Below are 72,089 nucleotides of genomic sequence, written 5' to 3'. Positions count from 1 at the left end.
ATTGCACACTAAGTAACACACTCTCTATTGTGTGCCTTGAGCTTCCTTCGTATTCTCCAAGCTGTGTGTGTTTCTCTGCAACCCTAATTCCAAAAGCTACAGGTTAGTAAAGCCCCCATGTGTGGTAGTGATGTGATATGGCATACTTGGGAATGAACTTGCTGGAGATTCCCACTTGAACTATGTAGCCATGGGCTTTGGGTGGTGACGTTTCTGTCAATTCAAAAAGCAAGTCTAGTTTCTATGGAGAAGTCATTGCATTTTTGAATGTGATCTGCCATATTTTCCTCTCTCTCTCTCTCTCTCTCTCTCTCTCTCTCTCTCTCTCTCTCTCTCTCTCTCTCTCTCTCTCTCTCTCTCTCTCTCTCTCTCTCTCTCTCTCTCTCTCTCCCCCCCCCCCCCCCTCTCTCCCCCTCTCTCCATCCCACGCTCAAGCTGCCTACGGCTGCGACCCTCATCGACCTGCCTTTTTGGTACTGCACAAGCTGCCTCCCTCGACCTCGGACATCAGATCCAAACAGTGCTCTATCTAGCTGTGTATTGCGTTATGAGCCAACAGGGGGATGGCAGTTTGCAGCTTCGTCTTTTCGACTTTTCTGGGGGTCAGCAATCTGTAGAACCATCTCTTTATCTTAAGCATTAAGGTCATTTTTGAAAGTCCGCAAGAGTGGGGTCCCGCAACAACTTTTTCTCAGAAAGTAGAGCTTGGCCATAGGTTCAAAGGTTTTTGCATAGCCATGACTTCTTTCAGCACACCAATTTCCGGCACACGCAAGAGTTTTCTTGCTGTGGCAGCTACGCCCAGGAAGGATCCCGCCGCTCGCCAAGATGTAAGGATCACGGCTTTAGAGGTTTAGATCCAAGAACTTTCTTTGGAGAATGCTGGGCTGAAAAACGCTTAATTAAGCTCGTGGACACAAAGGCTAAGGAGAGTGAAACTTTGCTCGCAAAGAAACTCGAAGTTGAAGCTGCCAATGAGGCAGAGCATAAGAAGATTGACAGCAGAATACAAGCTGCCTTACAAGGATGCCAAATACAAGAATCTCTTGCCCTAAAGATTAGGATTGGAGGACTCTCCTCGCCATGGTGCACTAAGGAGGATACCCTCGAAGAATCCATCATCAAGCTCAATGACTTTCTTCAACCAATCAACATCGAGCCCGACACTATCTTTTGGATCAACGACACACATAGGCGTGTGCCCCATGGCCAATGCATCCTTATTTCAAGAACAAAGAAGAACGAATGAGGTTGCTACGTCAATCCTATCATCTCAAGGGGACAATGCTTTGGATCACTGAGGAATTGAATGCAAATCAACTCAAGCGTAAAGCAAGCGAGCTCAAAAAGATGCATGAAGCTCGTAAACAAGGTAAATCGGCAGTCTACCGTGGTGGTAAAGCCATCATTCAAGAGTTTTGAACTCCCAAGACAGCTCCCCCTCCACATGACCCCCCTTAGGTTTTGTTTTGTTCTTATAATTTTCTTTTTTCCCCTTTTTCCTTTACCCCATATGGACCCTCAGTCCCGAACTGATATGAATCTAACGCTTCCACCCCGAAGGAACATATGTAATGCTTTTATTTTGGTCCCATGGTTCATATCTGACCTCCATGCATGATAATTAAATCTCTCTCTCTCTCTCTCTCTCTCTCTCTCTCTCTCTCTCTCTGTGTGTTCATGGAAAATAGAGTTGTATTAAATCATACTAAAATACCCATATTTTGTTGAAGGTAAGTATGTGTGTGTGTGTGTTTTATATATACATAAATACTTACACATATATTTATGTGTTATATATATATATATATATATATATATATATATATATATATATATATATATATATATATATATTTATTTATTTATTTATATATTTATATTTATATTTATATATGTAAGTATCTATGTGCTATATATATATATATATATATATATATATATATATATATATATATATATACTATATATACATATACATATACATGTGTGTGTGCGTGTGTGTGTGTGTGTGTGTGTGTGTGTGTGTGTGTGTGTGTGTGTGTGACCTGCAAGGAGTTCACGTTGAATGGAATGATAGTGCAATTCGACGTCTTTGAAGCCCATCTGCATATGATAGGAGTATCATCATTTAACTCACATAAAATACCTCCCCAAGCTTCTTTAGATGCATCAGAATAAACAATAAGTGGCTTATTGGTAGGAATTTGAAGAGGAGGGGGAGATGCTTGCAGATATGCTTGATTTGTTCTATTGTCTCGGAAAGTTTGTCAGACCAAAAGAATATTTTACTTCTTTCTAATTCCTTAAAAGGAAGTAAATCTTTGGCCAGATGAGGAGATTGAGGGGCAATCCATTGCAGGCAGCCAATAAAGGATTGAACTTCCTTTCGATCATTAAGTTGATTTGGATAATTCTGAAGTTTCGTCAATACATGTTCCTGCATTTTAATACATCTAGAGGAAATTTCTACTCCCAGAAAAGCCACATGTGGTTGGCATAGCTCAATCTTTTTTAGGTTGAGGACTGATCCTGTCTTTTGTAGTTTCTGTATAAATAGATGTAAATGCTTTATGTGACTGGCAATATCCTTGGAGTAGACTTAGGATGTCATCGATGTAGAGAAGCGAAAATTCTTTGCAGTCGGCGAATAGGATTTCTATCCATTCTTGACACAAAGATGGTGCTGGCTTCAAACCCATTGGAAGAACATTCCATTCATTCATACCTTGTGGTACCACAAGGCTAGTTTTGTACCCTTCTTTAGGTTGAATTTTGAACTGCCAGAACCCACTCTTTAGATCGAATTTGGAAAATACCTTACATTCTTTAATTCGCCTTAGCAATTCATCCTTTAATGGTAGAGGAAACCTTTTAGGTTCTAACCAATCATTGATTGGTTTATAGTTGATTACTAACCTATTTCTTCCTTGCTTTTGTTTTGAATGATTGTTGACATAGAATGCTTGACATGCAAAAGTGTTATTAGAGGGAGAAATCAAACCATCTTTGGAAGTTGATACCCTCGAAGATTCCATAGATCGAAACTATTGATGCAGTTGATCAACTTTGAGATTTACCTGTTGAATAGCGTCGAGGATGGCTTTATCATTCTTACTGCAAGTTTGAATATATTCAGAGGCCTCATTCATAGAGTGACAGTGTGAAATTGAAGCCTGATTCTGCTGCTTTTCATTTGGTTTCCAAAAACCCTCCTCAGCTTTTTGGTAGGATTGTGAGGGTTGTGCTCTCTGTGATATCTATGAAGGTCGCAACCCTGGATGCATAAATTTCTTCCATTCATCTTGCCGAGCAATGAAAGTGGCCTGTTCTACCATGTTTCTAAACAAGGACAAAGGAGTATATTGTCGCTGCTCCTTTCTTGAGAGATTTAGCTTTAGTGGTGGTTGTTGGCTTTTCCATGATTCTGTTTCGTCAAAAGAACTAGGGCTAGACTCAGAGCTGGGAGAAACATACCTTTTTTGCTTAGGTAATGAAAAAGTTTTTCTCACCATGTTGTTAAGCCTTGGTTGACTATCATTAAAAAAAAATGGTCCTTCAAAATGATCAGCCAAAGTTGATTCAGTATGATGGTTCTTCATCAGAATCATATTCAGTATATTCAGCAATATGGACATCTTTAGTTTGCAAAACATTGCAGTAGATTACCTCATATTCATAATTATCCCTAAGTACTGCATTTCCAAATTTTCTCTTTCTTTGAGGGAATTCTTGAGCAATATGCCCTGGTTTGTTACAGATGTAACATCTCACCTGCTTTCTTTCTTCTTTGTTGAGCTTTTGCTTGCTTCGTGCTACCTTGAATTTCTTACCATACTTGCTTTTGTGATGTTTGATCTTGCAGTTGCACTTTATTTTGTCTTTGCATCCAAAGGATTTAAGCTTTGTCTCTTTATCACAAAAACTGGAGTTGAATCCTCTTACCTGCTTGATTTCTTTTTTAATCCTTATACTAGCACATTCAAGGTCAGTAACTTCATCCACAAAAGAATTGATTTGTGCTAGAGAGATATTTTCATCAAGGTGCAAACCCGCTGCTTTGATTCTTTCTTTTACTATATTTGCAAATGACTCAAGAAATGAATTGATGTAATACTATTTGTATTCAGCTTTGAAATATCCACATGGAAATTGATACATCAGATGTGTCATGTGTTGTTGGTATTTTTTTAATCTAAGTCAAATCACATAGTTTACTTCGAAAAAATGCCTCTTTGTTTCGTTCCTGGATTTTGTTGGTTGACCCCAAAAATTGCACGACCAGTGCTGCAAAGAATAGTGAAAATTACATTGTCGAAATTTTCACGGACCTCTGGTCCTCCTTGCATAATGTAAGCTTTGTTGTCTGTGCTTAGGTCATCCCACCAGGCTCGTAGCATACCTTGAAATCTAGCTATAATCATCGACATTGATTATCTTTGGGTAAGTTCTTTATAATGGATTCCGTAATGAGCAAAATTGTAGATGAACTCAAAAACCTTCCATACTTGTTCTTGAGTAAGCCCATCAATATCAAGAATAGTCATGTCTCCAATCTTTGTAACACCTTTAAGAGTTGTTGCAAAAGATGATAAAGGCGTTTCAACTTTTATCTCATCTGTTTCCATTCTGATTGGATTCAGCTTCCTAACTTCTTCTTCAGAATTATTATATGACTCATTATCAGAAGACACCTCAGGGGCTAGAAATATCTGAGGAAGGAAGATATCTAATTCATCAAGATCTTCTTCTTCATATTGCACACATCTATTATCTTGAAATAATATCCAGTCAGAATCTTCTAGTAATATTGTTCTAACCACTTCACCCATCCATTGTCGTTGTTGCCAGTTCTACACCTAAGCATTTACTCCCCATCTTCGATAGCGGTTAAATCCATCTTGAACATCTTCGTATGCAAAGGGTGACATTTCTGGTGGAAAATGTGTTACTGACTCAATCACTGGTTCGTGAAGGACAACAAAAAAAATCCTTGGGAAATCTTTATGATTAGGGCTACCACCAAAACTAATTACTTGCTGTAAATTTGCTTGTTGTTCCTCAACAATTTTTTCTTTACCTTTTTTATCAGGAGGAAATACCCCCTTGGGAAAAAAAGTAGGAGCAGGGGACAGAGAAAGAAGAGAGAGGTTGGACAACAACCTAATATTGAAGTGCAGAAATTTCTTTTAAGGGATTGGTATGCCAATTAGAGGTGGACTCCAAAGGTTGAAGAGGTGTATTGGGTGCTAGTAGAATATAGGGAAGGCTATAGGAAAGTTTCTTTTCTTTGATAGTTGTCTTGGTCAAGAGATCAATTCCATTAGCAACAAACTCAGATGCAATGATTTTATTGTAGAGTTTGCATCTGAATAGCCCTTCATAATCTTTGTAAATCTCTGGATGTATGCAAGCCAGCAACGGAGGATTCTGTCACCGATGAGAGGTGGAGGCAAAAGAATAGTTGCAGGCCCGAGAATCAGGTTCAGTGAATTGCATCTGATAGACAGGTTTCGCCAAGACAGAAACAATTTCTTTCTTAGATCTAGATCGACTTAGGACCTTGTATTGATCAGTGGATCCAAGCCGCTAAATGTTCACCGGCACTGGTTGTTGAACTTCATTTAACAGAGTTTTAGAAATATGTAGTTTCCATTTGGATGGAAACTACACTTCTTGCCAGTTTACCATTTCAAGTAATGTTCCCTGAGTGGTATCATCCACTTTAATCATAACAATATTTTGTCCTTTAGTCTGAAATGCATCTTCTCTCAGGTAGCCAGAGTTATACATAGAGGGAAGACAGGTGTTGACAGTTCTAATGATCATTGCTATTTGTAAATGATATGAACTATGTTTGAGGTCTAGGCCATGAGTTTTGATCAACAGAGAAATGACTTCATCAAACTATTTATCAGTCAGGCTTCAAGGGAAGTTTGGAAAACATTCAATGTATATAGGACCATTGGATAGGCTACCCTGCAGAATGTTGATAGTTTGATCAGGAAGATTTATGTGCCTAGTATCTAGCAAGGCTCCAATGCATGAAACATTAAGACCTTTGCGAAACAAAGGTATTATACCAACATCTATATATCCAATATGCACAAATTGATGACCTTTTCTCAATGCCTTGTTTCTAAACTCGGAAAGTTCCTCAAAGAGGTGGATTATGTGATTATCTGAATCACTATCCCTAATTGTTAACTTTCCATGGGTTTCATGATACATTGTATAAGCAAAGAAGGCAAATACCTTATTATGTTAGTACACTTGAGAAGTAGAAACCTTTGGTAGACTCCTTTTTCCAGAGGGATTTGTTTCTTCTAATTCCACATTGTCAGATAACAGCTTCTTGAAGGAAGATATGATCATTGCCATAATGACTATTGAATTATACCTAAGAGATGACTAGCTCCCTAGGGTGTCAATGGATTGAGGATATGCAGAGCACTAGATAGTGAAGTAAGTGGAGTTTGAAAGAGCTGATGATGTCTGTGTCTAAGCGGCACCAAGCCTAGTGACGAGGGTGACGAAATAGCGAAGGAAGCTCCAACACAGTCTAGGCAATCCTCACGAGCACTCAGAGTTTACTAGTGATACCTCACACGGTTAATCATACTCAATAAGCACCAATGGCTCTGATACCAATTTAGGGTGAAAGCAGGAAACACAGAACTCACAGAGTGACAATGGACACACACAGAGTAACAACAATGAACACTGATAAAACTGAAGAAACTTCTATTGCTAGAGATTTCAAGGGGTAAAACACTCAGAGCTATAGCGATAGTAAATATACAAAAGAACTCCCCTACAAAGACTGCAAGGCCTCCTTTTATACAGGATTGAGCACTTGAGTAACTTACAAGCTGGGCTACATGTCCCATTATTCTTTAAAGTGACTTTTCAAAGTGAGTGGGTATTTCAAAAAGTAAAAGTAAGTGGGTATTTCATCAGGGCTAAAGTCACTTTTATTCTTCGGTGTTAAGTCACTGATTAGATCATTTTGATACGGGAAAGAAGATTAGCCACGTTGTTCGTATTTCTTGAACACATATATATAAATCTATATATATATATATATATATATATATATATATATATATATATATATATATATATATATATATATATAGCGACCACTTTGTAGAGGGGGACACGATCATGTCGACCTGCATCAACCCGTTCATAGCCGGCATCAAACAACTCGTGTTGGCTTGAGATGAACTTCTCCACACTATAGCTCCTGCAAATTCCGCTTGTTAGGCCTACTGCAAGTGCAATTCGCCATCTCGTCGACTGTGTCAACAAAATTCATTAAAGCTTGTGTTCATACCATATTTAAAAAAAGGTCACCCCATTTGCAAAAGGGATTTCACACCCCAAGTTCGGTGCTCGTCGATGCTCATAATCGATTAGCAAATCCAAGATCAACAAATTGTGAATTTCCATATTGCAGGATATTGGCAAGTTGTTTCTCGAAATTTACAAGCTACAATCTGAACGACGTCACAATAAAAGGATATCTTAAAACGACTCGCAATTTTTTGAAAAGCGAAGGTGTGGCAAACTGCTACCGATTCAAGAACATCTTAAGATTCTTCCATCACCTTGGCAACGGTAATTGTATCCAACAAAAGGCTCTTCAATATGGCATCAAAAGTGGATAAGTTTAATGGATCCAACTTCCACACCTGGAAAATTAAAGTAAAGGGATATCTGATGCGCAAGAATCTGTGGAGCGTCGCCGCTGTCAACCGATGAAGCAGGCATAACAACTGCAGTTACCAAAGTGTTATCTGTCGACCAACAACGCAAGGACGAGCAAGCATCAGGTCTTATTCTGACATCTCTCAAAGATGATTTTATTCATTATCTGGATGACATGCAATCTGCAAATGCTGCTTGGATGGAACTAGAGAAAGTGTTTGGTCCTAAAGCCAAATACTCCAAAATGAGCCTTAAAATGGAGCTATATTCTCTTTCAATGCGTGATGATGAAAATATTTCAACTTTAGCTAACATACTAAAAAGCATCCGCACTGAGTTAATTTATGTGGAAGCTCTTGTCCCAAATGAAGATCTTATAGCTGTTTTTTTGAATAGCCTACCTGCATAATTTTGTCAAATTGTCACTATTTTAAAGGAGAAGGATCCACTCCCTTCTTTGGATGGTATTGTTAATCCATTACAGGAAGAAGAGAAACGAGTATCACGTATTAGTTCTTTCGTATACCAACTGCAAATTCAACTAAGACGACAGCTTCAACCAGGCCTACTACCAGCACTACACCTTGTGAGACATGTGGACGCAGCAATCATCAAACCAAGGATTGTTTCAACAAAAATCCTTGCATCCAATGTGGAAAGACTAATCATCCTTTGGATAAATGCTTTAAGAAGAATAAGCGATAAATTAACATGGTTGAAGGTTTCTTCTGGCTTCTCAACATCCCTACGACTCCACCGCCACGTTGCAGGTTCTCGTGCTACTCCACGGCGCAGCTACTGCTGTCTCCTCGAGCTGCTCCACAGTGGTACTAATCGGGTGACTGGACTGAGATGTGACTATGCTACAACGACGCAGATCAAAAGGAGATACCGCTAATCTCCCCCAGTGTCATCCCGTGCCCTGTGTTGTCATCCCATGCAATCTTCACCGCGCTGTCTTCCCGCACTCCGTGTTGTCGTCCCGTGCAGTTTTCACGTCGCCATCAGCTGTGCATCCCGGCTCTTCTACAAAGTCTCCAGTATCCAGTAATAACCTGCATCCCATCGTTTTTTGAGCACCCTTAAGCTAGGCCGTGTTCCCACCTGGACACTCCGATCTCCCACCCGTAACTAGGGTGCGAGGTAATCTCCTTACCGAACCCTTCCTTCTTTTTTTATTAATCCTTATGGCAACTCCTTCCCCTGCTTTAGCATCGATGTTGGGATCAAACCCTAACCTACCCCAATGAAAATAGAGGGTAATCCCAATGCCTCGCTTCCGGCTCCGTCCATTTCGGCCTCCCATATCTCTGATATGACGGCCCACACCACAAATCTTCTAACGCCCACATCCACTTCCCCGTCCCTTGTAATTCCCCTGAAACCCAACACCCTCTCTAAGGGTAAATCTACTTTCCCCGGCTTTAACTTGGCAGCAAACCTCATCAACCTACCCTCTCCAACGTCATCTCTTCCTACCTCCTTGAAAAGACCCTTTTTAGTTCGGAAGAAATCTTCAGCCTCACCACTAACCTACCGCTTGAAGATCTTGATCAACTCTCCCTTCCCGTGACAAAAAACATTGGCATCACTAATCCCTCTCCCTCACATCATCCCAACCTTACTTACTCTCCACAAAATATACATGGCGGCGTTTTCTCCAACTCCTCTCAAGGCGGCCTCCTCACAAGTCCTCCCCTTGCTTTCCCCTCCTCTTTTGGTTCTCTCTCTGCAAGCTCTTCCTCCCTTGCGGTTGCTACCTCTCCCATTCTACCCCAAATCTAAAAACCCTTGGAATTCAATAGAATTGTTTCCCTCTCCTTGGTGGAGTTTAAGGATCTCAATCATAAGCTTAGCAAAGCCAAATCACACCTTTCTCATTTGCAAAACCTTCGCTCCTTTCAAAAAGCCCTGCATAGCCTTTGTATGAAGCCTCCTCGTCTCACCTTGGATGACTCTCAAGCTCAAGCACTCTTAAGCGCCAAGCTTAATGCCCTCAATATCCAATTCCAATTAGATTGCACTAAAGCTTACATCCAAGCCCAAGATTTACTTGTCAATAACCTCCAAAAAACCCTTTGATGAGTACTGCGATCTTATGGAAGAGAGGCTTTCGGACCTTACCAAAAAGCTTGCACCCACCTCTGTCCCAAGGGTGCTACCCACAACTTGGGAGAATCGACTCTTTCTTTGGAAGCCAACCTCCCTCAATGAATTTGATGCACATCTTCAAAATGAGATGCTCCAAGCTCATTTAGCCTCTTCCTTAAGCTTAGCGGCACACAATGCTAGGAAAAGGTCCCAATCTTCCATCTTGGAAGAAGTGGAGTCTCTACCTAAGGAAGAAACGGTAGGTGAATTGGTACTTCATGAAGTCACCACCCAAATGAAAAGCTTCTTTCACCCCCCCGAAAGAAGCCCTCTAACAGATCCCACTCAACCACCTAGAAGCCCTCTCCTGTGAAAGTTGTCTCACATAACACTCGACAACCTTTCAAGAAGCCTCCCCCTTTGAATAAAACTTGTAAATTTCACCTATCAACCCTTTAAAAAGCCCAAGCCCTCTCCCCCATCAGGCCACCCTTGCACTACCTCCCCCTCCTACAATCCTCCAATTATAACCACTCCAAAGAAATATTGTCCTTTTCCTTCCTCATCAAACATCACCCCCTTACCCTCTTTACTCAAAACTCCCCGTTACCCCTCAACTCTTTCACACCACAACCCAAGCCTTTGCACCCGAAATATAGCTTACCTAAAGCTTCAAAATACTTGCAATGGAGGAGAGAGAAGTAGGGAAGGAGCACCCTACCACTTGGGTCCATTTGCTCTTCTCTCAAGCCACTCTCTTTCCTCATATTTGGACCCCTCACTAACCCCCACCTCTTTAAGATTTTGACTCTTAGCAAAATTACCACGTTTTCCATTGAGCACAAGGTTACTAACCTCTCCTTCCATAACCTTTATAATCATTCCCTCTCTCCCTCCGAACAAAGGCTAGTAGGCCTTGGACTCAGTTATATTCCCCCCTCTCCCCCACCCCCCTCTCCTCGATTCTTCAAGCTTATTCTAATTTAGAAAGAGGTTTGCAACTTAAAATGTTTTTTTATAAAGAACCCTCTCTTCCTCCCTCTCCTTTTTCTATCCCGAATCCTCTTTGGAATCCTCCCTCTCCCTCCACAACTCTTAACCAAACCTTTAGTCTTATCTCTTCTCTCCTAGAACCTCTTCTATCCTCTCTTCCTCCTTTTCACTCTAAACCTCTTTTAATGAATTCCATCTCATCCTTGAGAAGTGATCGTAACATCATTATCAAACCGGCCGATAAAAATCTAGGACCAGTTTTCTTTTCTAAGTCTTGGTACTATAATGAAGCTTTTTGTCACCTTATGGACCCCCTCACTTACTCCAAAATCTCCACAACTCCTTTACCCTTTGTGCAATCCCTCCTTTCCTCCATCATCACCAATTACCCTCTTCTTCCCTACAACGAAAGAGTTTTTATCCTTCCTCCTCACTTGAAAACCCCAAGCCTTTCCCTTTCTTCCTTTTACCTAAGATCCACAAACCCATCCTCGTAGGCCATCCCATCTGCTCTTACAAAGGTTACATCTTGGACAACGCCTCTGAGTGGCTCCATGCACAACTTTACCCCATTCTTCTGTCCAAAACACATCACCTTAAAGACTCTCACTCTCTTGTTTTAGACTTAGCTTCTACTACTTTTCCTCCGAATATTATCCTCTTCACCTTTGATGTTGAATCTCTCTACCCTAGTATCCCCATCAGCCAAGGCCTCCTTGCCCTTAAAAGTTCCATCCAAGGTTTCTTCCCTTCCCCTAAGGTCAACTTCATCTTATCCTCAACCACCATTATCTCTCTTTCAATGGAGAATTTTGGCACCAAATTAAAGGCACCGCTATGAAGTCAAACTTTGCGGTTGTGTATGCTTGCCTTTTCCTTTGCTTTTTAGAAGAAGGCATGAATCTCCTATCTTCCCCTTCCCTTCTCTACTTTAAGAGATTTGTAGATGATGCCTTTGGAATTTGGGACGGTCCTCGCTCTAGCTTAAGCAAACTTCTCCAAGAGTATGGACACCCTCTCCAAGAGCATATCAAAATTTCCCTTTCAATCTCCTCTCAAGAATCTTTTATTATGGACATCCATTTTTTCAAGGGATCCTCTTTTACCACTTATGGGATCGTTGATACCCATTGTCAATAAAAAAACATAAACTCCTACAACTATATCCCTTGGCAATCTTGGCACCCTACTCACCAAAAGATTGCTTTTATTCTCTTAGAGCTTAGGAGGTACATTAATAGGGAAAGCTCTCTCTCAGGCTTTATCTCTATTTGTAACCTCTTCTATACTAGGCTTAGAGCAAAGGGATATCCCTCCCCCCTGTTGAAAGCTTGCTTTCTCTACCTTTCCTACGATTTAAGACCTCTCTCCTTCAAAAATTGTCCAATACCAAACCTTCTCCTACCATCATCAAGATTCCTTTCTCACCTCTAATCCGCCATCTCAACTTATCTCGTTCCATCAACCAACCCCTCACTAATCTGCTTAAATCCAACACGGACCTTGCACACTTGCCTAGACTTTTGATATGTTGGATTAACGTGCCCAATCTCGGAACCCTTCTCTCTAAAACCCCTTCTTCTTTTCCTGCCAACCCCCCCCCCCCCCCCCCCCCCCCCCAAGGAATTCCACCCATAATTGACACAACCTTACCAACTAACTTTGGCCTCATGTATATATGAAACCCCTATAAACTCCAACAATTCCCTAGACTAATTCAAATTCCTTTGTTGACTAGTCCCTTTCCTGTACAATTTTTCCACTAGTTTAAATGCCCTAATAACTGTCCACCTTTCCCTCCCTTTTTTGTAAGTACCCATTTAAGATGAGTAATAACCTGTCTGTAAGTTAGCCTATCCCTCTTCAAATATGGTACCACAATATTTTTTTGAGCCACACCACACCTCACTATTTATATCCCCTCCATATCCTCCTTTTTTGTTTACACCACTGATGAGCTAATGAAAGGGAAACGCGTTTGGTGTATAATTGTTTTTGCTCTACCACCCCACCCCCACCTCCTTTGTCTCTATCCTTTCTCGCAAGACTCGCTCGCTATGATTTCTTTTTATTACATATACACACACATATATATAGCGGCCGCTTGCAGACACACATCTATCACACACACACACACACACACACACACACACATATAGCGGCCGCTTGTTGCAGAGGGGGACACGACCATGTTGACCTGCATTAACCCGTTCATAGCCGGCATCAAACAGCTCGCGCTGGCTTGAGATGAACTTCTCAACACTATAGCTCTTGCAAATTCCCCCTGTTAGGCCTACTGCAAGTGCAATTCGCCATGTCGTCGATTGCGTCTGCAACAAAATTCATTAAAGCTTGTGTTCGAACCATATTTAAAAAAAGGTCTCCCCATTTGATCTTAGACCTTTAAGCAAAAGAGATTTCACACCCCGAGTTCGTGCTCGTCGATGCTCATAATCGATTAGCAAATCTAAGATCAACAAATTGTGAATTTCCAGATTGCAAGATATTGGCAAGCTGTTTCTCGGAATTTACAAGCTACAATCCGAACGACGTCACAATAAAAGGATATCTTAAAATGACTCGCAATTTTTTGAAAAGCGAAGGTGTGGCAAACTGCTACCGATTCAAGAACATCTTGAGATTCTTCCATCACTTTGGCAATGGTAATTGTACCCAACAAAAGGCGCTTCAATATGGCATCAAAAGTGGATAAGTTTAATGGATCCGGCTTCCACACCTGGCAAATTAAAGTAAAGGGATATCTGATGCGCAAGAATCTGTGGAGCGTCGTCAAGCCGCCGTCAACCAACGAAGCAGGCACATCAACTGCAGTTACCAGAGCGTTATTTGTCGAGCAACAACGCAAGCATTAGGTATTATTTTGACATCTCTCAAAGATGATTTTATTCATTATCTAGATGACATGCAATTTGCAAATGTTGCTTGGATGGAACTAGAGAAAATGTTTGTGCCTAAAGCCAAATACTCCAAAATGAGCCTTAAAATGGAGTTGTATTCTCTTTCAATTCATGATGATGAAAATATTGCAGCGTTAGCTAACAGACTAAAAAGCATCCACACTGAGTTAATTTATGTGGAAGCTCTTGTCCCAGATAAAGATCTTATAGCTGTATTTTTTTAATAGCCTACGTGTAGAATTTCGTCAAATTGTCACTATTTTAAAGGAGAAGGATCCACTCTTCTTTGGATGGTATTGTTAATTCATTGCAGGAAGAAGAGAAATGAGTACCACGTATTAGTTCTTTCGTATACCGACTGCAAATTCAACTAGGAAGGTAGCTTCAACCAGGCCTACTACCAGCACTAAACCTTGTGCGATATGTGGACGCACCAATCATCAAACCAAGGATTGTTTCAGCAAAAATCCTTGCATCCACTGTGGAAAGACTAATCATCCTTTGGATACGCGAGATGGTTAGGCACTAATGCTTCTCATAGAAAGTGATGTCCTATGGTTTTTCAGTTTGTCTTTATGTTTCTTTTATGTCTGTCATTTGTCAATAAAATGTACGCGTTATAGACACTACCACAAATAAAAGTGGTAAGACCACCCTTTTTTTGTTTGGTCGAGTTCTGGTCTGTTGTTGGGTATGCAAGCCCAGTGTGTCAAGTGTCAAGCCTGCGGGAATTGCCTCATAAGGCATGCAGTTAAGAGAAGCGGTTTGCATGGCATGGCCACTTTTTTATATTAAGCTTTTATAAACAAAAGAACTCTTAATCAAGCATAGCATGTAGTTTTTGTTTTTCTTATTGTGTCGAGTCTCTCTACTCTCGTTTTCTCTGCACCCTCCACGCTATGGCTACAAGGCATCCTCCTCCCTAGGCTACTGCTTCATCAACAAGCTCCACTTCTTGGTCATGTGCTATTATTTACAATATGTCCTACTTATAGTACGACATACAAAAGATATCTCTTTAATAGAGTTCCTCAATACAATAAGGGTCAAGCTCCCCACAAAGGAAGAGATTGAGGATGCACTCGGTGATTGGATTATAAAGCCAAATGAAATAGAGGAGCAAATAGATTAAAAAAGGACAATCATTTGCACACACAAGAGTGACTTTTGCTATTATAATAACGTTCTCCTGGAACGCTTTCAACGACGTAGTCACATCATTCAAATAACTCTCAACACAAATGTAGACAGTGTGCCCGAGCTCCAAGCATGGATTGAAGATCCCGACTTCCATGCAATTGATAAAATAAGTAAAGGAGCAAAGGTGATGATAACATAGAACATAAACTTAACAATTGGAGCAGCTAATGGATCACTATGCTGGGTGCTGGGTGCCCCACAGTTCCAACATTGCAATACTCAACTAAGGAAATATCCTCCAAAATGAAGATAGCAATGTCAATGCAATTAAAGTGATGCTAGACACATCAATACAAGAACTTACACTACGATGATCAAAGCATAGTAGGTGGACATTCAATGGATGTTGGTACCATAAGTCCACTTTTCCTATAACTCCTGCATATGCTATGATTGGACACAAGTTCCGAGGGGCCACAATCAACATGAATGTCATGATCATTGTAAAAGAAGTTTTCACGCCACATGCCTTTTGTGCGTGATGCTAAGCAAACATGACTACATTTGCTACAACTCCCTATCCTAGAGATGTTTGCACCATCTAGATTTTTAACCATCCAATCATAAACACTTTTATTCTTGATTGTCAATATCACTTTCTCTTTCCAAGAAAGTAACAAAGTCACCTATTGCCTTCCTTGTATATAAAACAAAATGTTTTGTTCAACTACTTATCGTTTCTTATGTCAACTTGTCATGTTCATAATATTAAATTGTCAAGATATCTTGTCTATGAGTTGTGCTCACTTTGCTCCACCTCTTACAAATTTTTACCTCTTAACCAACTCAATTTATTCATTCATATTTATATGATTATGATATCTAATGCTTCAAAATTGCTACAAGAGATTATCAAAATAATTATTTGCCACTAAATTAAAAAATGGATCACAAAAAGGTATATTTTGCAAACTTGTTAGGTTTTGCATCTATGTATTGTATTTGTATGCCATTCAATCACTCAACTTATTGTACAACGCTTTAAGAAATTCATGAACATACCTAGCCCATGCTGCAACCTAAGAGATTCCACCTCACAACCTAACATATGAGATTGGGCCTCAACTAATGGGAAACTAGACGCGTACGTTGAGGGATTCAAGACTTTTCAAGAGACGTAGCAACTTCATGGATGAGTGCGACACAAGATAGTAGCGTCTAAACCAAACGATGGCCACATCAAACACGAACATGATGACATGTACTATTACATGATGACATGATGACATGTACTATTACAAGAAAACAATCCAATACTTTGTGTCCGTCATGCTAATTGATTTCTCTTTACAAACTTCAGGCCTCATTAAGAAAATACTTGAAGATCTCAAGACTCGGTGCGAAAGGGATGAGACTATGTTACGCAATGTTGAAGCGGAACAACTCCTTGACACAAAGAGTGAAGGAATTATAGTAAAAAATGGAGGAGTTGTGATTCGGATACAACATCGATTTTGATAAAGTAACAAAAGCTAGTTAAGAAAACTATGCCGCTATCTTGGAGAGTGAACATAAGGCAACTAGATATGGATAACCAGCCTCACCGTATGATCCAATTACAAGTGACCAAGGTAAGTATGGACAAGAAGTAACTAACTTTCATTCATTCTTCCCTGTCACCATAACTCTAATGCTAACTTGACGAATGTGCATGATTTGCGGACTAGAACACTCATTGAGAACCAGAGACAAGCATCGTTCTTCCATCCCATAAAAAAGCAACGATACATGAATAATACATAGTCTACATTATACGATGCAAGCAAAATGATAGGAGATATGTCGAAGCTATAAACAATATCCATAAACGCATTCGCCATCACAAACGCAATCTCCCCCAAAAAATGTGAGCAAGATGTCCATGCACATACTCCTTTTGAGGAAAAAATTGAAATTACCACTTTAACAACTTGAAGCAATCAACATAAAGCTAAAAACTTAAAGCAGTTCTATATTAAACACTGCAAAATAACAACTATATCAAGTTATAATGTTTGTTTTAGACATCCTCCAAGGTTGAAAAAATATTATTTTTTGAAAGATCATGAAAAAATATAGTGACATTTTATCGTCTTTATTTTATTGTAGCTTTTTATCTCTTCATTCCATATGTTCATCATTAGCCGACATTGTTTATTTATCTCCATTCAAATGATTTGTGACATAACAACTTCTTAAATGCTTCGATTTAGATGCTTCTTATTTTCTTCTTTCATAATGGGTGAGTCAATTCTAGCTTATCTAATTAAGCAACGATTAGAATTTGAGATTGCAATGTATGAGTTGCAATTTTGCCTTCGCCCAAAATTGAACGAGCGGATGCTCATACGTGCAAAACTACTAACCATCTGTCCAATATAGCTTGTAATGTAAATGGCCTATGAACTTTGAGAGTAGCGGAATTAGGAAATTAGGTGAAGCACTTTAGAGAGATTACTTTTGTGAGCATAGCAGGTGAACTTAATTGATGGTAGCAACATAAACATGGTACTTAGTTAACTTGGCATGAACAATACTTTTGCAAGAGAGAGAGTTTAGAGAACATGACAATAGTTGAGGACCGGATTCATATGGAGCCGGTCCCCCCTCCAATAGGCATTTGTATTATAGTTTCTCCCATCAAGAGAGACTTGGTACATTACAATCTTTGTGTTCCTTGTGACCTATGTGATGCAATGAAGATGGAAAGTTGCATGCATCACAAGCATAACATAAACTTGTAGAAAGCATTAACTATCCCAAGGCCTCAAACACCTTCAAAGGTGGAGAGAGCTAGCGGGGAATGAGGGTAGGGAAGAGGAAGAAGAAACATTCCATAGGAGAAAGAAATAGTTCCTCACTTATCATTACTCTTCTTGCTAGCATACATAATAGCATAGTAATGGAGATGGAGAAGATGGCAAGCTCAACCATTGAAGCATGGCTCTTGGTTGGATTTGCATTCCATAGCCAAGAGTGTTGATGTAGGCTCTCACTTCTCACAAGCTTGGAGAAGGAGGTGGTGTTCATCAACTTTCACCAAGTGAGAATGTCCTTGCAAATAATTGTGTGTGTGGAGTATATCCCCCTAGCACCCCCCTTGCTTGCTTGGGGCGAGTTTCAACTTTTCCACATGCTACAAGCTCATTGGACCCTTCTCCCCCTAGCCAATCACATGCAGCATGCCGTCAAGTACATGGGCAGTCTTTTGACAAGTGTCCTCCTTACCCCTTAGAGAGAGAGAGAGAGAGCTTGAAACTATCTAGATATTTGTTGGATGGAACTAGAAGCTCATTGGACCCCTCTTTATCCCAACCAATAGCATTCAAGCACACCATGTAGTTAAGCTAGTGAAAGTCTGACATGTGTCCCATGTGCCCTTTTAGAAAAGGGGTGCCCCTTGGGTGAGTGGAAGGTTAGGTCAAAGATTCCCCTAACTTTGGGACTTTTATGCATAGGAAGCTTCTCAAGCAACTTCCTCATTAAGTGTGTAGGGTTTCTTTTTTACTCAAGCATCTTACCCCCCATGCATAGGAAGCTTCTCAAGCAACTTCCTCATTAAGTGTGCAGGGTCTCTTTTTGACTTAAGCATCTTACCTCCCATGCATAGGAAGCTTCGCAAGCAACTTCCTCATTAAGTGTGTAGGGTCTCTTTTTGACTCAAGCATCTTACCTCCCATGCATAGGAAGCTTCTCAAGCAACTTCCTCATTAAGTATGACAAGTACCTTAGTCATCAAGCATGACAAGCACCTTAGGTGGAGTTCCCACCTCAAGCTCAGCCCTAGCTTGCCTATGGTCAAAGGCAAGTTTAGGTCGGGTTCCCACCTCAATGCACATCCCTAACTTGCTTAAGGTCAAAGACAAGTTTAGGTCGGGTTCCCACCTCAAGCTCATCCCTAGCTTGCTTGAGGTCAAAGGACTTTTAACACTAACCATTGGAGGTCTTTAATGAAGCTAACCCTAAGGTCTTTTAATCTCCATTAGTTAACCTTGCTCTTTGACAGACCATCTCTCATTTGAGCCCCTTTACCATTGGCCCCGTGTTGAGATAGATCCGTAAGCACATGTCTATATTCTAACCCTTGTTCACGTTTATTATCCCACATTAAATGATCAGTTTAATATGAGAAAATCATTTGGGTTGGTTAGATATTAGATATTTATGACATAGCCCAATGTTTCTACAGTTGTCTTTTCATTACAAACATTAAACACTTTCATTAATAAATATCGTTTCAATTTTGTCTCTTTTCTCAACCCAAGTTATGTCCATCATATAGTAAAATACCCATTGCCTACTACATTTCAAGGTCTTCGAAGTTCTCCCTTGCTTCATTCTATTCTATATTCATCGACATTATTTTCTCGGTTCTCTAAATCAAAGGGTTGTTAAATCGTGTCAGTGACTTCTACTCACGCTACTCCTCTCCAAGCGATGCTGATAACGAAGCACTCCGGTTCTATACTTGTAGTTCCTCGAATCTATAAGAATAAAAAATGTTAATTGCGTATTGGAAGAGGAATTTCAACATTTTTTGCAAGCACTATTGGGGCTAAACAAGGATGTTTGTTGTCACCAACTCTCTTTGATCTATGTGTTGATCAATTGGAACAAATGGTAGGTAAATTTGTGTAGCAAGAAGACATTGAAGAGATTACTATTTGCTATGCGGTAATCATGCTTTGTTGTATGCAAATAATATAGTGATTCTATCACACACTTTCGGGGATGCACAAAAGCTTACGGTTGTCCTAGAGAACTTTTGCTTGCGTAGTGGGCTGATTGTGAGCGAATCCAAAACAAAGGTTAAACCAACCATTAGAAGAAGCTCTGCATTGTGCACTACAATGAGACACTTGAAGTTGTTGAGAGCTTTAAGTTCATTGACATTGTGGCATGAATGTGATATGCATCATTTGCAAGTTGGGAAGAGAGCGCACTATGCATTGGAGAACATGTATAATGCGAGGGATGCCAAAAGTTGGGTTCTCAAGAAGTATTTCTTTGACACATTAGTGGCAGGAAGTTGAAGTGTGGGGTGTGAACATCTTAAAATATCCTTTGAAAGAGTTTGAGAATGTCCAAAAGCATTTTCTTACAAACTTTCTCCAAGTTAAGACACAAACACCATGTATGCTTCTACTTCTTGAGTTGGGATTTGAGGTTATGGGCATGGAAAGGGTTGCGTAGTACACGATAAAGATGCATTAATTGACTTCCTACAATTGCATGGAAAGCAAGCAAAAAATATCAAAAGACGCATAAAAGCAAGATCTTGAGTACCAGATGAATGTAAGCAGGGGTTTGGGAGATGGGATGCAGTATACTTGCTACATGATGCCCCTGCAGACGTCCAAGCGAACGAAGCTTTTCTACAACGCCAATGTACTTGGGAGAATTTCGGTGGGTTGCGCTTCATACCTTACACCACTCGCATTGCCCCCAAGTATAAAACCATGTTTTTTGCTGAAAGAGGAAACTATACTCACCCTTATATGCTTGAGACTATCCCCTTGTTAGCAATACACACTATCGCAGCCACTTGGCTTAACCCCCCCTCCCTTTGATGTCAGACAGGGGCAATGGAGAAGAGTCAAATTGTCTCTGCACATTATACTCACTACAAGTTCGAGAGTCTGGAGTACCGCACACTATTGTGTTGAGCTTTTGCTCACATCCGAGCTTGCTTCTCTCACATTTTCAACCATGACCTAGACCTACAAACTTTCCTCTCCCAACCACATTGTGGGCTCTCTTACAATTATCATCACCACAATCCTGGAGCATCAAGAATCACTTATCAGCCCCATACATAGTACATCCCATGTATCTTTGGTCCCGTAGGTCATATTTGAACTCCGAGGATGATAATAAAATCTCTCTCTCTCTCTCTCTCTCTCTCTCTCTCCACAAAGGCATGCTTGCCATCATGAGCTTCTTCCTTCTTCCTTCTTGGTGTCCTTGATTGCACTGTCATGGTTTGTGTGTCTTGTTGGCTATTGTAACTTGTATCCACTGTTGCACATTGTTGCCATGGATTTTGGCTATCTGGCTAGCCACATCATTAAATTGTTTCACATTAAAGTGTTTGTCTTCATATGAATCTTTGAGTTTGTAGCCTTTTGAATTTTCTTGAAGCAGTAGGTGCTACAATTTTTGAAAAAGAAAATCCTGGCAAATCTTGGTAGATGCAGGCGGAAAAAAGTGAGAGTGGAGGTCCCGACTACAGCGCGCGAAAGAGAGAGAGAAAGAGAGAGAGAGGAGGAGGAGGAAGGGGGGAGATGCGAAGCGACGTCAGCAAGGGCAACGACCACGCGTAGGGGAGCTGACATCTATGGACGCAGAGGAGGTATGGGGTTTTTTTAATTTGTGGGTTGCCTAAGGTAGCAACATCGAGTGGATGTTGGGTTGGCTACCTGAGCTGCATATGACGCATTCATGTACATGTTGCGTGTTCGAATCCCTCATCCACCTTTTATAGAGATGATAGAGATCTCATATCAGTCTTAGCATTGGGACATAAGGATGGGATCGAAGGAGGTATCGCATGAATTAATGAATCTACTAACATAATATGGCGGAGGTAGTAACCCTTTACAGATGTCTCTACCTGCGAGATGAAGGCTAAATGCCAAAAGTGAGAGAAGCACGCGATAAAGAGGGGGAGTGAAACTTGAAAGAGAGAGAGCTTCGGCGGCCGACCGTACTAGTATAATAAAAGTGAAGCCGTTCGTAAAGACTCTTTATTTCAATTTTCCTTGCTATACGACGTTTTCACTAGGACGTTTTCACTAGTACGTATGTACCATTCTCTGACCATGCCATAACCATAAGTAGCCTGGAGGCCCTTTATAAGTGGGGCATATGCGCACGCATGTTCTATATATTTTTGTATAGGCGTGTAAAATTTTTTTTCTTCTTTCTCTGCATCAGCGTCCTCCATAGCCGTGGCCTCCAAGCGCGCGTCGCCCTGTCCCGCGCATCCGGAGGTGCTTTTTCTCCATCGCCGAACACTTCTTCCTGGCGCTTCTGCAAAGTAACACTCGCTTCTCTCACCTTCCCTTTGGCGTTATTTGTTTGCAGAATTCCGTCCGCAAGGTCTGCATATTACGGATGACCTCTAAGACGAGGGACTGACTTATCGGGCAGTTTCTGCATACGATCAGAGAAATTAAAAGTAGAGATTTCCATTTCTGCGCAGGTTCTATTTCACAGTTCAAGAAGCCTGCAGCAGAGCGTTTTCTTCATGGGCCAAAGGATCTTTACGGGATAGAGCTCGTTTTAGAGAATTTTTTTGAACGTTGTACGTTTCTTTTCGTCTGTCTGCTTTTACACCCAGATGAGACCGACAGAAAGCAGCCGACTCCTCCAAGCAAAATAGAAAGGCTGTTCATTTACTTCCTGGGTATGCGCACATACACAACGTTGCTGAGGCCTATAGGCAACCTGCTTCAAACTACTGGACGCCTGAATTTCCTATAATGAGCAATGGGGGTTTGCCATCCCGCTCCCAAAGGGCGGGTCGCAGTAATAGTTTTCTTCCAACCTCGATTCGTGCCATCTTTCGCGGTGCTACTAGCTTGGCTTCTACAGTGCGCTCTGCTGGCACATCTGTTGCATCATCAATTTCTTCTGCAACAGATGACCACCAAAGAGAACAGGCATGTCCATATTGATCTCATTATCGAGCTTTATGTTTCTTTTTTTTTTTTGTCTAATGAGGCTCTTTTTTTTTTTTGTTTCTTTGCATATAAGCCGTGCACAATTACATTTTATGAGTTCAAATAGGCATTAACTTGTCACTGGAATTCAGTCTATGAACATAAATTGAAAGGGAGTGTGATGCAGAGCTCAGTTGCGTCACCACTTATTTTTAATGTAAATATCCTGCTTACAGAGGCACACTTAAATTTCAAACTGTATAGAGGTTGAACACCCAATTCTTTAATTTGTAAGGCAGGCACAATGACATTGACACGCTTGTTTAAACAATATCCGCATATAACTCAAGTCTCTCGTGTAACACAGACCTCATGTCTGTGTGTGAACAGTTTTTTCTTGTGAGTTCAATGTCAAAACCTTATTCAGAGTGTTGGTGTATGCTCATTCACATGTGTTGAGACAAATTATTATCATATACTTTCTTGTTGTCTAGGTTATTTTCCATGGATCTTTGCAGCGTCTCTTTTTACTCTTTTCATGCAATCTGCAGGTGCAGTGGGCCGGCTTTGACATGTTAGAGTTTGGACCAGACCGTTCTCAAAGGGTGCTATTGCTTACTTATGTGAACGGGTTTCAAGTTTGGAATGTGGAAGATGCAAATGATGTGTGGGAGCTTGTTTCTAAGCGTGATGGCCCCGTTGCACTGTTGCGGGCTCAGCCACAGCCCATTTCAGATGCATGCGATACTGCTATGGATGCTGCTCGGCCATTGTTATTGGTTGTAACTAGTGATGCAACAGTTTGCCGAAGTAATGGTATTCCTAGTAGACCTGCAAATGGTTACAATGGGGTTGTAGGGAGCCCGCCTGCTTTTGGAGAGAATCACTTTGTTCCTACCCTCGTCAAGTTCTACTCTTTCCGGAGTTATACTTATGTACATACATTAAAGTTCCGCTCCGCTATTCATTCTGTCCGTTGCAGCATACGAATAGTTGCAGTTGCTACTGCTGCACAAGTATGTTGCTTGTGCCATCGATATTGTACTGACCGTAGATGTATAGCTTTTCGTAAATGCACCTGTTATTCGTTGTCGAATGTTTGATTCTGAGGATTGCTTAAATGTTACTTTAGTATGCTCTCTTAACAGTTACTTCTTACTGCAGATCTACTGTTTTGATGCTGCAACACTTGAGAACACTTTTAGTGTCATCACATATCCCTCACCACCACCTGGACCAAATGGCTTGAGCTTAGGTTATGGGCCAATGGCTGTTGGTTCCCGATGGTTGGCCTATGCACCGAATCAACCACTTCTCTCGAACACTGGGAGGGTTTCACCTCAACATCTCAGCCCATCTCCTGGAGTGAGCCCATCTACATCGCCTGCAAATGGTAGTTTGGTTGCGTATTATGCAAAAGAATCAGGCAAGCAGTTTGCAGCCGGGATTGTCACTTTAGGTGATCTAGGCTACAAAGCATTCTCAAAGTATTGTACTGATGGCCTCGGCTCCCCTGAGCCTGGGAGTCCACTCCAAAGAAACAACTGCAATCTTCACGCAGAGCATGCAGGAACTGTGAGTTTGAGGAAAAGATTCTCTTTGCTTGCACTGCTCAGTCGACTTCGTTTTTCTTCTGACAACTGTTCTTTTTCCAGGTGCATGTGCGTGATTTTGTGAGTAGAGTTCTGGTGGCACAGTTTCGAGCTCATGATAGCCCACTCTCAGCACTTTGCTTTGATCATACTGGAACTCTTCTAGTTACTGCGTCTATTCATGGACATAACATCAATGTGTTCAGAATATTGCCAGGTCTCAATACAAATGGGATTGTTTGTGATGCAACAGCCTCTCATGCACATCTTTACAAGCTCTCTCGGGGTGTGACTAATGCTGTAAGTGGCATGGTTCATATGTTTAAAAAAATTCTTTTGTAGTATTTAGTCTCTTGAACAAGTATTCACAACCATCGAAGCCTATTTCACTTTAATTTTGAGTGGGGGGCAAGTTTCATGTGAACAACTCTGTCTTTTCTCTTTTGGCTGTCTTATGACCTTGGGTTGGAGCATCGTGCTCGCTCTCTGTTGCGTGCCCCATCTTAATGGAGACTTGGTTTCTGAGTCTCGTTTGCTTCTCCCTGTGCCTTTTAAGTACTTTGTATTGCCATTTGTTGAATTTTAGACAGGTTCTTAAAACGACTCCAGTGTCTTGGGCTGGGGCAGTTTTGGCACAATCCACCTGAAGTAAGCAGATTTTATTGTTGGGGAATTGCTACTTGTATGTCACAGATCGAGGATGCTATTCTTACAAATTGGTGGCCCAAAAGCACTTGCTCTAAAAGCTTGTGTCTAAAAGCATCTGCATCATTAAGCATGCGTAATCAGCCTAGCCAGCAAAAAACCCGGAAATCCATATGACAGTGCCATGTGGCAGCCAGCGCTATTTACGGAAATCTACCTCAGCTTTAACTTTTTAGGGTTTTAGGCCCCTTGCCCGATGCTTCACAAGTTCTTTAAGTTTGGTGGGTTAGGTTTTTAAAATCCTAACCCGCTTTTTAGGCCCCTTGGTCACAATTTGTGCAGTTCTTTTGGGTTAGAGTTTTTCACCTCTAATCCCTTGTCCTCTCGACCTTTGTCCAATTGTGCCATGTCACCAACTTGTGACATATGCTTGCTTGAAAAAAAAATAAAATTGTAATCGCCCTCGATTAAAAAGCCGAAAGACAGAAGCTTTCTTCAATATACACTTACTCTATGTACCCATGCACTAGACTCCACAAATCCCTACAAAGACATCGGTCAGTAAAGAGATTAGTCACTGATCAATCACATTTTTGTCGAGGGCCTCAGATACAAATCATGATCATTGTAACATATTTAGCAATCATATCCATACCACACTAATCTTTTTACGAATGTCTTGATCTACTAAATCTCATCGTTACTATCAGATATGTATCCTTCCTTTTCACATTTCAAGCAACCCATGCCCATCCCCACATGATAGTATGTAACAATGTTCCAAGACGTAGAAAAGAACAGACTGACCAGACTTTTAGCACTTCAATAACAACTGAGCCGAAAGAGAGAGAGAGAGAGAGAGAGAGAGAGAGAGAGAGAGAGAGAGAGAGAGAGAGAGAGAGAGAGAGAGAGAGAGAGAGAGAGAGATCCACACTATGCATACAAGGGTTGTCTCCACATTATGCATACATGTTCATAGACCCCATTGTGCGTACCGGATCCACAATTTGCTTACATAGGTTGTTTCAATTCTCTCGCTCTGTTCGAAAAAAGCCCTATCCACAAATTCGTACCAAATCCCTACTCACATGTGCACCTGCTCCGTGTACGTTCGCGCTCCTACTGCTCGCGCTTTCAGGTCCAATAGGCTACCTCGTAAGTCAGCGCTTGTGCGCGTGTGCACACACACTTTTTTTTGTAAATCTGCTTTGATTACTTTACAAGTGGGAAACCTCAAAACGAGGAAAACCCACGAAAAGAAAGGGATACAAAAATTTGAGCACTATAAGGCTCCGAAAGCTAGAACCAGTCAAAAGTAAATCCTGTAGGCATCAAGAGTGATGTCTCCAACATCATGAGCAAGATGTAGTGCTTCACCAAGAGATGATTTGAAATAGTGTAAGGGGTCAACATAGGTGCCGTGGAACATTAAGGAGTTCCGATGGTGCCAGATAGTCCACAGGGTCCAAAATCTGACCCAAGTGAAGAACACGGCAAACTGAGAATGCGATGGCCGAAGCACTCCAAAAAGCCAAAAGCGTCTATGAAAAGAGCCGGAAGGAAAACGCAATCGAAGAGCAATCGACACTTGCCGAATGAAGGCTCGGGAGTGGCGACAACGCCATAGCAAGTGTGGCACGGTCTCCTCAGCTTCAAGGCATCTGGGGCAGTGGGGAGGTGCAATATGCCGAGTATGCAACACACTGCCAACAAGTAGAGCTCCCACCAAGCATTGCACAAGAAAACCTGTTCCTTCAAAGGTAGATGACTCTGCCAAATACGAGACATTGTGTGTTGCCACCACAAGGATGACTCGGAGAGCAACCACAACCGATTACCATGATGCACAATCTATATATCAGACTGAAGGATGGCATATACATTGCCAGCTGAGATGCAGTCCAATCTAGTCGTAGCCAGATTCTAATCAGAGAAGAGAAGTGAGAGTCCACACCAAAGGAGGAATGGGTGAGTAATCAGCAAGCATCCTTATAATTCTCCGCCAAAGAGAAGAATAGTGAGGACCCAACCAAAAGCGGGACACTGCATCAGCGAACGAAATAACATAACCCGAGCCATCCAACACCTGATGCACTTGACAGATTCCTTTTTGGGCAAAAAAATATGCTTGGTGAGGAGATCGCTGAACCAAAGTGAAAGCGAAGGCCCTGCTCCACTGCAGACTCTCCAAACGAAGAGAATTACTTGCAGCTGATGGTCGACCATTCCAAGCCAAATGCGAAGTGACAACTTTCCAATCAACAATGAGAGAAGAAGTAAAGGGACATCCAGGAATGTGTCCTTCAAGCTTCACAAAAACAACATCCCAATAAGTCGGTTGCCAATGACCAAAAGCTGGGGTGACAATGTGCGTACACAAATGTGTGACCATGAGAGTCCAGGGTTGCTGTTGCTCCACCAAGACAGGCAACATCATAGCTTTCTGGGCCAAAAGATGACGTTGCAAGTCCAAAATATTTAACCCTCCAAGCCGCTTGGGAGAACATAGCTTGTCCATAGAGAGAAGCTGAAGACCCTTCTTGGTAGATGAGGTCCGCCAAAAATGCTCTAAAATATTGGACATGAGGGACTGCAAGCGCAACCAAGGCCAGGATAACAAAGGCAAGTAAAACTGCACATAAGCCACAAGCATGCATTGGACAATCCTGAGACGTACATGAAGTGGCCACGTGGACACTTTCCAATAATTTGACTTGGAATGTAGACGTTGGAGCACCCAATCTAGTTTTTGCATAGCCGATAGATTCCAACCCAACGGATAATCCAAATGACGAATCAAAACATGTGGAGGAACAATCTCCCCAGGCCATAATATCCGATGCCAGTCACACTCCTTCAGAGGCAATAGCTTGGATTTACTAAAGTTAACTTTGAGACCCGCCGCCAATCCAAACAAGTCAAGTGAAACCGGCCCGTAGGGTGGTAGGCGTTGGCTTTCACCCGAAATTCTTTACTTTATACACACACACAGAGCACTTTGCAAAGAGAACCTGCGACGGGAGTTAACACTTGAATACACACACGGCTCGGCAGCTAGAATGCTCCGAGCAGATGCCGACAACTTGTAGGCCCCAAAATTGGCGCCCCTTTCGGTATTTCTTTATCCTTTAGGAGGGTAAATTACAAGGTAAGGTCCTGGGAATCCTTCACGTGTATCCACCTACATACCATTTGATTTGGCCAAATTTCGGCAGCATAACAGCCCCAAAACTTGCGCGAAACCAATTCCCCTGCTGGAACTCGCTTGCACTGTCGTATACCCTCTGATTCCTGTCCAAAAACAGTAAATTCAGCACGCTGTATTTACTGGTTTTTGCCCTGTTTTCAGCCCCAAACAGTCCCCTAACTGTCCTCTGCCAGTGGGGCACGATTCCCAATGGTCCTGGCGTCCGTATGGCTGAAAAACAGTAAATATACAGCGCATACACAGCGCTGATTTTGCACCTGTATGGTGAGGTTATGACCCTCACCAGTGCCTGCTTTGGAGCAGCAGCTAGCTACCCCTGTTCCTGCTCAAGGAGGCTCTTGCCTCAGCACAAAAGCATGAACCCACACAACTGTACATCAATCAAATGAGGAGCCCTCTTGTGGGGCATCACATAACTGCACGTAGGGGAGAGAGAGAGCAGTGTGTAGTGTGCATGGCATCACTCCTAGCACCACACTGTATATGAGAGGGAAAGGAAGCACTCCATAGCTCTTAACCTGTGACAGGTTGCAAATGAGGCCTCTCCCAGCATAAAAATCAGCGCCCATTTTTCTGCAAGAGGAAAGTTCACGAAAATGTGACACTTGGCGTATTTTCAAGCATTTTCCCGTTTCGGGTTTGCCGCTTAAAAATATCCTGACCGGTTGCCCAGTTGACTTCGCGGCAGAGTTATAAAATGTTCCCCTAGTCATACCGGAGGTAATGACGCGAACACATTTCACGGCCCAAAATAGCAGTTCCCTAAATTTTAGGAGATGCTTCCGTTGGGCTACCACTGGTCTTCTGACCATCTATCCTCATTGGGACCGCATCCAAAAGTGCAATGTGGCCCAAATGTCGGATACTTTTTGTTGGTAGTCCCACCTTGACTTTACGCCTTAATTGAGTTCACTTCCTAGTATCCACCAACTTGCTAAATGCGACGGGGGAACCTATATGATCTTGCTCTGAGCCTAGACATCCTCTTACCATACGAATTCCAGTGCCGACCACTTCCCGTCTGCGGGTGAATCTACCGTTCACATTGGCCATACAATGTCCGACCGTTTGCTACTTCAAAAGGAGGGTCTCAAAACAAATAAAATAAACCCCATTGGAAAGAAACCAACAACCAAGGTTAGCAGTTGCCACATCTCTGTGACATGGTTAATAACTGCCACGTCCTCGTAGGCTACTACCCGTCCATCTTGCATTAGCATTGCTCCGATGCTACTGCCACATGCGTCACACTGGATCACAAATGACTTCCTGAGATCTGGCAAAACAATAACTACATCTGAAGTCAACTTTTCCTTTAAGAGACTAAAAGCTGAAATCTCTTTTTGGGTCCATCTGAAAGTGACCTCTTTCTTTTGCAATGCGTGAAGAGGCGATGCTATCTCTGCAAAATTTCTGATAAACCTTCTATAGTAGGAACACAATCCCAAGAAGCTTCTGACATCGTGCACAGTCTTCAAGTCTGGCCATGTCTTGATAGCTTCGACCTTTGCGGGATCCATTCTAACACCATCCTTTGAGACTATGTGGCCCAGAAAGTGGATGTCTTCGAGGAAGAATTCACTTTTCTTAGGATTGACAAGTAACCTGTGACTGCGCAGCTCTTCGAACACAATGGTCAAGTGACGCCTATGCTCCTCTTCATTCTTTGAATACACAATCATGTCATCGAAGAATGTTCCAACAAACTGTTGATGCGAGCGGAAAATCCGGTCCATCATTCTGTTGAACGTGGCAGGAGCATTTGTTAGCCCAAACGGCATCACTAGAAACTCATAAAGACCAAATGTCGTTCTAAACGCAGTCTTGTGCACATCCTCTGGGCTTATACGAATTTGATGGTACCCACTCTTAAGGTCTATCCTGCTGAAAATTGCAGCACCCTCTAAACGATCGAGAATATCATCAATGCGAGGAATAGGAAACCTATTCTTGATGGTATTCTTATTCAACGCACGGTAATCAATACACATGCGCCATGAGCCATCCTTCTTCTGCACTAGGAGCACTGGGGAGCAAAAGGGTGAAGAACTAGGCTGAATCAGCCCCTTCTCTAATAACTCCTCAACTTGGCCCATAATCTCTTTCTGCTGCGCCGCACTAACCCTGTAGGGAGGTCTATTTGGTGGGCTACACCCTGGCACCAAATCTATCCGATGGTCCTCAGGTCTCTCTGGCGGCAATTGCGACGGTAATGAATCAGAAAAACAGTCACTAAACTTTTGCAAAAATGCTGACCTTTCTTTATCTAACACAGATAAATTTGATTGATCACTATCTGAGACATTACGTGCAAAAATCAAGTACACAAAAAGATGATTCTTTATTACAGAAGTGATAGCAGAAGTAGATACAATAGGGACTGACTCTCCTTTAAGCTTTACATCCAAGATGTGAGTTTTGCCCCTATGCTGTACAATGATCTTTTTGTTGTAGGCATCCAAGACTCCATGCACTCGGAACATCCACGGGATCCCCAACAAGGCGTCACAACCTTCTAGCGGCATGATGTAAAACTCTTCAGTGTCCACATACGACTGAATATGCAGACGCAGTTTTCCAATGATGGGAGTAACACACTTTGAGTGGCCAGGACATGCCAACCCTACCTCTGCGGTGTACCCCATCTCTTCAGCTCTGATGCCCAGCTTCATAGCTAACTCTGGTGAGATAAAGTTGGCTTTGGCACCTGGATCAAAGAAGATGAGTGCCGTCTGATCCCTAACTTTACCCCATGCCCTGCATAACTCACTGGCATCTGTGCTGGGCCTGTCACCCACCATGTCTGGCACTAAACCTGCCGTGGGTTTTGGCTTCTTGCCTTTTTGATCTTCTTTATCCTCTGAGTCAGTTGGCCTTTTCCTTTGTGGACAATTGATAGAAATATGACCAGGCTGCTCGCATATAAAGCATTTGTTCTCAGCCATTAGGACCTTCTTTTCCTCGAGCGACTTGCGCACAAAAGGCTTCCTTTTCTGTTTCTTTGCCTGCGCTCCAGAAGTCCCAGCTGAATCCTTGTCCTTGGTTGCCTGTTCTGACCCCTGTGACGCATCAGGAGCCGTTTTCACAAAGGGCTTCTTCGCTGAATTTTTCTTTTGCTGCCCTCCTTTCTCGTTGCTCAGAAACCCACTGTCCTCTCCTTTCAACAAGGTAAGACCAGTATTAGCAACTTCCATGAGCTGGGTGAGGGTAGCCACTCTGTTCTTGGTACAGTAGTCTCGAAGCCCTTTAGGCAGCCCACAACAGTACTTCTCTATCTGCTCTGTCAATGGCACAAATCTGTAGGAGGTCACTGAGAGTAATGCTTTACAAAACCTCCTATTGTACTCCAGCAAGCTCTTGCACGAAGCTGCCGTAAGCTGGTGCTAATCTGTCAGGACATCGGCTTCAAATTCATTTGATAGCCAAGCAGATGCAAACATTTGCTTGAAGTAAACCCAAGTGGCGGGTGCTTGTCCTTGCATTAACAATGTCGTCCACCATGTAAGCGCATTGTCCTTTAAGAAAGTGGCAGCTTTCCTAACCTTCGAGGCCTCTGTAAAATTCCCTCCCGCATAAGCTGTATCAAGCTGCTGGAGGAAAGTGAGTGCCTTTGTCTTATCCTCGAAACCACTGAAGGTACTGAACTTTACCGCTGCACCACCTTCTTTGTAAGCCTTCGGCTTCTCTAGTGCCCCCAAGTTGTCATACGGGATGGTCTGCAACATGGGCACTGTACTAGGCATGATCGGCACGCCTTGGACATTCACATTTTGCGTCAGAGGTGCAATATCTGGCTGCTGTCCAGAAAAACCAGCCATGCCAAAATGACCCTGTGGCACCCCAAACTGGCCCTGGTTGCCGTGGTAACCTTGCTGCATGCCGATAGTACCATACATGGGGTTTGGCATGATGCCTTGCATACCCCCGAACACTGTTCCTGGCATGTACGGCTGACTTCCAGACGCATAACCAGCCATACTTTGGAACACTGATCCACCCCCGAAATACCCAGGATGTACCGTGGGTGGTGGAAAAACTGAGTGCATAGCCTGGTATCCAGCTCCCTGTCCATTCAAGACAGCATGCTGGCTCTGAAAGGTGGCGGGCTGAACTGGCATAACCTGTGGAATAGGCGTTCTAGCCACCTGTTCAAGCACGGGAGGAACCTGCTTTGGAGCCCCCGACTCTGCAACATGCGAGTGTTCCCTTTCCTCCTGCGCCTCATGAAGTACCTGGGCTTGAGCTTCAACAAGCTCCGTACGTGGCGTAGGTTGCCTATTTTGCTGTTGCACTGGTGGCGCTTGCAAGAATTCCATAAACCTCGGATTCTGCACCAGCTCCGAAAAGACATTCACCGCGGCAACTAACCGAGTCTTAAACGCATCATCCTCAAGTTGCCCTGTCATAAAGCCCTGTACTACTGGAGGGACATTCACGTTGACAGGAGGTACAGACTGACGTGGCCGTGAGCTCTCGCCAATCTCAAAAACCATAGGAATCTCCTGCCTGTCCTTTGAAGAGGAACCCTCTTCGATAATTCCCTTCCCCTTGTCGGCCATAGTGTAATCCCCGTGTTCTTGCACTGTGTGTCTTTACCCTGAACAATCCAGGCTCACTCTTTGAGGAAAAAGTGATTAATATCCCGGCAATGGAACCATGGAACCGGCCCGTAGGGCGGTAGGCGTTGGCTTTCACCCGAAATTCTTTACTTTATACACACACACACAGAGCACTTTGCAAAGAGAACCTGCGACAGGAGTTAACACTTGAATACACACATGGCTCGGCAGCTAGAATGCTCCGAGCAGACGCCGACAACTTGTAGGCCCCAAAATTGGCGCCCCTTTCGGTATTTCTTTATCCTTTAGGAGGGTAAATTACAAGGTAAGGTCTTGGGAATCCTTCACGTGTATCCACCTAGATACCATTTGATTTGGCCAAATTTCGGCAGCATAACAGCCCCAAAACTTGCGCGAAACCAATTCCCCTGCTGGAACTCGCTTGCACTGTCGTATACCCTCTGATTCCTGTCCAAAAACAGTAAATTCAGCACGCTGTATTTACTGGGTTTTGCCCTGTTTTCAACCCCAAACAGTCCCCTAACTGTCCTTTGCCAGTGGGGCACGATTCCCAATGGTCCTGGCGTCCGTATGGCTGAAAAACAGTAAATATACAGCGCATACACAGCGCTGATTTTGCACCTGTATGGTGAGGTTATGACCCTCACCAGTGCCTGCTTTGGAGCAGCAGCTAGCTACCCCTGTTCCTGCTCAAGGAGGCTCTTGCCTCAGCACAAAAGCATGAACCCACACAACTGTACATCAATCAAATGAGGAGCCCTCTTGTGGGGCATCACATAACTGCACGTAGGGGAGAGAGAGAGCAGTGTGTAGTGTGCAGGGCATCACTCCTAGCACCACACTGTACATGAGAGGGAAAGGAAGCACTCCATAGCTCTTAACCTGTGACAGGTTGCAAATGAGGCCTCTCCCAGCATAAAAATCAGCGCCCATTTTTCTGCAAGAGGAAAGTTCACGAAAATGTGACACTTGGCGTATTTTCAAGCATTTTCCCGTTTCGGGTTTGCCGCTTAAAAATATCCTGACCGGTTGCCCAGTTGACTTCGCGGCAGAGTTATAAAATGTTCCCCTAGTCATACCGGAGGTAATGACGCGAACACATTTCACGGCCCAAAATAGCAGTTCCCTAAATTTTAGGAGATGCTTCCGTTGGGCTGCCACTGGTCTTCTGACCATCTATCCTCATTGGGACCGCATCCAAAAGTGCAATGTGGCCCAAATGTCGGATACTTTTTGTTGGTAGTCCCACCTTGACTTTACGCCTTAATTGAGTTCACTTCCTAGTATCCACCAACTTGCTAAGTGCGACGGGGGAACCTATATTATCTTGCTCTGAGCCTAGACATCCTCTTACCATACGAATTCCAGTGCCGACCACTTTCCGTCTGCGGGTGAATCTACCGTTCACATTGGCCATACAATGTCCGACCGTTTGCTACTTCAAAAAGAGGGTCTCAAAACAAATAAAATAAACCCCATTGGAAAGAAACCAACAACCAAGGTTAGCAGTTGCCACATCTCTGTGACATGGTTAATAACTGCCACGTCCTCGTGACATCAAGAGTATGCATAATTTGTTGTACATCCTCATAGTGGTTATGAGGCATAAACAAAGAGTCATCCGCATAAGCCTGACCAGCAAATTGCCGTCCCGAAGGTAAAGACAGGCCATGTAGCCTGCCACTGGAAGTCAAGGAATCCAAATACATAAACAAGGGGTGAGTGGCAATCGCATAGAGCATAGCACTCAAAGGGCAGCCCTGTCTCACCGACCATCCCAAAGGCCAAGATTCTGTAAGAGATCCATCCAGCAAGCCCGCAGAAGTGCTATGTGCATACAAGAACAGCACGACACGGGATATCCTAGGCCCAAATCCCAAGTGTTGCATGGTGCCCGCAATATAATCCCAAAGCACAGTATCAAAGGCCTTTTCAATGTCAACTTGCATGACCAATACATCCTGTCGAGTGTATTTTGCATATTCCATACCAATGATGACATTCGCGAGGTTATCAGTAATTCGACGTCGTGGAATGAAGCCGTATTGAGATTGATGCAAGCCTTCATGCAAAAAGCAGTTGAGTCGGTTAGCTAGCATTTTGGCCATTAATTTATATACCACAGGCATAAGTGTAATAGGCCGCCAATGAGAGAATTCTTCGCACAATGCATGCTTAGGTATCAGCTTGAGCAAACCTTCTTTCCAAGAGGAGGGCAATTCCTGCTGTTCCCAAGGTGTATTCATCATGAACAACAGAGGCATCTTCAAATAATCCCAGAAGGACAAGAAAAATTCCACAGAGAGGCCATCCCAACCAGGAGCCCTCCATCGACCCAAATCAAGCAAGCTGGCATGCAATTCCGGCTCAGTGAAAACAGCCTCCAAGTCTTGAGCCTGCCGCATCGAGAGGATGGGAGTAACATGGGATAGAAACATGCAACGCGCTTGACAAGCAGCGCTCGTGGGAGAAGAAGGGGCCTCAAAAATCTTGCCATAATGAGAATGTAAGGCGAGTGCTAGCTCTTGTAAAGTAGAGGTCCATTCCCCTGACGGTAATTTAACTCTTCGTATAGCTTGAGACCGCCTGGAGTGATGCAAATGCCGGAAAAATTGTTTAGAAGAACAGCCTTTATCTGCAAAAGCTTGTTGTCGAGCTCGAGTTTGCCATTTGGCCAATTTCCTCTCATCATTGTGCCGTAACACAGCGCGAGCAGAAAACAACTCAGTCGCTTGAGTGTCAGTAAGAGAAGAATGATTCGCCAAGTGTATTAGTCTGCTACAAGCATCCTTCGCCTGAGTAACCTGTTCCTTGAATTGTGACAAATAATCCTTGCCATAATCCTGGATAACACATTGAACACGCATAACAAAGCGGAACCAGGCTATGTCCATATCAACATACATCTGGGAGATCAAAGGCGGGACGATATCCACAATCATAGCCCGAAAAGGCTCATGCTTGAGATAAGCATTATTGACATGCAATAGCCTCTTCTTGGGCAGGCGATTATTGGCATCAAAAGTGTAACCGGCCTGTTCAATCCAAAAAGGGCGGTAGACTTTACTTCAAACCTTGATTTAGCTTTCACCCATTATTAGTCGTCTATTCTACCTGTGCTATAATGACACAAGAGAGGGGAATGGGATACAGATGCTAGAATGCATCTGTATGCGAGTCAGACACCAGATTGGCCCCTAAATAGGTGCCCCTTTCGGTATTTCTTTATTCTTTAAAAGAGGGAATAAGAGCTGTGGTTCCCTACAAGCTGCCCGGCACAATCTGGGCTGAATTTCTTCTGTTCTAGCTCGATTTTGGCAGCATAACTTTACTAGGACCGCAGTATCCCCACGCATTAGATGACTTTCCCGACGCATACGGACACTTTGCAAAACCTGGCGAGAATCTGCAGCACGCTGAATTCTCTGTTTTCTGCCCTGAAAATGCGCCAGATCACCTGTACAACGGTCCCCTTGCGTCCCCGAACCTCCTGGGGGTATTAGGGTCCGTTTAAGGCCAAAACCCTAAACCTGCAAAAATACACAGCAGGCTGTAATTCCCTGTTTTGGGCTCCGTTGTGCGTGCCGATCGCATCTGTATCAAGTCCTCGAGCTCCCGCACTTGTAGGGCTACTTGCCCTTTGAATCGGACAAGATTTCGGGCGTGAAACCTCTCCGAATTCACCTGTACCTACGGGGGATTAGCCGCTAGCTAATCCAGTACCTGTGCAAGAGGCTCTTGCCTCGGCAATCGCGCATGAACCCACACAACTATACATTGGTCAATCTGATGAGCCCACTAGAGGGGCATAACCATAAAGAATAGGGGAGAGAGAGAGCAGTGAGAGGTGTGCAATTCATGACATCCTGCACCTCACTGTACATAGAGGGTAAGCCAACACTCCATTGAAGCTCTCCCACCTGTGACAGCACTCAAAAACGAGCTCACAGCTGAAAATCACGTTTTTGCCTTCTCTTTAAGTAGTAAACTGGTCTCAGAGTGCCAAGTGTCACTCATTTGTGCATTTTCCCGCTTTAGACCCTTGGGTCTAAAAATATCTCACCTGCAGCCTTTGTTGACTTGGCCAGAGAGTAACAAAATGATCCCCATGTCAAACTGCACGTAATGACGCGAAGACATTTTGCCGTCCAAAAATAGCAGTCCCTAAAATTTAGGAGTTTGTGCCATTACATTCTTCTAGGTCATCTGACCCTCTTCGTACACTGCAGCGACACCCAGAACTGAAATGTAGCCTATGTAGCAAAGGATTCCGCTTTGGTTGGCCAATGTCCCCACTTTGGCTAACCATAGTCCTTGTCCAACCTTAGTGCTCTTTAGCCCTCAGGCCTGGACTCTCTCTGAACAGTTCCACACTGGCTATGCAATGCAGGGCAGTTAGATTTCCAGAGGGGTGTTTCCAAAAGGTAAAACAAACGAAATTCCCCAAAGAAAGAGAAAATAAACAAAAATGGAATTGCCACTGGCTGGTGACATACCCCCCTCTTGAAATCTCAAACGTCCTCGTTTGCACCTGTCGTACATGGTCACAGTCAACCCTGATGTATTCAACACCTCGTCGACACATGTACGACACATACATGCTCATTGTCAACCCTGGTGTATTCAACACCTCGTCGACACATGTATTGCCTGCGTGTGAACCCTGTCCCAATGACATAGTGGAAGCGTCACACTCTGCCATTGCTTTGAGTCCATAACTTTCCAATGACAAAATGGAAGGGTCACATTTTGTCACTGTCTTTTAGTACACGTTGGATCCAGTAACCTTTCGAGCATACCCAAACCGACAATTTAAGAATGCAGTTACACATGTACTCTTCAATAGAAATAATTGTTGTACCCTTGACAAACTGACAAGAAATACTCACTTCTATAGCACTAAACAAACTTTTGGACATTCCATAAGAGCAATTGCCAAACTGACAATCTGTACAGCTCTAACATTCATGTAACATGCACTTCATTTGAGCTCACTGTAAGTAACATGTACATCATTTCTTTCAGAAGCCATTGTCACACTGACAATCCATGTAGCTCTGAATCTCAAGGGGTCAAGGTAGGTTGCAAACCAAGTTTTAAGTTCCAATACTTTTAGTGACTCTGCAAGTTCACTTTTTTCCATCCACTTGACATCCAGAGGTGAATAGCTTTTGAACTTGACCAAGTAGCACCTTGCAACCTTGCCTTTTCTTTTCTTTCTTTATGTGCCAAAATCTGTTCCGGGACCAAGATCTCGTCAAGTTCCTCGACTTCCGGCTGATCTTCAACTGGCATATCTTCTGGCACATCACCCACATAGGGTCTGAGAAGACTCACGTGAAATGCATTGTGAATCTTCCAACTCTCGGGCAATTTCAGCCTTTATGCAATATCACTGATTTGCATACTGAGCATCGAAAACAATCTTTCTCTGCTCTCCATCTTGATGTTTGGAGATTAACGTGTGATCTACCTTTATGCTGTCACTTTTATTGGGCTGAGAATTCTCTTTTTGACCCAATTTTGGCAGCATAACTATAGTAGAAACCTTCACAACCAAAAATCCACATATCCAAGTGATTATCCACGCATAATAGAGCACTTTTGCAAACCTGTCCTGGAAATTCAGCACGCTGAATTCTCTGTTTTTAGCTCCTAAAATGCTCCAGATCACTTGTATTACTGTCCTCTAGCTTCCCCGAAGCTCTTGGGACAAAAAAGCGTCAAATAGGGTCAAAACCCTAAATCTGCAGAAAAATACAGCAAGCTGTATTTCTTCTTTCGGGCTCTGTTTTGCGTGCCAATCGTACCAATTCATAGCCTTTGATCTTCTGCATGAGTAGGACTACTTGCCCTTTGATTTACACGAGATTTCTCGCAAGAAATCTTGTTAAATCATCCTGTACCTGTTTTGAATTAGCCTTTAGCTAATTCGGTACCTGTATGAAATCATTCCAAGTGGAAGGAGTCTGTCCTTGTAACAACAGTGTATTCCACCATTGACTTGCATTTTTTTTTTTAAAGAAAAGTGACAGCTTTCCTGACTTTAAATGCTCCTTCCAACAAATGCTTTGTCAAACTGTTCGAGGAAAGAGTCCTCTCATCAAAGCCATTGAATGTGTCAATGCACTCACCGATCATCTTCTTTGTATGGCTTTAGCTTATCCATTGACTCCAAATTGTCAAAAGAGACAGTTTGCATAATGGGTACACATGTGGGAGCCATCTGTACTCCCTGGCCAGTAACATGTTGATGTCCAGGTGTCATATTCACTGATGGGATTGAAAAACCAGCCATACCCAAGTTGCGTTGTGACACCCCAAACTGACCTTGTGTGGCCTGAAATCCTGGGTGCAAACTAATGTTTGCATACATGGGGTTGGGCACCATGCCTTGCATACCCCTAAACACTGTTCCTGGCATGCCAAAGCTGCCTTGAACTTGACGCGCTATTGATGAAGATTATATGAACTCCATAAATCTTGGATTCTCCATCAATTGTTTGAACATGGTCACAGCAGTAACAACGTGCAAAGCTTTCTTTGTTTGGCTTGAACTCTCGCCAATTTCATGTGCAGTTGGAATAGGCTGTCTATCCTCTGAAGAGGAACCCTCTTCCTTGTTGCCATCCATCCTGTATCCAAAGAAAGACTCGTAGCCTTTCTCACCTGTATCCAAAGAAAGACTCTCGTAGCCTTTCTCACCTTTAAATCCAAAGAAAGACTCGTAGCCTTTCTCACCTGTATCCAAAGAAAGACTCTCGTAGCCTTTCTCACCTGTAAATCCACTCGATCTACTTTCAAACTCTCTGTGTTTTCAAGGTCATCCCAAACTCTCTGTGTGTGTTTAACCCAAACTGACCAAGGCTCACTTTTTGAGAAAAAGTGATTTAATCCCGTCGATGGAACCATGTAACCGGCCTGTTCAATCCAAAAAGGGCGGTAGACTTTACTTCAAACCTTGATTTAGCTTTCACCCATTATTAGTCGTCTATTCTACGTGTGCTATAATGACACAAGAGAGGGGAATGGGATACAGATGCTAGAATGCATCTGTATGCGAGTCAGACACCAGATTGGCCCCTAAATAGGCGCCCCTTTCTGTATTTCTCGCCAGGTTTTGTAAAGTGTCCGAATGCGTCGGGAAAGTCATCCAATGTGTGGGGATACTGACTGTGAAGGGTCCTAGTACAGTTACGCTGTCGAAATCGGGCCAGAACAATTGAAATTCAGCCAAGATTGTGCGGGGCAGCTTGTAGGGAACCACAGCTTTCTTTCCCTCTGTTAAAGAATAAAGAAATACCGAAAGGGGCGCCTAATTTAGGGGCCAGTTTGGTGTCGGTCTACTCATACAGGTGCAATCTAGCAGCCTGTATCCCTCTCCTCTTTGTTGTGTCTTGAAAGTACAGGTAGAATAGACGACTAATTATGGGTGAAAGCTAAATCAAGGTTTGAAGTAAAGTCTACCGCCCTTTTTGGATTGAACAGGCTGGTTTCAGAAACACTTGTTGGTGCTGCGCATAATCACCACACCCTGCTGCACGTAACCACCTGCACTCACTGCACATAACCACTTGAGAGAGAGAGAGAGAGAGAGAGAGAGAGAGAGAGAGAGAGATGAGATAAGATGAAACGATGTATTAACGTCTCTTAAAAGGCCAAAATGACTTATGAGACCAAACTGTTACAAACTGGTGAATCTGATACCATGTCTGGGTACAAAAAAAGAGATTGTAAAATGATTTTAGGAGTGCTACTAGTTGGAATTGTGTGGGGTATGTGTGATCACTGATACAATGGGTGCCCAATACAAAAGGGGGTGATATAATGGGTCATGAGTCTATCCTCATCTGTACTCTGGATGTCGAGAAAGTATGGCTTGAATCCTCTGCTGTGAAGCTCCTCTCCTTAGTCGCGGGCGTCTCGATCTCATTGGCTCTAATGTTCCATCAATGAGAGTACCGCGGGTGTGAGTATGAGCTGAGCTTTGTAGTGGTGGCTGTTGCTCTATCTGTCTAGTGTGAAGTGTGACAAAATCGGTAATCTGTCTCTGGGATTGTCTCTCTTCAGACCTCCTCAATAAACCGTGTGTGAGCGACCCTATCTCATAGTACAATGTGCACTGACATATTTAATGCATCTCCGTCTTTGGCTCTGTATGGCATAGGCGGCATATCCTGTTGGCTGCTGGTATCCCTCTGAATCTACCTGGTGGGAAGATGTTCGTATCTGACCAATGGCACACTGTAATCCATGAGATAGATGTGTATCCATATAGCTGGGTCGAATCACAAACCCATCCCTCGTGAGTTGGAGAAGATGCTCTTTATAGAAAGCCATCTTCTTACCCAGCTCTATCCATGTCCTCCTAGTGTCCAATTGGGTAAGATCCTGGAGAATGAGTAGTAATCTCCGCTTGTGTAAGAGACAGCAATGGTGCATCGAGGGAGTATTGGGAGGTGGGTAACTTGTCCATGCTGAATCCTTGTATCTGGAACCTTGGTGACATCTGTGCATACCAGCATGATATGTTCCCCTGTAAAGCTAACTGTCAATCTGGCATATTTATCGCTGCTAGTATCCCATAAGCTGTGCCTAAAGGAGACTGATCTGGTAAGCGTCTCTATCTCCATGGGGGGGCCTCCTAACTCTGCTCTAATGATCTCAAGTGGCACGAAGGCCTTGGCTCTAATCAATCGAGAGATCATAGATACCAAGGGCCTCTCTATACCTCTCCACCCATCCTGACCTACAGAGGGTCCTCAAACTTGAACCCATAGACCATAGCTGAAGCTTCTAAGGTATCAAAGACCTAGAGTTTTGTTTGGGGTTCTTGGAATTGAACCTGCGAACACATCCTCTCCAATCCTCCCAAGGCCGCATACGCTCGGGTCAATCTAGTCTCTGCTGCTCTCTTCAAAGAGAACCTTGGTCAATGAAGACTACCCCAAGATAAGTGTACGCATCTGTGTACTCCACAATCTCCTAACCATAAGTGAATGTAGGTGCTGATCTTCTGATCCAGTGCGGCCCGGTGTTAAACACCATAACCTTGGTTTTACCAAGGTTTACAGACAATCCACTATCCTCTGCAAAGCTATGTAATGCATCCAACTGTGGTTGCATACCCTCCGGTTAGTCAGATATCAACACAATATCATCAACATATAGCAACAATGGAATCCATTTCCTTGCCAGTTGGGCACCTCTGTCACCCTCTTTGTCAATATAATCAGACACCTTGGGTCAATCAATATCAAATAGAATAGGGGACAATAGAAAACCTTGTTTCACTCTAATAGTGGAGCGCACTAACCCTCTGGAGTGCGTACATGTCCCACCACTGATTTGTATATAGCCATGATCCCCAAATCAACTCATTGGGCACTCCCATCTCCTGTAGTGAGGTGGCCATTGGATTGTGGTCAGTTGTGTGTGTGTGTGTGTGTGTGAGAGAGAGAGAGAGAGAGAGAGAGAGAGAGAGAGAGAGAGAGAGAGAGAGAGTTTTAACGTCGTAGGAAACTATCCCAAGAGACCTTAAATATCTAGCCGACGAGGAGTTGAACTCAAGACCTGTTATTCAAGAGGGAAATGGCATAACCAATCTACCACACCATTTTCCTCTTATTATAAGCATATACACACCCACACACACACCCCCGAGAAGAGAGAGTTTCAATGTCATAGGAAACTATCCCAAGAGACCTTAAAGATCTAGCCGACGAGGAGTTGAACTCAAGACTTGTTATTTAAGAGGGAAATGGCATAACCAATTTACAACACTTGGGTGATAGAAAGGTTATACCGTTTTCCTCTTATTATAAGTGGGAAGAGAGAGTTTTAACGTCATAGGAAACTATCCCAAGAGGCCTTAAAGATCTAGCCGACTAGGAGTTGAACTCAAGACCTCTTATTCAAGAGGGAAATGGCATAACCAATCTACCACACTTGGGTGATAGAAAGGTTATACCATTTTCCTCTTATTATAAGCATATACACACACCCGAGAGAATGAAATGAAATGATATATTAATGTCTTCAAAAGGCCAAAATGACCTATGAGACCAAGCTGTTACAACATAGCGAATTTGATACCATGTCCGGAATAAAAAAGAACTGAAACAAAAATACAACTACAATGAGAGAAAGGGGGGGGGGAAGATAGATATGGTAGAGATCCATCCTCATCCGCACTCTGGCCGTCGAGAAAGTATGGCTCGAATCCTCTGTTGTAGTCTCTGTCTATACTGTGTAGCTCCTCTCCTCAATCGCGATCGTCTAGATCTCCCTAGCTCCAATGCTCGGTCTATGAGAATGCCAGTAGTGGTAGAGCTTTGCAATGGTGGCTGCTCCTCTGGGTGTTCAATATCTAGTGTAAAGAAATTTGTAATCTGTCTCTGGGACTGTCTCTCTCCAGCTCTCCTCAGTAAAGTGTCTCTATGCCTGCGTAACTCAAGTAGATACAGTCCAAGAAATCTCTGATCCCTATAACTCATGACCCTAGATAGAGGCCCAAAACCCTCTCTGAATAGACAATGGAAACGGCCTCGTATCTCATAGTACACTATGCAATGGCATATGTAATGTAACTCTGTCTCTGGCTCTAGATGACATAAGCGGCATATCCTGCTATCTGTTGGTATCCCTCTGAATCTGCCAGTCTCAATCTCGAGTTGATGTGAGGATGTGTGTATCTGGTCAATGACACAACGCAAACCATGAGAAAGATGTATGTCCATATAGCTAGGTCGAATCACAAACCCATCCCCTGTGAGGTGGAGAAGATGCTCTCTATAGAAAGCCATCTTCGTGCCCAACTCTTGTACCAGCTCTATCCATGTCCTCCTCGTGTCCAGCTGGATCAGATCCTGACGAATGAGTCTAGTAATCTTCACCCGTGTCAGAGACATCAAGGGTGCCTGTAGAGAGTACTGAAAAGGAGGCATCCTGTCCATGGTGAAGCCATGTGTCTGAAACCATGATGTCATTTGTGCATACCAGCATGATGTATCCCCCTGTAGAGCTAACTGTCTGGAGGACTCTAGGGCCAACCTGGCATATCTATCTCTGGTAGTATCCCATAGGCTGTGTACAAAGGAGACTGATCTGGTAAGCGCCTCAATCTCTATAGGGGGGGCAACTAACTCCGCTCGAATGATGTCATGCGGTCCGGAGGCCTTGGCTCTAATCAGCCAAGAGATCATAGATACCAAGGGCCTCTCCATACGTCTCCGGCCTTCCTGGCCTACAGAAGGTCCTCAAACCTGCACCCCATATAGCATAGTAGAGGCAACCAAAGTATCAAAGAGCCATAACTTTGTCCTAGGTTCTTGGAACTGAACCTGCGAACACATCCTCTCCGATCCTCCCAAAGCCGCATAAGCTCTAGTTGGTCTAGTCTCTGTTGCTCTTCTCAAAGAAAATCTCGGCCCAGTAAAGACTACCCCTAGGCGAGAGAGAGAGAGAGAGAGAGAGAGAGAGAGAGAGAGAGAGAGTCGTTTCTAAAATGTGACCAGATTATACAAGATATTGCATTCAGTGAGGACGGCCATTGGATTGTGGTCAGTTCATCAAGGGGAACAAATCATCTGTTTTGCATATCTCCGTTTGGTGGTATGGCAGGGCCACTGGCCCATAGCGCGGCCATGGCCCTTGGACCAGTTACACCAATGCGGGTGCTTCCTTGGTGGTGCAGCTTGGGTCCAGTAAAGTCTGCACAGCAGGCTTCATCACCCCCACCTCCAACTGTCAGCTCTTCTGTTGTGAGCAGAATAAAGAACGGAAATGCTGGTTGGCGGGGTACTGTAAGTGGTGCTGCTGCAGCTGCAAGTGGGAGGTCTTCAAGCTCGATGGGAGCGGTTGCTGTACTTTTTCATGATGGACGAGGTCACAAGCATGATGCGGAGGCAAATCAAACCAGCTTAAAGGAGCAGTTGTGGGTTCTCTCTCCTTCCGGACATCTTATTCGGTATGCCATCCATTTGTCGGCAGTGACGGAAGGATTTTCAGATGGTGTTACTCCAGCTGAGGGTCCCAAAGATTCTGTTGATTTAAGGGTAGTGGTTGAACCACTGGAGAAGTGGGACATTTCTCGAAAGCCAAATCAATATGAGCGAGAGGAGAAATTAACTGATCCAAACCCTCGTGGTTTTATGCATGATACTTCTGGAAGTTCTGGTGGTGCAAGCATGCCATTGTGCTGTGAGAATGGAAAAGACGAGCCGATTCCTGATGAAATGCACCGCTTGTTTCTGTCCAAAGCAGAAGTACAAATGCATCATTTCAGGCCACCTTTATGGGCAAAGTCTCAGGTATGAAGCAGATATTTGGTGTGCATTGTGCTATCTAATTGCTTTTGCTCATTGTGTGTGTGTCTTCAATTGATCTGTGGGTTCACTATGGAACAATACTAGATATCATTTCATGTCTTTGGTGGATTGGGACATGATAATGTTGGTGGAGAGGTTGAAATCGAGAAAGTTCCTACTCGTATGGTGGAAGTAAGGAAGAGAGATCTTGTGCCTGTATATGACAGGCTCAAAACGTATCAATTTGGTGATGATACCAGGTTTGCTTTTCATCACTCTGTGACAAATTGTAACTGGCATAAAATAGAATTGTCTGAACATGAATGTTTCATTGTATGTCTGCATGTATGTGCCCAGCAATGGTCCTGACTTCAACTTTTTATGCATGTTGTTATGTTTTTATCTCTTTCAAACAAGATAGATTCACGTTTTTTGCTGTAGTGATGTAATTAGTGTTGTGTAGCTTCTCTGCAAGCTTTTCTATGCACTGTAGAATTAGTTTCAGCCCATCTCAGTTGTTGACGGATTTCAGAGAGAGGAATGATTCTTGGGGAGGTACATCAAGCTCTCACTATGGCATCAATTACGGATTCATCCGAGCCGATGCTGGGGGAATACCCATTCAGCGCAGCAGCAGTGGTAGCAGCTGTGGTTCAGAGGGAAGCTTATGCAGTGGCCCTTTACAGAATGGTGTTCATCATGCATATCAAGGTTTGTGTTGCACCACTTTGCCTTGCATTATTGGGCATAAAAACTCCATTTCTACATTTGAATTTTAGATTTGCTGCTGAATTTGGTGCTGTGTTAACAAGTGTGGATTTGTGTGTATGGGCACTTATTTCAGAATCGTTTCCGTATCATCAACCAATTTTTGAATCCAAACAAAGACCTGAACAGAGCAAATTGCAGGAGACTAGTTTTTCTGGCATAGGCGCAGTGGTCGACAAAATTAGTGCGACTTCAGTGTCCACTGTTGGATCTCCATTATATGTATTCCCGTGTTCTGTTTCTCATGATGGGGCTTCGAACTTACATGTAAGAGAGAGTGCCAGCAAGGAAGAGGGCCACATGGTGAAGTTGAACAGTTGCAGCAGTGATACTGGTAGTATTTCTAATGGCTATTTGGGTGGTTACAACCGGATGAGTTCTGTAGCTCCAAGGCCTGACAGCGTACAAGCAGAGGAAGGGGCTTGCCATCCATCAGTGACTTCTAATGCTGGTCAGGCTTCTCCTAGGGCATCTCAAAATGTTGAAGGGAAGTTTGATTTGCAGAACTTTGATGCTGCGACGGAAGATGTGGTGAGCACTGATGGAAATAGTAAAAGTGAGGACTTTGGGGGGGAGCAAGCAGAGGATGGCTGGGAAGGAGCTTTGTTTCCATTTGCGGAAGGTATGTGATGTTTTATTTATTGCATTCTTGGCTATTGGTGAAAGAGAAGTTCTACCTGGTTTTTTGATCATGTGTTCTTCTCTTCAGATAGTAAATAGCTGATGCGTGGTTGTGTTGCCTTTTCAGATTGCTGAAACGCGTGATTGCATGTTGCTTATCAATAATACACCCATGCAAGTATCATATTTATTGTGTTCCGGTTTGTACACTTGAGCCTCTGTTATTCGTGACAATGGCTCATTGTTTCTCCCATGTAAATAACGCCCCTGCACGTACATGAGAAAGTAGCTTGACACATTTGTTCCTGGGAGAAAGAAATACCCTGTCAAGAATAGAAGACACCTGTTTTAAAAGATCTGAAACCAAAGCTTATTCTTTACAAGCTGCAACCATGGATTTGTGGAGGGGTTTATACCACTGAATTGTAGAGAGAATACGCACCCACCTTGTTCATACGAAAATTCAATCATGACTTGTTCTTTCGATTCCCAGTTGTGGTGCGACGACGAGGCGCTCTTGGAAGATGACAAAGCCCATTGGTGGCTCATCCAATCACTGTAAATATTCTTGTGAATACCTTTAGCTAGTTCAGGCCTCTGCCTTGGCTTGATTAAATTGTAATAGATTGGATCCAAAGGGTTCTTAACAATTATTTGTAAACTTTATAGTTTTTATACCTGTAAGCATTTCATCATCGGAACTTGTTGCAGACTTCTTGTCCCTTTTCGGAGAGTTGGACTGTCGTATGCTCTCACTTGTAAACTTCATACAGTCACAAGGGCATAATCTTTAAGCAGTTCATGCCATGCCTTCAGCTGATAACATGAGTATTTTTTGTTTCTCCAGTCCTCTTGCTTTTCCAGTCTTGCTGCTAGCAGGAGGCAACTGAGCGGTGCTTCACAGTCGACAGGAACTTTGGAATTTCCAGTTTGGCGCAGAAACAGGGTGCTCTTTTCATTCTGTGCATCGGAGATGAAGGGAGTCATATTTGGTGCAGCTTCATGGTTTGTCATGAAAGTATTGATGTTTGGCTTGTGAACTCTCTTACTTGAAAGTTGAGGGGTATGAAAGGTTGTGTGTATGTGAGTGTGGTTTCCTGTATTTGATAGTTACGTTAGGTGCCCCCCCCCCCCCCCCCCCCCCCCCCCCCCCCCCGCGGCCCCGGGTGCCGCAATCCTCCCCAAAAAATAAAATAAAAAAATCCCACCTTATTGGCCCCTCAAATTCTAGCATCCAGTGTAAGATAAACATTACAGGCTGATCTATGCAGATGCAGACAGTGAGATGACAGATGCTCTATCCCCAACCCTCGATCCTTTGCATCTGACATTGAGTGGTACCAGTATCCTCAATCCCCAATCCTCTTACTTTGTTAGTAGCAATTTGTGGGCATTTCTGTATTAGTTTCTCTTAGTTTATGTTGCTGTAACTGAGGGCTGGCTTGCAAATGTCGGAGGCGGCAGTGTTGCATACAATAGGGTGTTCGCTATGATGTTCAGGTATGTGCAGTTTTTTAAGGCTGTTTGCTATCTTTGAGTAATTGAACATCTTTTGGCATATCCTTTTGTTAAGTGATGCACATCCTTTTATATTCTAATGCTTCCATTATAATGTGATTAGTACACCCAATGGAGAGGACGAGTAGCCATTAGCTTTCATAAAAGGTTAGCCTTTGAAAGACTCAATGTGGCCATGTTGGAAGGTTAGGCTTCACCTAAGTGGCCTTGCGAAAGCATGACAAATTTTCATCTTTGGAAAAGGTCGGTGATATCAAAGACCAATCTTTAGTTACTGACGTTATTTGCCTTACATCTAGGATGTCTTGGCTGATTCCACGGTTTATGTAAAGGCTTCTAGTGTAACCTTTTTGCACGTGTCAAAAAAGTAGACCAACATTCCTTGAACTAAATAACTCTTCACTTTGTAGGGTGAACAAATTGTCCATTAAAGGAGGTTGCAAGACCATCAATTCTTGCAATTGAGTAGACGCCGTGGTCAATGTCTTATGCACTTCAGTAAACATCTTGCTCAGTGCAACGAGCCTTGAAAGAAGAATTTGCAATGAGCATATAGGTAGTGTTGACCATGAATAGTGTAGTCCGGCTTGCCATTAGGTATATGATTTTACATGAGTTGTGTCCAAACACATCGGGGACACACAAGATTTACATGATAGCATTTCCTCCCTTGCTAGCAAACAATCGGTTGATTTGAATTAAGATCGGTATGTGAATCATTTGATTGGCCAACGATAATGCCTTGAATAATCAGGAAGATGTTAGGTTTGAAAAGCATTCAAGTCATACCCAACCCAACCCCAAACAATATGCTAGCATTGTGAGTTTTGCACGTTCTCATAATAAGTGATGAAAGATAATCCTTCAATGATAAAATTAATTGGGTCGCAAGCTACATATCAAATTATATTATGACACAATGCCCTCATGTTTGTGTGTGAGAGAGTCATACATAAGTAATATGGAATTGACACATTACATGAGATGAACCCTTTTTAAAAGAAGCACATTGAATACGGAAAGAATATTTATATTTATTGTCAAGCAACATGAATTACTTATTGTGTATGCTATGTGTGTAGAGTTATCTTGCATATAGCATGCATTGTTGTATTGGAGACAACATTTAGTTAGCAAGCTACATTGCCTTTTTCAATTAAGTTTTTTAAAATATATTTTAAAAGGCGCTTTGGTGGCTTTTCTTCCGACTAAACCTTATAAGTTCGAATTGCGTACAGAATGAACATCAACCAAAGACCTTGTTGTTGCTCTTTACAAAGTGTTCACCTAGCATGTCATTGTATTGGCACGTCTCCAAGACCAAAGTGAAAAGTTAGTAAACTTGAATATACTAGTGAGATACTTGTCGCCTTGGCTGTGGTGGCAAAGAGACATAGCGAACACATCCTTTCAACTCACAAAGATGATGATAAATAGAGTTTGTTGTCGAGATTGTTCCAAACATGCATGGGTAGGCCATAGAGCACCTTTCTTTCAAACAAAAAAAATGAGAAGTTTCCATGGTTGTAGGTTTAAGAGGCGCTACAATGTGATTGCACATCATTAGAGTCAACCAATCTTTCATAATGTGACACGCCTTCAAGATGCAAAACAAGAGTGATTGTATCTTAAGAGAAATCATCACTCCACATTTGCTAAAATCGTCTAGCCCTACCTTTGTTCAATATATTTGCATTGAATGCTCTAGAACATCATATATTCCTACTCTACAATCTGGTGGTGTGTGTGTGAGAGAGAGAGAGAGAAAGAGAGAGGGAGAGAGAGAGGTAGATTTTATTAACGTTCTCGGGGAGTGGAAAATGACCCATGGACCAACCATGCCGATAATATTCTCCTTTCAATCGATGTGAGGGATTGTGAGACAGATACATACATGTATATATGGCCACTAATGCTCTGACATGTATCAGAGAATGGGGAGGCCCTTACCCAGCAAGATGGGGCCATTACAATCTATTCAACCCATGGCTCCGTTCATGAAATGGGGAATTGATTTCGTGAGACCCTTCAAAAATATGGAGAATTACAAGTATATAGTGGAAGCAAGTGACTACGTCACCAAGTGGGTAGAGACTAAGGCGCTCACAAATAACACAACCAAGAAAATAGCCAGTTTCTTGTATGAGCACGTTATCACCAGAGGCATTGCTAGGCATGGCTGTCCACTGGAGTTAGTCAGTGACTAGGGCACACAGCTCTTGAATGATATAGTTGAGGCTCAGACGGAAGTATTTAAAATCAAGCATGGAAAATCAACGACCTATTATCCGAGATGGAAGAATGACGATAAAAAATGGAAAAAAAAAGGACTTGGTGTTGTGGTTCCGTGGGAGAGAAGAAGTCCGGATGGTCTGGAGGACTCTGGACCCTTTGAGCTCTACCAAGTTTATGATAAGGGTTCAACCAAACTCAAAGACCTTCAAGGATGTGAGCTCCCAAATCGAATAAACATGGGTGATATGAGGCCAGAGACCAAGGTCAGGGTGATCAAGGGGAGGACAGGGTACCAGAGAAGGAGATAGAGACGCCACCAGCTGAGAACATCTCAAGTAAAAAGGGCCAAAAGGATCCACACCCTGGTACGCACCAAATCCCAGCAAGGGAAGTGATTATGACTAGGGCTAGGCGCCAATGGCAACAAGCCGATCATGGAATGGAGGAGTTGCGTGAGAATGTCAATGTAGCAACAATTGGGCTAGAATCAACAAAGGAAGGGACATGCCGGCTCGCATTTAAGAACCACTCATCATACACTATCACTCTCATGATTTTAGTGCTGTTAATTGTAGGATTGTGTGCACTAGCATCGATGACAGATGGCATGCAAGGTGGCCCAAGAAATCTAAGAGTGGAGTAGAAAGACCAAAACCATTGACGGTTCTACACGCTCATCGTTTTCTTTGTATGCTTGGCACATCTTGCTCTCTACACTCTTCGCGCTACTCCTCCTCCTCTTATGCTACAAGCAAGTACATTGCAAATCTATTTTTGTGATTTTGCACTTTGGCCGCATCGTTTAGCATCCCCAAAGCTATGCGAATCAAGGTGGCCAAACTCGATACAGAGGAGCAAGAAGGGTTTGAAGCAACAGGGTTGTTGGGCTTATATGCGAGCATGCAAAACCAGGTGGGCGGGACCATAGCCAATGAAGCAGTACAGAACTATGGTAAAGACATGCGTCAGACAATAATCAAAGGCATTCGTGTAAGAGTCACCAAAGAATCTCTAAGTCAACACTTAGGCCTTCCAACACAAACGGTGGGGTAGGCTTGGACACCTAACATGTTGGCTCAACACGTGGGCGAAATAGAGGAAAAAGTAGCCAAAGGAAAGAAGGGAGCCCGGGGGGTCCCATTATAACACCTGAAGGAAAATGCCAAATTAATGAAATTTGTGGCCCAGGCAGTGTGTTTGAATAAGGACAATAAATACGTCTCGGAACAAGTCTTCTTTGAGGTGGCTAGGGTGTTCAATGGGGGAAGATGTGATTGGAGCAGACTACCAGAGAAGGCCATGATCACACAAATGACATCCATCAAGGAAAGGGGAAAGAAATTGTGGGGCAAAAATTGTATACATGCGCTTCCATATGGTAGGAACTATACAATCAAACCAAGAAGGGGGAGGCAGGGAAAAAGAGGCCTAGCAATGACAAAGAGACCTCTAAAGGAGGAATCTCAGCTTCTGAGCAAAAGAATCCAAAAATTGGGGTGAAAAGATCAGTATAGGGAGCAAGACATGGGGATACTAGCTCATTAAGGCCCCTTGGCATTGCTACATGATCAGAAGCCCGGCGAAGTAGGCCAATGAGATCTACACAAGATAGTTTAAAAGAGCTCCTAGGTCCCTTAATAACCAAACCACTGGCCAATCAGATCTACACAAGATAGTTTGAAAGGGCTCCTAGGTCCCTTAATAACCACACACACTATACCCCTTAAGAGTGATGCAAAACCCCGTAGACAACGTCCCTATACTTATAGTAAAACATTTGCTAAAAAGATCAAGGAGGTGATAGAAAGCTTAAGAAGCCAAGTTTATCTATGAACTGGGCCACATAGATTGGGTGTCACCAATTGTGGTAGTACCAAAGAAAACAAAAAATTAAGTGTATGTGTGAATCTCAGACACGTAAACACAACTACTATCAGAGACAACTATGATCCCGTGCTAATTACTGATCATGTGATAGAACGAGTTGCTGGAATGGAAGCTTATGGCTTTCTTTATGGCTTTTCACACTACAACTAGCTCTCTATAAAGCCAAAGGATCAGTATAAGACATGTTTGCCACATAATAGGACATATTTGCTAACAAAGTGATGCCTTTTGACTTAATGAATGCACCTACCGTATTCCAGAGGCTAATGAGTCATGCTTTCAAGGAATATCTAACACAATTCTTAAACATCTATATGGAAAACTTATGCGTGCATTCTCTCTTGAGAAATGAGTACATAGAACACTTGAAGAAGAACTTTGAGAAATGCAGAACCTATCGTATCTGCTTAAATCCCAAGAATTGTGTCTTCATGGGGTAAGGCAAGAAAAGATTTCGAGGCACATTGTGTCCAAAAACGGCATTTCCATGGATCTCGATAAGATTCATCTGATTGTAGCTCTACCACGATTGACAAAAGTAGGGAGGTACAAGTCTTCATGGTCCATTGCCGATACTATAGAAAATTCTTACGTATGTTTGCAATCATTGTCAAACCTCTCTACTCTCTTAGTACAAAATATGAGTGGACTAATGAATGTGAGAAGCATTTCAATTATTGAAGAAAAAATTGATTTCTGCTCTGATTTTGAAAGCTCTTGATTGTCAAAGATCTTCTACGTCACACATTGATGCATCAACTTATGCTATAGGATGCATTTTAGTGCACCTTATAGAGAACAACATGGATTTTCCTATGAGTTGATCCAGTAGATAGCTGAATAGTGCAAAAAAGAATTACACAACCACAGAGAGAAAAGAGCTAGGAATGGTCTATGTGGTGAAGAAGTTCAAACATTACCTTCTTGCTGACAAATTTGTGATTTTTGTGGATCATCAAGCACTACTATACTTGGTGAACTAACCTTGCAATACAAGATGCAATGTTTGATGGTTCATTATATTGCTTGAGTTTGATTTCACTGTGGTGGTGAAAAAGGGGACCACCTATAAGAGAGCTGACCATTTCTCTAGATTGACACATGGAGAAGCACCAATCAGTGTTGATGATGAATTGCTTGATTTTTACCTTTTCAACCTTGAGATGGTGCCAAGATGGAGTGAACATGTCATACCTTTGCTCACCATTGGCTCACTATAGGTTGAAAGGCAGACACCAATCATTGAGGAAACCCAAACACTTGTGCTAATAGCTAGAAGACTATACAAGCTAGGAAATGACGATGTATTGAAGCTATGTATAGAGACAAATGAGAGAAACATGTACTTGAGACAAGCTCATGTGCAAAACACGAGGATTCACAATGGGGAAGTGCAAACATTTTAGAGATTAATATGAATGCAAAAATGTGTTCATGAATACACTATTTGATGCAACATTTGTGCAATGAAGGTGCCTGTAGAACATGCAACACTATTCATAGGAATGGTTGTACCTAAGCTCATACATTGTGAATTACCTGACGACAAGAACCTTACTTGACGGGTTGGGCAAATCAAGAATAAAGTCCATTTAAATCAAGACAGAGAGTTATGTGTGGATTGAGAATCACCTCTACAAAGGAGGAAAGGACAATCAATTGCGGATGTGCAACACTAAAGGTGAATACATTCTGGCTCTGAGAAAGATCATGCAAAAGAAATTATTGTTGCAAGAATTTGGTGGCATACCTTGTGCATGGATGTTGAAGCATATAAGAAAAGGTGTGACAAATTCCAATGAGCAAAAGTGCCTATGCAGAGAGAAAAAATGCCTCTAAGACCAATGATGGGAGCAAGAGCATTTACCGACTGTGGCTTAGCCTATGTAGGATTGATAGAACTTCTTGCATATTGTACACATGCTCAATATTTTATTGTGGCCACAGACTATCTGACCAAATGTATCAAAGCAAAAGCTACATAGAAAAATGATTCAAAAACTGATAGTGCAATTCTTGTATGCGAATGTCATTACAAGATATGGGCTACCTATTAAAACAGTTAATGACATTGAATTTTTGTTGGGTGAGTTCATTGTAACATCACAAACCAGCTCTTTATCACCATCAAGCTAATGCAAAAGTGGAGAGAATGAACAAAATCCTATTCACAATGCTCACAAAAGAAGTGAGTGAATTAAGAGCAGACTACGACCAGAAGCTCTATTTAGCTCTTTGACCATATCGAGTCACTTATAGAACATCAATTGGAATGAAACCTTTCAACTTGGTGTTTGGACTTAATGTTATGTTGTCCATAGATTTCTTGATCCCCATACTTCGAGTAGCCAAGGACTTAGAACGAATCAGTCACATGAGCTATCAAAAATATTAGATGTTCTCGAGAGACTCCATGAAATACACTTGAATTTAATCGCAGGTATCTATGCACAAACAAGGCATATGAACGAGTTTCACGATCAATTGGAATCAACAAGGAGTCTAAAAAGCGCCTCGTGTGCACAAGTGGATCAAGTAAAGGAAACCTAGTGAGAGGGAAGATAGATAGTGTAGCCCAATGAACTAAGCTTATTGCAAACTTGGGAGGAATATTACGACAAAATGAGCCACAAGCACATTATGGAACCAAGGCACTAGATGACCTCCAGGCCAACCCAAGTGTGGAAATGGAGGCACAACTCAGAGCTATGATGGTGGCCATAAACATTATAACCCTCCAAGCACAATAAATGTTCAAGAAATTTTCTAAGGGACCATCCACTTCTAGAATCAAGGAGGACTTGACATGAAAAAATAAATAGCTAGAAGAGCTGGTGAGGGATTTGGAGGGACAACTGAAATCCTAACAACAAGAGAAGGAAAATTGAGAGGCAAAGAACAAGCAATGAGCCAAGACCAAAAAGAAATTGAAGAAATAGGTGGCCCAGGCTCAGAAAGAAGTGGATCAACATAAGAAAACAACTCAACAAGAAACTGCCAGGTCCAAGGATACTTCAACTTGGGAGTGTGGCTAAGGATACTAGAGAGCATGAAAGTACTAGAAGAGGAGGGGAGGGTGAATAGTGATCAATTACAAAGTCTCATGGAGAATTCTATGAAAGTGATAAATCAACAGAGTTAGGAGTTTTTAACAACAACTAAGCAAGAAGGAAATGAGGCAGCCAACCAGCCAGCAAAAGAATGAAGACGACAATGTGAATGAGAATGACAATGTGGGATGAGGATGAGGATGAGGATGAGGATGAAGAGGATAACGAAAAATCTTATTCTGAAAATGATGATGACGATGAGGAGGAAGAAGGAGGAGGGAGTAAAATATGCAAGCAACAAAATAACGGGCAATTTGAATTGGAGGAAGAACTAGAGAAGGAAAAATTACAGAAGGACACTTCGGACAGAAACAAGAGAAACTAGAAAGGGACAATTAAAGGATAGAAAAAGAGTAATCAAGCTGAAGCATGGTATGCAAGGAAACCTCTCATTGTCAAATTAATTAGCAGGGTAACAGAGGAACACAAGGAGCTGAAGCGGTTTAGAAGGGACGCCAAGCTTAGCTAACTCACTAATGAAGGGGTAAAATGTGAGGAGGAACTTGTAGAGTTAAAACACATGGTGAGAAATTTCTTCAAGAAGTGGCTGCGGCAATGCCCCCATGATAAGACTAAATGCCACTTATCCCTCACCACTCACATACTCAAGTAGTGGAAATGCCACCCAAGGTAATTCCAACAAAGGAAATGGGATCAGGATCCAAGTGGACCATTTTCAATTTGGGAGCCTGTTAGTGGACTTGGAATTACTGATGGGGGATAGGTCCAAGTATGCATGTATGAAAGATTGTAAACAAGCTATCAAGGAAATTAAATGGCAAGCTCATCTAAAGAGAGTGGGCTTAGAACAAGAAATACAGAACTTGGATAAGAATGATGCAAGTTTTTTGGAAGAGTGCCTGGTCAAAGTCGTCTAGTTACTAAAGTGCTGGTACTAGTTGGCGAAGGAGGAGGTACACTTGATGGAAACATAGGTAGAAAAACTCCCAGATAATCCTACACTGATGTATGTGATAACACCGTCAACTAAAGCCCTACCTAGATCCTATCTAGTGCTATGCCCAAAGGTGATGGATCTAGCAAATGTTGAAGAGTACGTTATGCCGGTGGAGAATTTTTTTGAATGGGGTGAGCAAATGGAAGAAAACCACAAGGTCATAAAGCAGATTCTTCAAGAAAATCCAGAAGGGGATACATTCAAAGATATCTTCGCACAATGGACTCATCATCAAAACAAGCTGGTCAAGCTATGCAATATTGTGCTGTAGCATAATATTTTAGCACAAAGATGCCGCCAGAGAAGCAAGAAACGACCAATATGGAGCTAGATGTGTAGTGGCTGCCTAGCAGAGAGGCTACTGAAAGCAAGGGTGGAAACCAATCATTGCCTTTGGGACTTGGTTGGCAACCACTTATTCGTGCACTCATGTAGCAAGAGCAAGGATAAGATCTGATTTGGCAATGGGAGAATACAAAATAGAAGGAAGATTAGTCTCTCTCTCATGAGACTGCTGTTCTGGCACATATACACACAGCCAGACAAGTGGGGCCCACAGTCACATGGCCTGTGTAGATAATGACTTCTTCATTTCTAAATTCTAGAATTTCTCCCCCCTCCTCCCCTATATAAAGAGGGGTCACCATCACACTAAGGACACACACCATCACCAAAGAGTACACTATGCAGTGTGTGTGCCTAGTGCACACACACACACCCACACCATCACCATCACCGCAATCACCATGCTCGTCTTAAGCATGACCTCTACACCCTTGGGCTATGGAAGATGAAGGGAAACTAAATGAAGGATGATGGCCGTAACCCTCGTGCGAGTCTTCGCCATCAACTCCCACCTATCCGCCATGTGCTCTACCACGCTCTCCCTTCTCATTCCCCTACCCTATGCTCCCCATTTCATCGCCTTATTCTCTAAATAAAGCTTGAGGTTTTGTGAGTATGTTTTCTTGCAATGTTTTGCCCATGTGAGGTGTGCGGAATCGCCACCTAGTCTTGTGTTTGGAGTGAGCTTGTGTATGTGTGAAGGGTGTGCGGATTCGCCATCCTTTTGTGGTGCCTAAGTACTAAGCCGCTATACCCCCTCCCTCACTCTCTCTCACTTGATCTCATTCCCTTTCCTCTTCATCATTGCTCCCAAGCATCCATCTCTCTTGGATGAAAAATTTGTTATGGTGGTGTGTTGTTTGCGTCCTATCCGCTGAAGCTAGGTGGTGCCCCCTGTTTGCTTTACCATGACAGGCTCGAGGCGCGCCATTCGGTCCTTGGTGTTTTAGAGGCCGTCGGGGTTCGGGGTTTGCTTTGCTCCCGTCATTTGGTGCCCCCACTGAGGATCTTTTCATGAAACCCTTCAGTTTACAAGACTGAAACCCCTAAACTATTGTGAATGGATGAATGGCTAGCAGGATTTGCTAATTGGACGACAGAAGAAGAAGAGCTCCAAGCACAACTAGACGAACTCTGCATCTCCATCGAAGCTCGAGTGCCAGGCCTAACGGTAATCGATTTGCAGTGGGAGAGTCAACCAACACGCCAAACCCAGTGGATATACATAGGCCAAGTGCCAAGAAGAAGAAGGAGAAGGTCGAAACCATGTTCGCAACCTACAACCAACCCACAACAACAAAATGGAAGGAGCTCTACACAATAGAGAATCAACACTATTCTACTTTGAGAATCGGGTAACTCAAGTCACCGAGGTAATTATCACAGTCAGTTTTCAAGTCGCACCTGATGCTGCAGCACAGATAACGGAATCATTGGCTCACACTCTCACTAGAGAAACTAGGGATCTACTGAGTTTGTTTCAAGAAAGAACACCACCCTCTCCCACAAGCTTAGACAGTGACTAAGCACCTCTAAGCTTCACATGAATCAGTACAACCTACCTCAAGACAGATCTCACATACCAATACGTGTACGCTCAATCAAGGTAATACTGGATTTGAAGGCTCACTACCAGCACGTCATTGACACCATGCTGGGTGGGGAGCGATTTTTTGAGGTTCTGGCATCAGATCAACCATTTGTCCTACCTTTGGTACAAGGCAATGTACCGTTTGAAGTTTTAATCTATGTCCTAGTATAAGAGGGTATACACGCCTCCTTGTAAAGAAGAAAAAAACTTTTGCAAGTTAAGCAGTGTGTCTTTCTAGCTCTCTCTCAGTAATCATGGCAAGTGTAGCATTTCCAACATTTAAAGGAAAGAAGGGGGAGCATTTGGTAACAGACTTCCTAGATGACTTTGAAGTAGCATGTGTAGTGAGCAACAAAGATACGGATGAATCCCGGGTTAGAATCTTTAAGCATCTCATGAAGCTAGAAGCTAGATCATGGTACAATGCACTTCCACAAGCAACCAAGGATCACTGGGAACCCTTAAAAACCGCTTTTAAGAGGCGCTTTGGGGGAGGTACCACTTCAGAAAAGTTGTGGGACAAGTTGAGAGACTTTAAGCAGGAGGGTCTTTTAGAATATGCCACCTATGAGTCCAAATTTGTGGATTTGTGGGAACGCTGGGTTGAGTCACTGGCAAGGGGGGAAGCTACACCCGATTTCCTAAAAAAAGATCGGTTCACGCATGGCTTATGGCCACTTCTCAAGGAGAAGGTGAAAGGTAGATTCCCGGCTACGTACGAGTTAGCCGTTGAGATTGCTCGCCTTAAGGACAAGAAGCTGCGAATGAAAGCCAAAGAAACCGAGTCAACAGAAACAACAACATCACGTCGACCAGCAACTACGACAACCACCATTCCACCACCACCACCGACTCTTGGGGTAAGAGATGACCAACAAGATATGTTGGCCCATATTACTGACCAACTGCAGAATTTGTCTGTCCACTTAATACAACAAGGGAGGAGTCAAGAAAGAGATCAAGACCCTGGAAGAGCACGACGACAAAACAGGGAGTATCATTGCTACAACTGCGGAGAAGACGTTCATGGTATGTACTACTGTCCCAAACCACGACAAAACTATAATAGAGGAGGTAGGAGGAACCAATTGTCACCCCCTAGAGAAAGAACACCCCCACCCCGAGCACCAACCCCACCAACACAAATTCTACGTCCACCCCAGACACCACTACAAGCATCCATTCCACCTCTTCCACCAGCCCCACCACTTGATCACCCTGTAAACATCATAAGGCTAGAAGAGAAAGGAAAAGCCGTAGTAGTGGATCCACCCAGAGAAAACGAGAGGGACAAGGGTAAGGAGAAGGTAACCTTTTTAGAACCACTTGAGGCCATGACTGTGAAAAGAGCTAGGAGGGAGAAGGCTACACAATCAGATGATGAGAGAAGCATGAGAGGAGAAACTAGCAAGAGGCCATCCAGGCCACGACGGAAATTGGGCATCATCGACTTCCAGCTAGGGGAAAGTTCTAAGCCCTATGATCTAACATTGGATGTGGCAGATCAAGGATTGAAGATTACATGGCCACAACTGCTACATCTTGTACCTAAAGTAAGGCAACAATGGTCTAAAATGGTAAGTACAAGACGCTCCAAAACAAAGGTAGCCGGAGCAATTTCGGGATGCAACATGGATGACATCCTTCCAATTGTCGACGTAAACATAAAAGGAAAGAGGGTTGGAAACACCTACATTGATGGAGATGCACAAATCTGTGCAATGAGCGAAGCTATGATGCTTCGATTAGGGCTCGAGGTTGACAGGCCTTCTCCATGCAAGGCAAAGATGGCAAACAATGCAAAAGTAAAGTGTGTGGGTGTGGTAAGTGCCGTGAAAATCAAAGCTTTCAACACTGAGGTAGAGGTAGATGTTTTTGTAATGCCTACTAAGGGGGAGGGCTATCCACTAATTTTGGGAAGGCCATGGTTGATGGCCATGAAGGCAAAACAGGACTGGGGTATTGGCCTTCTACGCATGACCGGTAAGAAAGGGGAGACAATCTACTACGACATGAGGATTGCTGATTAGAGGTAGATTTTTTGTAATGCCCTACTAAGGGGGAGGCTATCCACTAATTTTGGAAGGCCATGGTTGATGCCATGAAGGCAAAACAGACTGGGGTAATCCTTCTACGCATGACGGTAAGAAGGGAGACAATCTACTACGACATGAGTTGCAAGCAGAAGCAAATGAATCTGGAAACATCGGCAATAAACCACAAGCGAATCTTCCAGTTCTGAGGAGGAGACCACATCCACCGACGAAAGTGACAGTTCCATTGATGTGATGGGTATCATTATGAAGGATCCACAAAGGGTAAGCACAACTGGTGATCCATCACCAAAAGGGCAACCTAATGAAGAGGAGAGCAAATCACCTGGCCTAGGAGGAAGTAGGTTGAAGGGTATGTTGTCTACGGAATTAACACTTGAGGAGAAAGATAGTTTTTTGCAAATGTTCATGGGATTTCCTAACCTGTTCATTGACAACTATGAAAGAATCACAGGCATTACAGTGGTGGAACATCATATTAAGCTGAAGGAAGGGGTAAAACCAGTTGTGCAAAAGCTACGACGACTGGGGGTCATACAAAAAAAGGCACTCTTGGCCGAGGTAAGGAAACTGCTGGAGGCGGGATTCATCTATCCTGTAGAAAACTCAGAATGGGTGTCACCCGTAGTGGTGACGCCTAAAAAGAATGGTAAGTGGAGGGTCTGTGTTGACTACAAACCACTAAATGCAGCTACAAAGAGAGACCACTTTCCTCTCCCTTTCTTGGATGAAATTCTGAATGAAGTAGCGGGTTTTGAATACTATACCGTCTGTGATGGTTATTCTGGATACTTTCAAATACGCATAGCCTTGGAAGATCAGCTAAAAACCACTTTTATCACGCCATGGGGTTGTTTTGCATACAGGGTTATGCCATTTGGTCTCACAAATGCACCTGCCACATTCCAAAGATATGTCACATATGTTTTTCAACCGTTCTTTGGAACATCCATAAGAGTGTTTATTGATGATTTTTGTATATATAGCTCCCGTATTTCCCATTTAGAAAAGGTAACTGAAGGTTTGGCCAGGTTGCAGAGCCTAGGTGGGCAATTAAATGTGGATAAATGCCACATTGGGGAGAGTAAAGTCATTCTACTAGGCCATGAAATTTCAGCAAAAGGTATCAACGCCGACCCAAGTAAGGTGTCCGCACTCATAGCCCTACCTTCACCAACGACCGCACGTCAACTGGTCTCTTTTCTACAGAAGGTGAGATACTTAAGTAGATTCATACATCTACTATCACAACTTGTTCTACTACTGCAACAACTCACTCAAAGATCAACTTTCACTTGGGACGAGGAAAGCGAACATCACTATAACAAGGTAAAGGAGGTCTTAGCCACTCTACCAACTATCTCACCACCTAAGTGGGATGAAAAATTCTATGTCACCTCAAGTGTTGGTGTTGACTCATTGTGGGCTGTGCTACTCCAAAAGGATACGATGACATCTTTCATGAGGCCAATCTACTTCTCTAGTCGAATGATGACAGTAGGAGAGAAAGGTTTCACCCATGTGGAACACTTAGTCCTAGCTCTTAGATTTGCAACTACAAAGTTTAGGTCATATTTGCTGCCTAAGCAATTTGTGATTCTAACCACAGATGAAATATTTCCCTATGTTGTACAACACATGGATGTGTCTGCTAGAATTACTAAATGGCTAGTTCGTCTGCAAGAGTTTGACTACGCGGTACAGGTAGAAAGCACGACAAGGGCAAGTTTGGAGGGACTCATGACCTACCAAGTCTTTGAAAGGAAGGAGAAGCAATCTAAGGAAGGAGAAGTCCGATTACCTCCAGTACCACCGATGGTAGAAGGAGCATACTCTCTCTACTTTGATGGAGCCTACAAACGAGCGTCCGACAAAGCAGCTGCAGGCATAGTGGTCTTTGATGACAAAGGGACAAAGGTATTTTCGTTGGGCCAATTGTTAGATTCACATTCTAACAATGAAGCTGAGTATGCAGCACTAACCAAGGGTCTACAATGGTGCGTCTCGCAAGGTGTACAACGCCTTAATGTATTTGGGGATGCTCTACTTCTGGTAAGGCAAGTAAATGGAGCATGGACATGCAAGAATCCTAGTTTAAGGACTCACTTAAGTGGTGTAAAAACCTTGTTGGGTAAGTTTGAAGAAGTTCAAATACACCATAACCCAAGGGCTCAAAACCAAGAAGCAGATGCCCTAGCAAGTGAAAGACTACAGGAAGTGGTGGTTGGAGCAATAAAACTAAAGCTCCCTCTATTTCAAGGCAGTGATGCCTTGCCTGACATCATGCATTTTTTGGAAACAGGGGAATGCCCATCAGATTTAACAAAGGGACAGAAGCAATGGCTGACGCGGAAGGCCACAAGGTATCGACTCATCAATGATGGTTTGTATTGTAAGGGTAAGGACCAAATACTCAGGAAGGTCCCTCTCTCTCACAAAATCATGGGAGTAATTGCTAGCTGTCACGACGGGGTTTGTGGTGGTCACTTTGCCCTAGACATAACAAGTAGGAAAATCTTGCAAGCAGGCTTCATATGGCCTAGCCTCAACCGTGATGTACACCATTGGTGCAAAACGTGTAAGTTGTGTCAAAAGGCCGGCACTAGGTCACTTATGCCTGAACCACAGACACCTATTCTCTCATATGGCCCATTTGAAAAATGGGGTATCGATGCCATTGGGCCATTACCTAGGGCCAACTCAGGAAAATTCTACATTATCATGGGGGTCGACTACATGACTAGATGGGCAGAGGCTACAACCACCACTAGAATCACAGCGGTAGAGGTAGCTAAATTTATCTACGAGCACATATGCTGTAGGTTTGGCACACCTTTAGAGATCATCTCTGATAGAGGGCCAGGTTTCAGAGTAGACTTGGTAGGAGAATTAATGCAAAAACTGGGCATTACAAGGAGGCACTCTTCACCATATTACCCTCAATGTAATGGCCTAGTTGAAAAGGTAAATGGAATGGTTTCTAAAATTATTACCAAGCAGGTAAAAAATCATCCCGGAGACTGGGATAAGTATCTACTACCAGCTTTATGGGCCTACAAAACTTCATTTCGTACATCCTTGGGATTCACACCGTATCATCTAGTATTTGGTAAGGAAGCAATCTTGCCCATTGAAGTGCAACTACAAAGTCTCAGAGTAATGGCAAGCCAACTTAACCAACCCAACATGCATTTGAGAGATCACATCATCAACTTGGAAAGACTGTAGCTGGACAGAGAAGAAGCAATAAATTATTATGCAGCACAAGCAGAGCATAGACGGCTTAGCTTTAACGAGCATCTCCGGAAAAAAGAATTGAAAAAAGGAATGTTGGTGCTCCGCTACGACAATCGCTTCGACACGCGCAAGGATAAGAAACTCCTGCTCCGATGGGAAGGCCCTTTCATCATCAGGAAAAAGTATGCCAATGGAAGCTACCAGCTTATGGAGGCTGATGGAAAACTTCATAAAACCAGGGTAAATGGTTGGCGACTTAAACCTTATTTTCTTCGATTTGACCAGGCTCCACCAATTGACATTCCAGATGAGGACACACCATCAGCCGCCACCTCCGACGATAATGATCAAACAGATGAGCTAGAGACATGAATGACTCTAGCCAAAAGGGGAGGGCTAATGATGGGGGCTTTTCACAAGCCAAGCTCCCATACCCCTCTTCTCTCGTCCCCACCCCATGAAAACCCCCTCTTAGGGAGGGAGTGATAAAAGGCATTGGAAAAAGTAAGAAAAAAAAAAGTATGATTATGTAAATATATAAGAAAGGTAAAATAGGCCACCTCATGCCTGCGGGGTAGCCCATCCCCACCTTGCCTCCTTTTTCTTCACTGTTGCCCCACCGGGTGTCCCTTTTCCTCTCCTCCACTCAAAAGGTCAACCCCCTCTCTCTTCCCCTTGTCCTTTCTCCTTTCTCTCTCCTCTCAAGCTACCCCACCTCTCACCAATAATGCATTATAACTCACCAATAATGCACCCTAACTCACATGCAACTTACCCTATCTTCCAAAATAGTATACCCCACCCCCTCTTTCTCTCTCCTATCATATCCCATGACCCAAATACCCCCCTCTCTCTCTAAAGGGCGCCATGTCTCTTGTCTTGTAGCTAAATAACCTCCCCCACACTCACACACACTCAGTTTCACTGAAAAAGGTGCCCACAGACCCATCCCCACCCGGTGGTTACCTGATTTTTCTTGTGTTCACACACATCTGCACACAGATTCACCTCTGAACACACTCCCCTCTCTCCCCTCTTGTAATTACTTTATTCTCCATGTCACCTCTCACTTTTTTTCATCAACCCATCTCTCTCTCTTAGTCTCTCTCTCATGAGACTGCTGTTCTGGCACATATACACACAGCCAGACAAGTGGGGCCCACAGTCACATGGCCTATGTAGATAATGATTTCTTCATTTCTAAATTCTAGAATTTCTCCCCCCTCCTCCCCTATATAAAGAGGGGTCACCATCACACTAAGGACACACACCATCACCAAAGAGTACACTATGCACTGTGTGTGCCTAGTGCACACACACACACCCACACCATCACCATCACCGCAATCACCATGCTCGTCTTAAGCATGACCTCTACACCCTTGGGCTATGGAAGATGAAGGGAAACTAAATGAAGGATGATGGCCGTAACCCTCGTGCGAGTCTTCGCCATCAACTCCCACCTATCCGCCATGTGCTCTACCACGCTCTCCCTTCTCATTCCCCTACCCTATGCTCCCCATTTCATCGCCTTATTCTCTAAATAAAGCTTGAGGTTTTGTGAGTATGTTTTCTTGCAATGTTTTGCCCATGTGAGGTGTGCGGAATCGCCACCTAGTCTTGTGTTTGGAGTGAGCTTGTGTATGTGTGAAGGGTGTGCGGATTCGCCATCCTTTTGTGGTGCCTAAGTACTAAGCCGCTATACCCCCTCCCTCACTCTCTCTCACTTGATCTCATTCCCTTTCCTCTTCATCATTGCTTCCAAGCCTCCATCTCTCTTGGATGAAAACTTTGTTATGGTGGTGTGTTGTTTGCGTCTTAGCCGCTGAAGCTAGGTGGTGCCCCCTGTTTGCTTTACCATGACAGGCTCGAAGCGCGCCATTCGGTCCCCGGTGTTTTAGAGGCCGTCCGGGTTCGGGGTTCGCTTTGCTCCCGTCAGCGTGTTAGGTGACTGACACGGAGAATCTCTGCCAGTGATTCTATAGCTGGACAACACTTATAGTGCCAGCCTAGTACGCTTCTAGCGTGTTCATACTTAGTGACCGCATGTACATATGTGCTACTTTTCAGCTTTAGCACTTAGTCATTTTGTACTCTTTTTTCCATGAGAAGAAGAAGAAGCTTTCCATCTCTGTGTGCTTTGTTCTTGTCTTGTGTAGCTCTCTTGCATCCTCATTCTTTACATGGTATCAGAGCCTAGTGCAGGCAAGAGAGGCTAAGAGAGCAAGAGCATCACAATCCCTTCGTTTGAATCCACGACCAGATACCGAAGTTTTTCGTACAAGTTTCTGAACAGGTCTCCAAAGTGCAGTACACAGAGATTTACTGTACAAGTACAGTGGTTGTATGTACACTTGATTGTGGACACTCGTTGAGTGTAGAAAGTGTTATAGGTACCACGATAGCAGGTTCAACAGATTTGCAGGTTTTTGCAGATTGCAGCTATTTTGTCTTAGTGCTTCAAGATGTCTGACAGTTTCAGTCAGATTGTTACTGAGAAGCTTGAGAAAAATAACTACCTTGCATGGAAGTTCAGAATAACTAATTTCCTAAAAGGAAAAGGTTATTGGGACTATGTAGAAGGAGACAATGAAAAAGAACCAGAGATTCCCGAGGCAAATGCTACAGTAGAACAAAAGAAAGATTTGAGGGACTGGCAACAAGGCCAGAGCAAAGTGATGTTTTGGCTTTCTATGAGTATCACAGATGGCATGATGAGCTATCTACATGATGCTGAAACCCCCGCCATTGCATGGAAAAACTTAGGCAGAGTGTTCGAGGTGAACACCAAGGCCAGGAAGCTTCAACTAAAGTCAGAGCTAAATCAGGTTAAGAGGAACAACCTCTCCATCAATGATTATGCTTTGAAGATCAAGAGTATCATTGAGGCTCTTGGATCTATTAAAGTCTCAGTGGAAGACGATGACATTGTCCATGCATGCTTGGATGGTCTAGGAGATGAGTATGTACATTTCAGGTCTTCCATGAATACAAGAGACGACATCCCCGTGTTCCAAGATTTGATTTCTATGCTTATTCTTGAGGAGAAGAACCTTGACACATCTTCTTCTCATGGCAGAAATAATTCTGAACAGGCCTTCTATTCTAACTCCAACAGAGGTAGAGGTAGAGGTCGTGGTCGAGGCCCAAGGGGTTGCATGGGCCAATTTCAAGAAGGTCAATCAAATCAAAACAATACATGTGGCAGGGGAAACCAGTCTCAAGGCAGGGGGAGTCAAAGAGGTCGTGGTGCAGGATCAAGCAGGCAGCAACATACTGCAGATAGCAGAGAATGTTGGACTTATGGTGAAAGAGGTCAGATGTCACGTGACTGTCCAAAGGGAAAAGCAAGTGGAAAGAGAGGATAGGGCAACTATGCATCTACTAGCAGAGATGCAGATGACAGCAAAAATGAGCGCATGTTTGTTATGCAGCATGTAATGAATACAATGACTGCAGAGAATTCCACCCAAGATGATGTTTGGTATGTGGATTCAGGTGCCTCTAATCACATGACATCTCGTGGAGAGTGGTTTAGAGATATGCACAAACCATATGTGTCAGGTTATGTGCAGACAGGAGATGACACAGCTCACCCCATTGCTCATGTAGGGGACATACCTCTAAATACGAAGAGTGGCAAATCAAAGTACTTAGCAGATGTACTTCATGTCCCAAACATTACAAAGAATCTTGTTTCTGTTGGACAAATGGTTGAGCAGGGTTTGCAGGTTCGCTTCAATCCGAATGGCTTTTATGTAGAAGATTTCCAGAATGGCTGTAAGCTGATCACAGAGGGCAAATGTGCGGGTAGAATGTTTACGCTGAATGTAGACATGCCTGAGGTAAAAGCTGCATTACTTGCACAGGGCACAGGTGTTGTGGCTGATGTTGACATTTGGCACAAACACATTGGCCATGTCAATGAGCAGAGATTGCGTAGCATGCAATCAAAACAGATTGTAAAAGGTTTGCCCAAATTCAAGGTCGATGGTATACATAAAGTGTGTGGAGCATGCCAGTTTGGAAAACAGTCAAAGGGCTCATTTCCACATGAGCGCAATGTATGTAAAAAGCCACTTGAGGTGGTGCACACAGATGTTTGGGGTCCAACCAATACTGCAAGTATACATGGTTGCAGGTATTATGTCTCTTTCATTGATGACCATACAAGGAAAGTATGGGTCTACTTCATGCGTAACAAAAGTGAAGTGTTTGGTCACTTTCAGGACTTCAAAGTCATGATTGAGAAGGAGACAGATATGCAAATCAAGACATTGAGGTCAGATAGAGGGGGAGAGTACTTCTCCAACGATTTTTCAAATTTTTTGCGAATGCATGGTATACGCAGGCAGTTTACATGCAGATATACTCCACAACAGAATGGGGTCGTAGAAAGGAAAAACAGGCACATTGCAGAGGTTGCACGTGCATTGATGAATGAGAAGAACATGCCTCATCATTTCTGGGCTGAAGCTGTAAATACAGCTGTGTTCATTATGAACAGGACACCTACAACTGCGGTGCATGATGTAACGCATGAGGAAAAGTTTACAGGTACAAAGCCTGATTTGGCACACTTGAAAGTGTTTGGCTGCATAGCTTACGTGCATGTACCAGATGAGTTGCGTAGGAAATTGGATCCTAAAGCAGAGAAATGTATTCTTGTGGGATATTCCCTTGAACAAAAGGGGTACAAGTGCTACAATCCTACTACACGAGAATTATTTGTGAGCAGAGATGTAGTCTTTGATGAGATGAGCAACTGGTACAGTAATGCACATGGCACTATTGGGGCTGATGTAAAAGATGATGTGGTTGTACAAAATGTGAGGCCACAGTCACAGGTTTTGAGTGGACCACAAGAGTCGTCTTCTCGTGGCTCTGTTGAGAAGCCATGGAATGGTAGACTACGTACGCAGGTTACTCCATCAGCAGGTACAGGGAATGTATCACGAAAAGGAAAGGAAAAGGTTGATGAACCTCCCTTTATGGCTGATACATCATCAGGTTTTTCACATGTAGACATGGATTCAGATGGTTCTGAACAAAGTCTTGATGAGGAATTTGGAATTCCGGCTGTCAGGACACCTGGTGTAAGGAAAGTACAAGATGATGCTAGAGGGCAAAGGAGTGACCCAAGACCGCGCAGATCTAATAGAGTCAGAAATCCAGTTCAGAAATTGACTTATGATGGGTATCTAGTGCATCACTAAGCCTACATGGCTAAGGTGATACAAGATGCGGAGCCCACATGTTTTGAGGATGCAGTTGGAAATGTGCATTGGGATGATGCAATGAATGAAGAGATGGATGCATTGGAAGCAAATGGCACATGGGAGTTGGTGCCATTGCCAAGTGGCAAGAAATCTATTGGCTGTAAATGGGTGTATAAAACCAAGCATAAGGCTGATGGTAACATTGAGCGTCACAAGGCAAGGCTGGTCGCAAAGGGTTATGCACAGACGTATGGCATAGACTATGAGGAGACCTTTGCTCCAGTGGCAAAGATGACGACTGTGAGAGCTGTCATAGCAGTGGCTACATCTAGAGGATGGATTATGCATCAAATGGATGTAAAGAATGCCTTCTTGAATGGTGAGTTGCAAGAGGAAGTGTATATGGATCAGCCACCTAGTTATGTCGATCCAGGTTACCTAGATTATGTATGTAGGCTTCTCAAAGCTTTGTATGGTTTGAAGCAGGGCTCTAGAGCATGGTATGACAGGATTGCCAAGTATCTTGTCAGTATTGGTTTTAGGAGAGCTCATGCTGATCATTCACTCTATGTATGTGAGAGTGATGTGGGGATTGTGGTCATTACCATATATGTAGATGACCTTATTATTGTGGGTGACAATGCTATGGAGATTGACCATGTGAAGGGTCTTCTCAAAGAGGAGTTTGAAATGAAAGATTAGGGCGAGTTGCGCTACTTTCTTGGCATTGAGGTGATCAGGACTCCAGAGGGAGTATGGCTGTCACAGAGACAATATGCTTTGGACATGTTGTCAAAGTATGGTATAGCTGATTGTAAGCCAATTTCTATTCCCTTGGATGTGAATGCAAAGCTGAGTGCAGAGAAGGGTGATGTTGTTGAGGATGTCAAGATGTACAGGAAGATTGTGGGTAGTCTAATCTACTTGACTATCACGAGGCCAGACTTGAGCTACACAGCAGGCTTGGAGAGTCAGTTCATGCAGCTTCCGAGGAAGCCACATTTGGATGGAGTACGACGCACACTTTGGTATGTGCAAGGGACTCTTGACTATGCATTGTTCTATGCAGCAGATGCCCCATTAGCATTGTATGGGTATACAGATGCAGATTGGGCAGGTAGCATTGTTGATAGGAGATCTAAAAGTGGCTTCATGTTCTCTTTTGGGAGTGCTGCTGTTACTTGGAGCAGCAAAAAGCAGCCTACGGTTGCTTTATCGAGCACAGAGGCCGAGTACAGAGGTGCAACAATTGCAACGTGCGAGGTAGCTTGGCTACGCACATTACTTGAGGACTTGGGAGTGCAGGTGGACCATCAGATTGTCATTCGTTGTGACAACCTCAACAGCATGCTGTTGGCTAGGAACCCAGTGTTCCATGCCAGGACCAAGCACATAGAGGTCCATTACCACTACGTTCGAGAGCGAGTGTTGGCGGGCGACATCGACTTGGTCTACGTCAGCACAGAGGAGCAGATAGCGGATATCTTTACCAAGGCCCTCGGAGCTGAGAAGCTTTGACGTTTCTCGACTATGCTTGGACTCTACGACATGCAGAGCTCAAGGGGGAGTGTTGAGATGTCGAGCTCTACATCTTGAGTTGGCATCCACTACGGGTCTTGGCCGCTTACGACATTTACTCACTGGCGCGTTAGGTGACCGACACGGAGGATCTCTGCTAGTGATTCTACAGCTGGACTACACTTATAGTGCCTGCCTAGTACGCTTCTAGTGTGTTCACACTTAGTGACCGCATGTACATATGTGCTAGTTTTCAGCTTTAGCACTTAGTCATTTTGTACTCTCTTTTCTATGTGAAGAAGAAGAAGCTTTCCATCTCTGTGTGCTTTGTGCTTGTCTTGTGTAGCTCTCTTGCATCCTCTTTCTTTACATTGCATCTGTCATATGGAAATAAAATTTAGAAGATACTATATATGATGTTGTTGTGTGGGACTTCTAAGAGAATACCCAGTCATGAGAGTTAAAAGAATATGTAGAGTTTTGGCTCCAAAACATTAGTAATATTATAAACAAATCATAAAAATCAAATTTTGATGAATAAAGAGCAAAGACTCAGTTTTGATCTACATGTGTACGAAGTCTTCTCTCTCCTTGTCTTGTTTTTAGATGGATCTTCTTAATCATCTAGATGAATTTCCAAGTGATTTTGCACGAAAAGTCTTTTTCAATTATGCGGTTAGATTTAATGTTCATTGGAGAGTTGAACTGTTTCGAGCTCCAAAGGAGACTAGAGATTCCCTTATTCCAAATACTTATGTATCATGAGAACTGTATATCAAAGCATAACTTGAACATCAGACCCAAGTGCCTGATAGGTATATGGTCGACCCATAACTTTGGGTCAAGGAGAAGATTCAAGAAGGCCACATCAAAGTATAGAGATATTATAGGGATATATCATTTATCTTCACCTGTGCTCACTAATTGACATACCTGGCAGAGAGATTATTCTTAGTAAAAAGACCCTCATGATTAATCAAAGATATGGCTTGTGTAAAAAAGCCATTATCAGGGTTTAAAAGAAGTCAAATGGTAGCAACCGATTCTATTATGTACATCATGAATAGTTTAATAGAGTCTATGATTTTTGAACCTATTCTTAATTTCAATCCTCACAATGTCACTATCACCTTTCACGACTATGAGAAGCCTAGATGCATTAGTGACTTTACTCATGAATATCCAATGGTAGTAAACTCAAGTAGGTATTTCTATAGAGATGATGTAAATGAACAACACGCTCATGTAAACTGCTTTAATGCAATACCATCCACACACATAGATATAAACAAATACAAGGATAGAACCTCGATTATAGGAACCAAGAATTGGTTCATAGTACCTTTTCGCATTTATGTACCTCCTTCAAAGTAGCATATAATCTTTTGAATCTTATGGTTATAAAAAATTGATTTTGATATAATTCATATTGTTCTAAGGTCATAATCTTTGAGTTTGAACTTTTGTTTTATCAGTTCTAACTAACTTGAGCGATGGGATGTATGTGTAGATAATTGATATCATACCTCGAGGGATATGGGTAAATATACTCTCTTGCATTATGGTGGAAGAGCATCTTCAGATAGGAGTGAAGTGTAACGACTTTTCACAACCACGCATGGTGGGACACAGAAGACAAGGCTACTATCAACAAATTGTATTGTGCCAAATACATTCTGAGCTTGGTACCATTATATTGTAGGAAACCTAGAGTTCAGATCACCAAAACATAAACTTTCACCCGTTGAGAGTATCAAAAGGGTTCAATCCAAATTGTAAAAGAAAATCATTTCTACTAACCAAATATTATATATTAATGCTTACGAACTTACCCTGAGATCGATGAAGGAAACCTGAATAGCTAGGAACATACTTCCCTTAGTGATAACTACGGGAAGTTTCCGCATTGTCATGTTCAATGTATGGGGCCGTCAATGTTAGACCAATGACCAACATTCTTTCAGTCCAGTACCTTGGAAGTCGTTCTTTGACTTGTTTGAAAAATCCATAATCCATACAACGTAAAAATTTTGTACAATACATACAACAGACCTCAGTGTCTCGCAGATTATTGTGCAACCTACACAACTCAGATGGATGGGACACAGCGGACGTGTTTTCTAAAGACTGCCAACTT

General features: G+C 43.0%; 2 protein-coding genes across 2 annotated transcripts; one reads left to right on the top strand and one right to left on the bottom strand.

Annotated features, from left to right (window-relative positions):
- Window positions 1-21,231: 21,231 nt before the first annotated feature.
- On the top strand, window positions 21,232-46,975 carry LOC147433714 (autophagy-related protein 18h-like). Its single transcript, XM_086489529.1, has 12 exons — window positions 21,232-21,246; window positions 21,843-21,933; window positions 22,099-22,302; window positions 22,491-22,558; window positions 23,110-23,574; window positions 23,723-24,133; window positions 24,214-24,450; window positions 44,100-44,894; window positions 44,997-45,151; window positions 45,424-45,602; window positions 45,736-46,281; window positions 46,408-46,975. Exons 1-12 carry the CDS (start codon window positions 21,232-21,234, stop codon window positions 46,413-46,415), a joined length of 3,174 nt encoding a protein of 1,057 aa, XP_086345655.1. The 3' UTR covers window positions 46,416-46,975.
- LOC147433715 (uncharacterized) lies at window positions 42,013-44,102 on the bottom strand. The gene has a single exon (XM_086490344.1). It carries the CDS (start codon window positions 43,806-43,808, stop codon window positions 42,768-42,770), a length of 1,041 nt encoding a protein of 346 aa, XP_086346470.1. The 5' UTR covers window positions 43,809-44,102; the 3' UTR covers window positions 42,013-42,767.
- Window positions 46,976-72,089: the final 25,114 nt, after the last annotated feature.

The sequence above is a fragment of the Adiantum capillus-veneris genome, chromosome 19 (genome assembly GCF_014529385.1).
Source record: "Adiantum capillus-veneris isolate H3 chromosome 19, ASM1452938v2, whole genome shotgun sequence".
Classification (NCBI taxonomy): Eukaryota; Viridiplantae; Streptophyta; class Polypodiopsida; order Polypodiales; family Pteridaceae; genus Adiantum; species Adiantum capillus-veneris.
This window is presented reverse-complemented; position numbering and strand designations above follow the sequence as displayed.

Coding starts and splice junctions, on each gene's coding strand:
- LOC147433714 (XM_086489529.1), top strand. Junction 22,303..22,490: donor GCTGTTCATTTACTTCCTGG/GTATGCGCACAT, acceptor TGGCTTCTACAG/TGCGCTCTGCTGGCACATCT. Junction 24,451..44,099: donor CTCGGGGTGTGACTAATGCT/GTAAGTGGCATG, acceptor AAATGTGACCAG/ATTATACAAGATATTGCATT.
- LOC147433715 (XM_086490344.1), bottom strand. CDS start 43,808: ATGGAGAGGCCCTTGGTATCTATGATCTCTTGGCTGATTAGAGCCAAG.